Below are 72089 nucleotides of genomic sequence, written 5' to 3'. Positions count from 1 at the left end.
AAGATCCAAAGAATCCTGACAAAGTATTCAGACTCAACAAGGCCCTCTATGGTCTCAAGCAGGCCCCACGGGCTTGGTATGATACTTTGAAGGAACTCTTCATGAAGAAAGGCTTCAAACCCGGTTCACTCGACCCTACTCTTTTCACTAAATTTTATGATGGTGAATTGTTTGTGTGGCAAGCATATGTTGATGATATTATCTTTGCCTGTACTGACCAACGTTATAGTGATGAATTTGCCTATATGATGAGTGAAGAATATCAAATGTCTAGTATGGGAGAGTTGAAATTTTTCTTAGGTTTTCAAATTCGTCAACAACACAATGGGATATTCATATCTCAGGAGAAATACCTCAAGGATGTACTGAAGAAGTTCGGCATGCAAGATTGCAAAGGCGTCAAAATTCTTATGCCCACAAATGGCCATCTGTGCACTGATGAAAATGGTATTGACTTCGATCATAAGGTATACCGCTCCATGATAGGTTCCTTATTATACTTATGTGCATCTAGGCCAGATATAATGCTTAGTGTTTGCATGTGTGCCCGATTTCAAGCTGCACCGAAGGAATCACACCATAAGGCTGTGAAGCATATTCTTCGATATCTAGCTCACACACCAACACTTGGATTATGGTACCCCAAGGGCTCGGCTTTTGATCTTGTTGGATATTCTGACTCTGACTATGCTGGTGATCGTGTGGATCGCAAGTCAACATCTGGTACATGTCATTTTCTCGGACGATCTTTGGTCTGTTAGTCCTCGAAGAAACAAAACTGCGTATCACTATCTACTGCTGAAGCTGAGTACATTGTCGTTGGTTCTTGCTGTGCCCAATTGCTATGGATGAAGCAAACTCTGAAGGACTACGACGTCAACATGAAGAATGTACCTCTCTTCTGTGACAATGAGAGTGCCATCAAGATTGCCACAACCCAGTTCAGTACTCGAAGACAAAGCACATTCAGATTCGTCATCATTTTCTTCGTGATCATGTGTTGAAGGGCGACATTTTTATTGAGCATGTGAAGACTGAAGAACAGCTAGCCGATATCTTCACAAAGCCCTTGGATGAGAAGAGATTTAGCAAGTTGCGGTGTGAGCTAAATATCCTAGAATCTTCGAATGTTCTGTGAAAAGGACACTCATCCTAACACTTATGCAAAATTGATGACTTAGATTTGCAACACATGAAGAAACGTTTTACTTCAATCAATGAAGAATAACACTCTTAGTGTGAATAAATTAATGAAGAATTTGATTCTCAGAACGCTACGATAATTGTACGCGGTGTCTGAAATTATCATTCTTATACGGTGGATCACGCCACCACCAAAAGTTGAAATTTCTCAAATTATTCATATTCTTTAACTTTGCATAGTCTTCACTGCTTCTGTTGTTTTTCTTCATTGGCTATATATATATATATGACTCCTCTTCTGTAATCCTGAGAGTATGTACTCCCATTCTCAATATATCTCATATACGCATTAATTATACCTCTTTATTATTCTCAATATACTTCATTAAATATTCTAAGATACCACAATACGAGTTTTGTTGAAAAAATATCATCTGTGATGTACTTTTTGTAATATAATTTTTTCACATACAAACACATCAGTATATACGTAAACATTTAAAAATATGTAGACTCACATGAATTTTTTCATGGAACTCATTTTGGAGTATCTAATAATTACTAATGAAGTATATTAAAAATAATAAAGTGGTATAAAAGATTCATCTATGTGGTATATGAGAAGCGGGAGTACGTACTTCCAGGAGTACACAACCATTTTCCTATATATATATATATAGGGTCGCGCTATTCGTCACCCTGGGTGAGGAATAGTTATTCTTCACCCCCCCCCCCCCTCTATTTTACCATCAATGCACCGTAATTTTACGTTCCGTAAGTTTTGTCTTATTTACGACACAAAAAGGGACCGTAAGAAAAAATATATAAATGCCGTAAAAAATATTTTATGTTATGTAAAATTACAAACATAAAAGCATAGTCTAAAATACACATAAACTGCAAATTTTCTTGTCTTATGATCTATATTTTTATTTTTATGTCAAATTTTACGTAGTGAATCAATAGGAATGTAACTATTTGAATTCCAAACGTAATTTAATTATGAAATGATTGTAAGATTATTTCAGGTGAAGAATAACTTATTCTACACCCTGGATGATGAATAGTAACACTATATATATATATGAGTTTATGTCATCTACATCATTCACTTATTGCTATTTCTTCAAGTTGGTTTTCTGCTAAGTGAATGTGATCGGACCCTTCCCCTCTATGCTATACTCAACCTAATCTGTTCATAAATTCTTCATGTGCGTTTTATTTGAAACTCGTTCAAAATATTCACTGTGTCCTTGTCAGCTGAAGAAATTGCGAACAGAACTTTAAAACTAATCTTATCCAAATTTTCGGTTTTGCCGCTCAAATCGTTCCGCATCCCACGATAAATTTTTAGTTCACCCACGATCTTACACGATCTCCACTACAGAGTACGTGAGTGACACATGTCGTGCGAAGGAGAAGGGTCAGGGGCACATTCGTCCCAAATCTTCGGGCGAACAATTTTTCACTGCTATTATAAATACCCCCTCATCCCTTCCTCACTTCCTTTACTCCGCTCGATCTCTCTCTCCCACTCGAGCTTCTGAAACCCTAGCACCGCCGCTACTCCATCGTCGCCGGTGAGGAAGAGCTTCACTGCCTCGACCTCGTCGTCGTCGTATTCGCGCCGACCGCGGAAATCTTCACCTCCGCCGCCGCCGTAGACGTCTTCCTCCGCCAAGTTAGGGCGTGGAAGATCTACACCGACGAACTCCACTGTTTCACCTCACTGTTCGTCGTGTTCTTCATTCAGGGTAATTAAAAGTAACTTTTACTGCCCTCTTTGATTCGAAGTTTTTCTACAAAATCTTCAAAGGTGTTTTATTCTTCAAATCTTCACATACTAAACACCTCACATGTCATCTGTTCTTGATTCGTTTCTCTAAGCATCACCTTTCTTCAAGATTTCTCAATTGTGTGGATCTTCGATCTATACAACTCTGGAACCTAAGACAAAGAACGCTTAGTGAAAATCTTCAAGACTCATCTGGTCAAATTCCTCAAACTTGTTCTTTTTGAAAAACCTTCTGAGAACGCATATGACCTCTCCAAATTCCTCGCAACTATACTCTATTCAAAGGTACACATGTCCGCTGCTGAATCACTAGGTTCTCATCAACTTAACTCATTTGCAGTGTTCCTCGAAGAAAAGTTGCATACCTCTTCAGAGAATTCAATTGTTCAAATTCCTCAACTGAAGAAAATGGCTGACGGTAAGAAGCCACAGAAGGGAGGAAAGAGGCCTGAGGTAAATACAGCGTTTGAAATCCCTGATGACATATATACTTGGTACTGCACACCTACTGAGGAAACCAAGAATGAGCGCAAAGTGCGCATTCAGAAGATAGAGAGGAGATGGACAAGAGAATGGAGGGAGTACAGATATGTCACTCCTAAGTATATGAAGAAATTCGCACTCAATCCTTTATGCCAAAGAGCTCCACTGGCACCTGGCCAAATTGCTGATCCCACCAGCCTCAAGCGTGGTGAGGACTATCCTAATGAATGGGCCAAGCGCCAAGCCAAGCTGGCCAAGCAAGCCAGAGAAGCAGTGAGGAAATTTAATGAAGACACTGCGGCTGCTGCTGCCTCTGCTGAGGCCTCTGTCAAGCCGGGGAAATCCATGCCTAAGAAGCCTGCTCGTAAGCCAAGTGCTTCACCAACAGTGCCCTCATGGCCAAGTTCCTCAGCTGCGCCCTCACGGCCAGACTCTTCAAAGTCCTCGCGACCAATCCATCAAGCTGCTCCTTCAAAATCCTCAGCACTTCCTCCAAAGTCCTCAGCTGTTCCGACAAAGTCCTCATCACCTGCGCATCTGGCCTCGTGCCAAAGGACTGCAGGCATCTCCATTGCCTCTGGTATCTCAGCAAGCTCCTCAGCTGCACCAAATTCTTCATCTGGCCCCACTCAGCTGAAGACCAAGGCCACTGCTGGACGAGGTCCACGTCCAAGTCCTCAAAAGAAGCAAGTCGTTTTCCAAGTGCCGTCTGAAGAAGATGAAGCTGATGATGATAAACTTGCAGAAATCATCAGAGACAGACAAGTTAGGGCCGCTAGAGCCAAAGGCACACCTGTGCCACTGCTTTTGGATCCCAAGCTGATCCTCGACTACATTGATCTCTGGCACAAGGACTCAAATACTCCTATGCCTGACTTCAAGCTGACACTTGGTCAAAATCACATGCTGACTCATTTCATCCAAGAGGAGAAATGGAAATATGATCAGGCCAGGCAGATCAAGAAGACCCAGTACAGAAAGGAGAAATATCTGAAGAACAACGTTGTCATTATGACAACTGATGAACTTGTAAAAATCCAATCTGAAATCAAAACCCTCAGCGATGACTTCAAAGCCTACTATGCTGATTGGCAAGGAGTCAAAGTTAGATTTGTAAAGATAACTCAACAGTTCACTTCAAGTGTTGCTGCCCCAACGCAACAGGAAATTCCTCAGGCTGAAGCATCTGCTCAGCCGACTGAAGAACATGCCAGCACCGCTGATGACAATCAGGCTGCTGAAGAAAATGTGAGTTCCAGGGCTGATGACTGCATTCCAGCCACTGAAAAAATTGCCAGGGCATCCACTAGTGGTGCGCCTTAAGAAACTGAAGAAATCAGGGCAACTGCATCAGTTGTGCCTAAAGAAAATCAACCAGATTCCTCAGCTGCTCCTGCACCAACTTCAACTCCAATCCTTCCATCTACATCAGATGTGAAGAAGACCAAGGCTGCAGAGTGTGTTGCAGTGAAGAAAAGGAAAGCATCAGCTGCTTCAGATTCTTCAGCTCCGAAAAAAATGAAGCCTATGACAAGTTCATTTGCACATCCGATTGATGCTGTTCGCATATCAACCAGGCCATCAAAGGACCTTGTTCTTTTTGATGAAGAATATGTGATCCCCAGCGGATCTGATGAAGAAACTCCTTCTGCTGCTTCGTCTGAACCGTTGGATGAAGAAATTGAAGTGGATGTGATCCCTTCAACACCTATCATCTCCTCGCCCATGCCTCAGTTCACAGCTGAAGAGGCTGGCGTTGAAGAAATGGAAGATGAAGATGTGGACATTGGCTGCTCCACACCCGTAATCAGTGATGAATTCTGGGAAAGTCAGCATCCAAACTCTCCAATGTTCACCCCTCTACAGCAAATTCCTCAGTCCCCCACACAAACTGTTCACATGGGCTTTGAAGAAACTCATCCCACTGCATCTGTCCATGAGGAAATTCCAGCCACTAGCGCTGAAGAAACTGCTGCTGCTGAACAACCAACTACGCAGACTGCCACTGAGGAAGAACCAGAAATTCCTCAGCCTGAAGAACCTGTGATTGAGATTCCTATTTGGAGTTCGCTCGTTTAGTTGCTCGATCGCTGCCATCCGCATTGGGCTAATTCAAATCCTATGCTCCATGCTCTTGCGGTCAAAGCCAATGGATCCATTCTCACGCAAGCAAAAGTTCAAGGCTGATAATTTCTTCGGCGAGCACGTATTCTTCGAAGATTACAACCCATATGACTCTGCTCGCATTTGGAAGAGGCATTTCTGGACTGCTAGTCAAGCCAATTTCTATTCCTCAGTGCTGTTCAACAAGGAGAAGATTTTCTACCATGAGCATATTCCTCACGTGGATATGGAATCTCTGCCGTGCTTCGCACCAGTTCTCAGTGTTCTTCACGACGCTGGACTGCTCAATTTTTGCTCTGACATCTGCGATTGGAATGAAGAACTAATTCTTTAATTCTATGCAACGCTGCACATCACCGGAAATGATGAAGATGTGAATTCATGGGTGCTGGACTGGATGTCTGAAAACACTCACTACACTGCACCAGCCTCTGAATTGCTTCGTGCTCTACCACTCAGTCCTCCCCTTGAAGAAGCTCGCTGCATCTACAGTGAACCTGAGCTCACACATCATTACATGCAAGTGCTGATGAAGCCTTTGAAACCAGGTCAGGCACCACGAACAAAATTCCTCATGAAGGAATTGTTGTACGTGCCCAGAACTGTCTATCGTATTCTTACGAGGACAATCAGTCCTATCAAAGGCCATGACTCATCTGATGAGGAAATTGTTGGCATCATGAAGAATCTGGTATTCAACGTCGTTCATGGCATTCCTGTCAACTATCACGATTTCTTCATGAGGACTATGGCAAATGTTACACTGTCTCTGTTTGAGCTGAAGCCTTATGCACCTTGGATCATGAGATTCCTCAAGACAAGGTCTTCACTCAACTACAAAGCTGATTTCCAGAATCATCTCAGCTACTTGCCCCCAATTGAAGTCCTCAAGCAGACATATTACTCAGTTGATGGAAAGGGCAAGGCACCAGCTGTAATTGATGAAGGCATTCGTCCATTGGATGGTCAGTTTCGCAAAGCTGCATCTTATTCCACCAATGATGACTCTGCCACACATGACTCTGCCAATGCTCCCTAGTCCACTCCTCAAGCCACTGCTCCGTGCGTGATGACAGACCGTGAACTTCTGCTTAGTCTTCACCAGAAGGTGGATCGAAATCACAAATGGGTTAAGCGTCAGTTTGGTTCACTTCTTCACAACATGACAGCCACACACAATGCAGTGAAGAAAAACCACTACTACCTCCATCAAGTCTTCGGTCGCACCTGGGCAATCCTGTCACATCTGTATGGTGAAGAAGATCTGAAGAACATGGGTCTTAATGAAGATTTTGACTGGTCAGCACCTCCACCGAAGAAATTCAAGAAAGTCAAGGTTCCTTCTCTAGTGGCCGGCTCGTATTCTTCATCGCGCGGCACTGATGAACATGAAGATTTAGACGACACTGCGGCAGGCCCTACATCAACCAACGACCCCAACAACGCTGGCGCTCCTTCATCAACTTGATTATCTTCAGGGGCGTTAGTCCTCAGTTTCGATCCTTTTGGTCATTTGATGACAAAGGGGGAGAAATTTGAGTTAGTCTTCAAGCGGGCCTATTTTATCGCCCATATACAACGTTTTTTTTGCTAAGTTACAACTCTCGTTCTTCTGAAACTTTATTGGATCGAGTTGTAATCTTAAACCCGATGGTGCTCTGATACTTTTGATGCACTGTGCTCTGACACTCTTGATGCACTATTCTGCATGCTTATTCCTCGTTGATATTATTGCATGCATGCTGAATTTCATCAGGCACCATATTTCATCATGCATTTCAAATTCTTCATATTATATGTTAAATGCGTGTATGAATTACAAGATATAGGGGGAGATCTCCATGATTCAACTCTTCAAGTGTGCATTGCTTCAAAAGCAAATTCATCACTATGCACATCTTCAGGGGGAGTTCTTCTATATCTTGCAATCAAATTCCTCAATATCAGTATTTACACTTCATATGTTTATCCCCATTGAAAACTTAACCTATATTGTCATCAATCACCAAAAAGGGGAGATTGTAAGTGCATCTAGTGCCCCTTAGTGATTTTGGTGTATTGAAGACTTATAGGTTAAGGGACTAATGCGTGTGTGAGTGTACACAGGTCTATAAGTCTATGAGGAGTTTGATATTTACAGGAAAAGTCGACCCCTAAAAATGAATATCTTCGACTGAAGATTTTGGTATTTCTGAAGACTTTCATGAAGACTTTGAAAGTGAAGAAATTGGTGTGTCCATGAAGAATTGATATTCATGCGAGAAATATGAAGCTTGTAGACTTTCGTTTTCATAATTTTGTTTTTCTCTTTCTTGAGTCATAGGAAACACCGTACTGTTAAAGGGGGTCGAGGAAATACTAAGGAAAAATTTCCATGTGATGCTCAACTCAAAATCCTACACCTACCAATCCCTTCGAGTGAAGCCATTGGAAATCTCATACAGTTCAGTCAATTTCTTCAGTGACAGAGACGAATTTCTTCTGGTCTCTAAGGAATTTGTCCTGACTGAGGAGTTAGGAATTCGCCAGTGCGGATTGCCTACACAGTGAGGAACATGATAGCCCTGAGGATTTTTCTACTCAAAATTCCGACCGTTGCTGTGCTATGCGCCAGCTGTTCCAAAATATCTATCCACCTAACGGTCATATCATTGAAGGGCATTTATGTCTTATCATGTCGGGCTGCTCCCTAGGCTATAAATAGCCGCCCCCTACAACCACTAGCTGCGGTGGGCTGCTCCGAGATAAAGCGACACTTGTCATTTGAGAGCAACCCATCCTCCGAAGACTTTGAGCGAAAATCATCAAGTGAGTTAAAACCAAAAACCCAAAACCCAAACACCTACAAACCCCAAGTGATTGAGCATCACTGAAGAGATTGATCCTGAGTGGATCCGACGCTTGTTACCTTTGAAGACTGTGCTTCTTCCAGACGGTTAGGCGTCATGGTCTAGAGCATCCAAGAGGAATTGTGGATCGCCGGGTGACCAAGTTTGTGAAGGTTTGGAAGTCGCCTGAAGACTTACCACGAGTGATTGGACGAGGTCTGTGTGACCTTAGTTCAAGGAGAATACGGTGAGGACTGGGTGTCTTGGACTAAGTGTCCTTGACTGGTTGTCCGGGACTGTGTGTCCTCGAGTTTAAATACTCAGCCGCTCCAACCAGACGTACAACTGAGACATCAGTTGGAACTGGTCTACCAAATCATTGTCTTCACCGAGCTTACTGGTTCTATTTCCTCAACTCTTTCATTTCCTGTACTCTGTGCCTGTCTTCATTTCATCATGATGACTATGCTTGTATTCTGTTGTGTTTACTCTTGAGTACTTATTCCGCTGCTAGTAGTTCTTCGCTAAGGAATTTCCTCACCGACAAATTCCTCAGTGAAGAATTTCATAAAAATCGCCTATTCACCCCCCTCTAGTCGATATAACGCACTTTCACTCACCAGTTTGGGTCAGTAAAACACTTGTTGTTAGGGCTGCCTACAATCAATTGGATCCTTAGGCACACTCTCTTGCCCAAGTCTGGTGATCACAGAATGATCAGAGGCCATGCAATTGACTTGCTACATATATTTGATGTGCCGCAGAAGTTCAAGGTCATGAGCCTTATAGTTGAGACTATCAAGAGGACTGCAGCTGACCAGAAAAGAAGTTGTGGATATGCCCCACAGATCCAGGAGTTGATAAACTCAAAGATGGGCACAGGCACATACTTGTTGGATAAGGAACACTTGCCTATCTATCCTGACTTTGAGGATAATTAAGTTGTGATGAATGAGAATGAACCATCATCACTACAAGCTCAAGAGAAGAAGGAGAAAGCAAAGAAAGAGAAGACTGCCAAGATGCCAACTCAAGAGGAGGCATTTGAGTACTTTTTGAAAAGCAAGCAGGACCAGCTTGGTTATTTGATAGCATCAACTCTGAGGATTGAGAAGGGGTTGGACACCCTAACTCAAAACCAGGAGAGCCTGGAAAGAATCGTGGAACAAAAATTCTATGATTTAGATGTCAAAGTAACTGAGATTCAGTCTGTTGTGGAGCAGCTACAGGATGATATGCAGGAGAGGAAGGGCAAGACAACCACTGATGCATTTGCCAGAGTGCCTAGAGCTCAGAGATCTGCTGCAGTGCCTGTTCCAGACACTAGAGTCACTTCATCTGCACCAGCTACAGCTCCAGCGCAATCAGCTCCAGCACCAACTCCATCAGCTCCATCTACTTCGACTGAAGCCTTCGTCCTTGGCGTTCTCCTGACACCACCACCTGAAGACCAAGCCTGAGAGGCGTTTTAGTGCTATGCATTTTCTATGAAATTTTTGGTAACTTGTTGCCAAAGGGGGAGAAAAATGTATAGATCATAGGCTTCGAGAGAGAGAGTTTGCTTTTGTTCTCTCTTGTCTTCTTGGTTGAACTTTGGTTGCTTTTGATTGCTTGAGATATTATGCTATTATCTGTAAGACATTGATGATCATGTGGTTGATCATAAGCTACACTTATGCTTGTTAGATGATATTATCTTACTTATCCTTATATGATCATTCACTTTGCTTGATGATGAGTGCATGTATTTAATTCTTATCATTTTGAGCGCTCCACCAAGATGTATGTGACATGGAAGAGTAACCCATGATCCTAACTCATTGTGCATTTGCAGTCCAAAGCAAATCTTAAGATATGCACAAATTTAGGGGGAGCTCTTGCTTTTCACATACTTCTCGAAGCGACAATATCTTTCACTCTTATTATCATTTGTCGAAGCTTTGATCTATATATTGTCATCAATTACCAAAAAGGGGGAGATTGAAAGTGCAACTATCCCTGGGTGGTTTTGGTAATTCCTAACAACATATAGCTCATTGAGCTAACATTATTCCAAGATTAATATTTCAGGAAAATCTCAATGAATGGCATGGCATGGATGAGGAAAGTGGATCCCTCAAAATTCTAAGGACAAAAAGTTTGGCTCAAGCTTCAAGATCAAGACTCTACATTTTATATTTTAGTGATCTAAGATCACATTGAGTCTATAGGAAAAGCCAATACTATTAAGGAGGGATGAGGTGTTGCTTAATGGCTTGCTTGCTCAAAGTGCTTAGTGATATGCTCCAAAACCCTCAACTACTCTCCCACATCCACATATGACCTAAACCAAAAGTCAAACTCGGCCCCACCGATTCTTTCTATCCGGCGCCACCGAGTTTCAAATGTCATAGCCACTGCCATAAACCCTAGGCAAATCGGTCTCACCGATAGGGATCTCGGTCTCACCGAGATGGGATTGTAATCTCTCTGTTTCCCTTCGTAACGTTTCGGTCTTACCGAGATGAGCGATCGGTCCCACCGAGATTGCAATATAAACTCTCTGTTTCCCTTTTGTAACATTTCGGTCTCACCGAGATGAGCGAATCGTTCCCACCGAGTTTACCTGACCAACTCTCTGGTTAGCTTATTACCAAAATTGGTCCCACCGAGTTCGTGTAATCGGTCACACCGAGATGATGTTATGCCCTAACCCTAACCATATCGGTCCTACCGAGTTGCATCTCAGTCCCACCAAAAATCCTAACAGTCACTAGGTTTGCTGAATCGGTCCGACCGAGTTTAACCATTCGGTCCCACCGAGTTTGGCAAATTGTGTAACGGTTAGATTCTGTGTGGAGGCTATATATACCCCTCCACCCACTCTTCATTCGTGGAGAGAGCCATCAGAACATACCTACACTTGCAATACACATTTTCTGAGAGAGAACCACCTACACTTGTGTTGAGGTCAAGATATTCCATTCCAACCATATGAATCATGATCTCTAGCCTTCCCCAAGTTTCTTTCCACTCAAATCTTCTTTCCACCAAATCCAAATCCCGTGAGAGAGAGTTGAGTGTTGGGGAGACTATCATTTGAAGCACAAGAGCAAGGAGTTCATCATCAACATACCATTTGTTACTTCTTGAAGAGTGGTGTCTCCTAGATTGGCTAGGTGTCACTTGGGAGCCTCCGAAAAGATTGTGGAGTTGAACCAAGGAGTTTGTAAGGGCAAGGAGATCGCCTACTTCGTGAAGATCTACCGCTAGTGAGGCAAGTCCTTCGTGGGCAACGGCCATGATGGAATAGACAAGGTTGCTTCTTCGTGGACCCTTCGTGGGTGGAGCCCTCTGTGGACTCGCGCAACCGTTACCCTCCGTGGGTTGAAGTCTCCATCAATGTGGATGTACGATAGCACCACCTATCGGAACCACGACAAAAACATCCGTGTCTCCAATTGCGTTTGAATCCTCCAAACCCTTCCCTTTACATTCTTGCAAGTTGCATGCTTTACTTTCCGCTGCTCATATACTCTTTTGCATGCTTGCTTGAATTGTGTGGAGATTGCTTGACTTGTGCTAAGATAGCTAAAATCTGCCAAGAACTAAAATTGGGAAAAGGCTAGATTTTTATTTGGTCAAGTAGTCTAATCACCCCCCCCCCCCTCTCTAGACATACTTTCGATCCTACAAGTGGTATCAGAGCTTTGGTCTCCATTTGCTTTGATTTCCATAGCTTTTGGTGGTCATAGCCTTGGTTTCACAACCTAGGAGAGTATGGCGTCTAGCGAGGGAAATTATCACCGTAGAGGTCCTTATTTTGATGGTACTAATTTTGCTAGTTGGAAGCATAAGATGAAAATGCATATTCTTGGACATAACCCCGCCGTTTGGGCTATTGTGTGTGTTGGCATGCAAGGTGAATTCTTTGATGGGAGAGAACCGAATCGTGAAGCTACCGCGGATGAGTTGAAGATGCTATAATACAATGCTCAAGCTTGTGATATCCTCTTCAACGGATTGTGCCCCGAAGAATTCAACAAAATCAGCCGTCTTGAGAATGCAAAGGAAATTTGGGATACTTTGATTGATATGCACGAAGGTACCGACTCCGTCAAGGAATCCAAATTGTATGTGCTTCAAAGTCAACTTGACAAGTTCAAAATTAAGGATGGTGAAGGTGTCGCTGAAATGTACTCTAGGCTTGTTCTTATCACAAATGAGATTGCCGGCTTACGGAGTGAAGAGATGACCGATAGATTCATCATCAAGAAGATCTTAAGAGCCTTGGATGGAAAATATGATACCGTGTGCACATTGATCCAAATGATGCCCAATTACAAAGATCTCAAGCCAACGGAAGTCATCGGAAGAATTGTTGCTCATGAGATGTCACTCAAGGATAAAGAGGAACTTCACAACAAATCAAGTGGTGCTTACAAAGCCTCATGTGAAGCCCCCACATCATCGAGTGAGAAACAAACCTTCAATGAAGAATTGAGCTTAATGGTGAAGAACTTCAACAAGTTCTACAAGAGTAGAAGCAAAGAGAAGCTCCAAGTCAAGGTCCTACAATGACAAAAGATCTTCTAGTCGAGAGCGAAACTGCTACAATTGTGGAAGGCCCGGACACTATTCCAATGAGTGTACGGCCCCCTACAAGAGAAGAGAAGATTCTCCCAAGAGAAGAAGTAGAAGAGAAGAATCACCGTCTAGAGAAAGAAGGAGTAGAGATGATCGTTATGAACGAAGACCCTTACGGAGAAGCAAGGATTCGGAAGGAAAGGACAAGTCATCAAGGAGCTACACAAAACGAAGACATCAAGCTCATGTTGGTGAATGGGTATCCGGCTCCAACTCCGACAACCACTCCGAGAGAAGCTATCACTCCGACTCCGAATATACTCAAGATGAAGGTGTTACCGGTCTAGCACTTGTGACAACCAACTCCTACGACATATTTGACTCACCAAATGAAGGAGTTGGAACATGCTTCATGGCTAAAGGCCCAAAGGTATCACACCCCGAGTATGTTGATTTCAATAGTGATGAAGATGACTTGTTAGGTGATGATGATTTACTTGTTGACAACTCTAGTGATGAATACTATGATGAAACGTCAATTAATCATGCTAATCAAGATAAAATGAATGACAATGATAAGGAGAAGATTGAGTCTCTAACTAAAGAACTAAACACTCTTAAGTTAGCTCATGAAACTATCTTAGGAGATCATCGAGAACTTTTAAGGAATCATGAGAAATTACGCTTTGAAAAGCTCAACCTTGAGCAAGAGCATGAGTTCTTAAAAGCAATCAATGATGATCTTCGTAAGAGAAGTTCTTCTTACATTTCCAAGCGTTTACTCTTATCCACTTACATGCCTCAAGTCAAGTCTAGTAACAAGAACAAGAAAGATTCTTCCTCTAGTACTAACAATAATCATGCTAAATCCAATATTGTTGCTTCTAGTAGTTCTCTTGATTCCACTAGTGATTCTCTTAGCCAAGTTACACTTGAGCAAGAAAATAGCTTATTGAAGGGAATTATAGAGAAAGGTGTTTACAAGAGCCTTGCCGGAAGTAAGCAATTCGAGGAAATTGTACACAAGCAAGGAAGGCACCAGAAGAATCAAGGTGTTGGTTTTGAACGAAAGTTCAATGCCAATGGAGTTGAGTGGGAAGAAGATCAATACCCCAACACGAAGTTTGTTCCTCAACAAGAAAAGTATGATCCTACTTCTCTCAAAGGGACACAAGCTCAAGATGATCTTCCACCACAAGACCACAAGCAAAAAGGCAAGGACAAGCTTCAAGAGGAAATTGATGCATTTGAAGAAGCTCCTAAGGCCTTGGTCAAGTGGGTTCCCAAGACTACTTCAAGTTCCACTTCATCAAGTACAACTACAACACCGAGGATTCCCATCAAGATGGTGTGGATCCCGAAGAAGAACTAGAGAGTTCTTGAGGGTGACTCCGCCAACATAATTCACTCTTATCATCTTGGCAAGAACAAGTGCAATCAACTTCCACATCTTGCACTAGTTCAAGGAGTCACAAACCCTCTTGTTGGTAAGACAAGGGACAAGGTAATCTAAAAGATTTCATAGACATCATCTTGTGTGTGCATCACTCTATGTCTATGGATATCCTTGTTTGTTCCTTGTGGGACTAACCCGTGTAGGTATTGAAAGTGCAACTCACTCCAATGGATAGCTCCAAATGATCTACATCAACATTGAGCATCCACATCTTCAACATCTACATGAAGTCATCATCGACAAAACCCAAGGTTAGTTCATCCCTCTTAGGGGAGATCTCACATCTAGGGGGAGCTTTACTCTAAGAATTGAGCTAAAGCAACTCTAATGGTGTGAACACAACAATGCTTTATGTAAAAGTGGTAACCCCACTTGTGCTTAAACGATGAGTATGACCTATGATCAAATGTTCTCATTTGACTCCTAAGTCAATATACTCATATATAGATGACCTAGTCATCGCCAATTGTTTGATAGATGCTAGAATTGGTTGTGCATGCTTTGCCACATATTTCAATTGCCATTTTATTGTGTGAGCATGTTGATTGCATATTTCACTCATTCGAGGACATCCACTTGTTGTTTTGATTGATTGGTTTTCTTTTCTTTTGCCAAGTGGATGGACAAGAATGCCTAAGAACCCTCTCTAGCTATCTATGCTTTTCTCGTCTCAGACTCTATTCATGCTACATCACAAAATTTGATCAAGTCAGATTCGAACCACTCTGTGTGAGGAGCACTCGGAGTCCCCGATTCATCATAGACTTAAACTTCCAAAACTTCTTTGTGTGTTTCGGTCTGACCAATTCCTCCATTTCGGTCATACCGAGATCACTAAGTCGATCTAGGTTTTCAATCTCGGTGCAACCGATTTGAACCTTTCGGCCACACCGAGTTTCAGTAACTGCTTGCAGTTATGAATCTTGGTGCCACCGAGTTGTTCCACTCGGTCACACCGACAGGGTCGGGCTATATATACTCACGGGCAAAATTTTGGAAATTTCTCCGAAACCCCTTCGCCCGCGCATAGCTCGCTCTACCTCCTGGGCCTCCGGATCGTCCTCCTCGTCGCCAATTGCCTCCTGCCGCTGGTCTCCGCCGCCGTCAACGGAACTCTTCCCCGCCGTTGCCGCCGTAGCGAGTTCATCGCCGAACTAGGGTATGGACTCGATCACAGTGCTATCCCCGTCCGATTCCTAGCACATTGTGTTCATTATGATTCTTACCACAATTGAAACGCTTCTATCCAGTCAAAACACTCCATAGATTAGAGTTGAATTGAAAATTTAGGGTTGGGTTTTCGCCAAAACCATCTCGGACCATCCGAGTTGTGGAACTCGGTACCATCGATTCGGCTCAGGCCATTGCACATGTAATTTTCGGTCTGACCGAGAATTGCAAATCGGTGTGACCGAGTTCAGGACTTTGTGAAACCCTAGCAGTCTCGGTGCCACCGAACTGTGACTCGGTCTGACCGAGTTCACTAGTTTAGGTTCCAACAGCTGCTTCGGTATCACCGAGTACAAATCGGTTGATCCGAAATGCTTTTTGTGGAAAACTATTTGCAAAAACCTCTGCATTTTGTGATGCTCATCCACTCTATCTCATCTATATCTATTCACAGGGTCTGCTGTCAGTATTTGCAATATGTCTGATCAGAGTGACAGCCAGAACAAGTCAGAGGAGCAGGTTCACCTGAGTGAGGGCACTAGTCCCTCTAGCAGTTCAGATGATGGTAGCAGAAGCTTATGGGTGATGCTATCAGGACAGGGGCTGCTTCATCAAAGCCCAAAGAAGCACCCAAAGCTGCCTCCAAGCCCAAGACTGCACCAAAGAGAAATACCAGAAACATTCCTGCAGCTGAGAAGAACAAGGCCCCAATGCCTGAGACTGTTGCTGAAGAAGGAAATGAAGAGCATGTTCTGAGAAAATTGAAGCTAAAAATTCCAGACCACAATGATGCTCATCCTATGGCTGAGAACATGAAGATCAGGAGAGACTCGGGACTGAGGAAATGGAGAGAGACAGACCCATATGCTACAAGAAGAAGAACTGCTGTTGATTACAGATTCCACACAAAGGAACAACAAGATTTCTATGAGACAGTGCTGCTGGACAAGAAGCCTATAGTGTGTGAAATGAGGTGGGTCGACTGGAAGTATATCAAGGAAAATGAGGAACACTATCCTGGTGTGTTTGACAGTTTCAGTGCTTGTGGAGTTGCAAACTTTGTTGGGCAGAAGCTCACAAAGTGGAATGAGGAGCTCATAATGCAATTCTACTCCACAGCACACTTCTATCCAGATGGCAGGATAGTATGGATGTCTGAAGGTACAAGGTACCACTCAACTATTGAGGAATGGGCAAATCTGATCAATGCTCCTAAAGAAGAAGAAGATGACTTGGATGTCTATGCCAAGAAGAAGATGGATCACAACTCTATGGCAAACATGTACAAGGAGATTCCTGAAGATGATCTTGAGACTCACTGTAAGTGCATCTAGTGCCCCTTAGTGATTTTGGTGTATTGAAGACTTATAGGTTAAGGGACTAATGCGTGTGTGAGTGTACACAGGTCTATAAGTCTATGAGGAGTTTGATATTTACAGGAAAAGTCGACCCCTAAAAATGAATATCTTCGACTGAAGATTTTGGTATTTCTGAAGACTTTCATGAAGACTTTGAAAGTAAAGAAATTGGTGTGTCCATGAAGACTTGATATTCATGCGAGAAATATGAAGCTTGAAGACTTTCGTTTTCATAGTTTTGTTTTTCTCTTTCTTGAGTCATAGGAAACACCGTACTGTTAAAGGGGGTCGAGGAAATACTAAGGAAAAATTTCCATGTGATGCTCAACTCAAAATCCTACACCTACCAATACCTTCGAGTGAAGCCATTGGAAATCTCATACAGTTCAGTCAATTTCTTCAGTGACAGAGATGAAGTTCTTCTGGTCTCTGAGGAATTTGTCCTGACTGAGGAGTTAGGAATTCGCCAGTGCGGATTGCCTACACAGTGAGGAACATGATAGCCCTGAGGATTTTTCTACTCAAAATTCCGACCGTTGCCGTGCTATGCGCCAGCTGTTCCAAAATATCTATCCACCTAACGGTCATATCATTGAAGGGCATTTATGTCTTATCATGTCGGGCTGCTCCCTAGGCTATAAATAGCCGCCCCCTACAACCACTAGCTATGGTGGGCTGCTCCGGGAGAAACCGACACTTGTCATTTGAGAGCAACCCATCCTCCGAAGACTTTGAGCGAAAATCATCAAGTGAGGAAAAACCAAAAACCCAAAACCCAAACACCTACAAACCCCAAGTGATTGAGCATCACTGAAGAGATTGATCCTGAGTGGATCCGACGCTTGTTACCTTTGAAGACTATGCTTCTTCCAGACGGTTAGGCGTCATGGTCTAGAGCATCCAAGAGGAATTATGGATCGCCGGGTGACCAAGTTTGTGAAGGTTTGGAAGTCGCCTGAAGACTTACCACGAGTGATTGGACGAGGTCTGTGTGACCTTAGTTCAAGGAGAATACGGTGAGGACTGGGTGTCTTGGACTAAGTGTCCTTGACTGGGTGTCCGGGACTGTGTGTCCTCGAGTTTAAATACTCAGCCGCTCCAACCAGACGTACAACTGAGACATCAGTTGGAACTGGTCTACCAAATCATTGTCTTCACCAAGCTTACTGATTCTATTTCCTCAACTCTTTCATTTCCTGTACTCTGTGCCTGTCTTCATTTCATCATGATGACTATGCTTGTATTCTGTTGTGTTTACTCTTGAGTACTTATTCCACTGCTAGTAGTTCTTCGCTAAGGAATTTCCTCACCGGCAAATTCCTCAGTGAAGAATTTCATAAAAATCTCCTATTCACCCTCCCCCCTCTAGTCGATATAACACACTTTCAATTGGTATCAGAGCAAGGTACTCCCTTGTTCTGTGTGATTTTGGTTTAACCGCCTGGAGTTTTAGTTATGTCGACCGCAGGTATGATCAAGGTCTCTGCTGGGTGTCCTACCTTCGATGGGACGGACTACCCCTACTGGAAGAATAAGATGCGAATGCATCTTGAAGCAATTGATAACGATCTCTGGTATGTTGTGGAAAATGGTGTTCCCTCAGTCACACCTTCTCTGAATGTTGCCGATGTGAAGAGATTCAAGCAACTCGACTCTCAAGCGAAGAATATCATATGTGGCCATCTGAGCAAAGGACGGTATGGCAGAGTGAGTGCTTTGGAAACAGCAAAGTTTATCTGGGACAGGTTGTCCAAAGTAAATGAAGGAGTCTCAACTCGGCGTGACTCTCGAGTTGATGTTCTTCGCAATCTCTTCAACCGCTTCAAAAGACTCGACAATGAAAATGTTCAACAAACCTTTGATCGCCTCACTGACATCTCAAATGAGCTTCAAGCACTTGGTGCCACTGATATCACCGACCATGAGGTGGTGAAGAAATTGCTGAGATCGCTTGATTCCTCATTTGACACTCTGGCATTGATGATACAAGAACGTGCTGATTACAAGTCACTTGATCCCGCTGATATTCTCGAGAGGCTAAATACTCATGAGTTCCAACTTGCTGAAAAGAGAGATCTCTATGGTTCAAGCTATGGCAGAACACGTGCACTGAAGGCCAAGGTAGTATCTGAGTCCGAAGATGAAGACTCTGGTAGCAGCCTTGGTGATCCTGACGAACTGAACCATGATCTGGCTCTGCTCGTGAAGAAGTTCCAAAAGTTCTCAAGACGTGGTCGCCTTGGAAGATCCTCAAGGAGCAATGATTCCTCATCCAGTGACTACAAGAAGAGGCTCTGTCACAAATGCAAGAAACCTGGACATTTCATTCAAGATTGTCCTCAGTGGGAAAAGGAATCAAAGAAGAAGAAATACAAGGATTACAGTTCTGATGATGCGAAGAAAAAGAAGAAATCCACAAAATCCTCATCATCAAAATCCTCAAAGCCTTCATATCACAAGAAGAGCATCTCCAAGAAGGCCAGGGCATTCATTGGCAAGGAAATGGACTCTGCGGCTGAATCTGAAGAAAATGAGGAAGAGGAGTCATCTGAGGAGTCCGAATCCGGAGTGGAGAGCCTTGCTCTCGCTACTGCATTCGTCAGCAAGTCTATCTTCAACATTGAGGAAAATGACCTCACCAACAAGGCTGATGAAGGGGATGATGACTATGCTCCCACCTATTGCTTCATGGCAAAGGGTGCCAAGGTACTCAAATATACCTCCTCTGAATCAAGTGAGAATGAATTTGATGAGAACCTTAAGCCCAGCTATTCTAAACTTGCTAAGATTGCTATTAAACAACAAAGGGTTTTAGAAAAGGTTCAAAACATGCTAAATAAAAGTGATGATATGTTGGGTGAAGAAATGGATCGCACTGAAACTTTGACTGAAAATCTTCAGAGACTTCAGTCCAAGCTTGACAAACTTCAAAGTCATCATAACACTCTCTTATCGGATCATGAGAAGCTTTCTTATGAATTTCTTCAAAGAAAGCAAGACCTTGAGAAGCTAAGAGTGAGTTATGAAGATCTTCAAAAGGAGCGCGATTCATTACTTGCTCAACAAATCAACGCATCTCAAGAAGAATTTGTTCCTCCATGCTTGAAGTGCATTGAACGTGAATCTGCTAATTCTTTACCTGAATGTTCAAATGCTGCTAATGTTTCAAATTCTTCACATGCCTCTGCTATCACTAATTCCTCATCTGAGGACATTGCTAGTATCACTGACGATGCAGGGCTGAAGGAATTGTACACGACAGGCATGTACAAAAGCCTCAAAGGGCATCAGGCTCTTTGTGATGTGCTTAAAAAGCAGATCCTCAACAGGAACCCTAGGAAGGAGGGCATCGCCTTTGAGAGGAAAATCAATGCTGATGGTACATATTGGAAGCCTGAGCAGTACCCCAAAACTACATGGGTTGCTGCAAAGGGACCTCCAGTTGATCCATCTAACTTATCTGGATTTGCATGTGAATCTCCTCCTTCTGATGATGAGTCAATTGACTCCAACTATAAACTGTTCAAAAATCAGAATGGTGAAGTATTTGCTAGATATGTTGGCACTAACTGCAGGAACGGCTCCCCTATGAAGAAAATCTGGGTTCCCAAAAGATGCCTTGAAAATCTTCAGGTGAATGTCATCATGACGCCACCTGTGAAGAATAGGAGCCCCAGATCAAATTCTTCATATGGACCAAATTCTTCATATGGATTTAAGTCCTCATACGGACCAAATTCCTCATATGGATCAAAGTCCTCATATGAACATCATCGTGCTAACCTGTCTGTTTCGCAGGGAAGATCTAAGAATTATGGATATGTGCATTATTCTTCAAATCATTATGTCCATAAGTCCTCGAAGAATTTCTCTGCTTACTCTTATGCTTACTCAAACCCCTCTTATGTGAAACGAAATGGACTGGCTTCTATGCCATCCTTCTCGTATGGAGCTCGCAGAATGATGAACTCTTTGCCACCCCTTCAGATGTGGGTGGTGAAGAAAAATAACTAATCTCTTCTGCAGGGTCAGGTCTCCAGACGCACATAATCGTCTGAAGAATTTGCTGGAGACCTGAGCATGCCTGAAAGGACGCAGGCTAATCATGAAGAAATGAACTTTCATTTCTCACGTCCTCATATTGCTTTATCAGTTCTTTTACTTGATGAAATTGATCTGATGAATTGATGTCATATTCTTCAGTGATGAAGTATATGAGTTTGTAAGCTGCACTAATTCATTTGCAGGATGATCAACCCAAAGCCACTGATTGGGTCCTCGATAGTGGATGTACAAACCACATGACTGGTGACAAGAATCTATTGATGGATGCTCCATTATCACCGTCGCATCTGAAGCATATCATCTTTGTTGACAAAGGAAAAAGTCAGGTATTGGGTCTAGGTAAGGTTGCGATTACAAAGGATCGACACATGGACAAAGTCATGCTTGTTGAGTCCTTAGGATACAACCTTATGTCGGTCTCAATGCTTTGTGATCTTAATATGGTTGTTGTCTTTGGAAAGTACCGTTGTGTTGTGGTTATGGAAGCTGACAATTCCAAAGTCTTCGAAGGCTTTAGGAGAGGAGACCTGTATATTGTTGATTTCTTTACAGGACCAGCAAAAGCTTCAGAAGGCTGGCTCTGGCATCGATGACTTGGTCATGCAGGCATGAGGAATTTGCACATGCTTGCGAAGAAGAAGCATGTCATTGGCATCGAGAATGTCAAATTTCTCAAGGATCACCTATGCGGAGCCTGTGAAGCTGGGAAGATGACCAAGGCCAAGCATCCAGCAAAGACTATCATGACCACCACTCGCCCATTTGAATTGCTTCACATGGATCTCTTTGGTCCTAATCATTATTCTGCTATCTCAAATGAAGCATCTCAATATGGCTTTGTTATTGTTGATGATTATTCTCGTTACACATGGGTACACCTTGTTACTTACAAACATGAAGTGCAGGAAGTCTTCAAACGATTTTCCTCGAGGGCTTCAACCAACTTTGGTGTGAAGATCAAGCACATCAGAAGTGACAATGGCACTGAGTTCAAGAATTCTGGTCTCGATGACTATCTTGATGAACTTGGTATTACTCATGAGTTATCTGCTCCTTACACTCCTCAGTAGAATGGCGTCGTGGAGCGCAAGAACATGACTCTTGCTGAGATGGCTCGCACTATGCTTGATGAATACAAAACGCCTCGTTGTTTCTGGACTGAGGCAATTGATACTGCGTGCCACATCATCAACAGAGTATATCTTCACAAATTCTTCAAAAAGACTGCCTATGAACTCCTCACTGATAAGAAACCCAATGTAAGTTATTTCAAAGTCTTCGATGCTAAATGTTGGATTAGAGATCCTCATCACAACTCAAAATTTGCACCGAAAGCACATGAAGGTTTTATGCTTGGTTACGGAAATGACTCGCACACCTACAGAGTCTTCAACAACGTTCTTCATAAAGTTGTTGAAACTGTAGATGTGTGGTTCGATGAAACTAATGGCTCGCAAAGAGAGCACCTACCTACTGTGATAGATGAACCAGCACCTGAGGAAACTATCAAGTTCAAGGCTACTGAGGATGTCATTCCTACTGAAGAATCTGCTGAAGAATTCATTCCGGAACATGAAGAACGTCGAACTAATGCACCTGAAGAAAATGGTGCTGAAGAAAACGCTGATCAAATTCTTCAACGACAACCAGCTCATCCTCGCATTGCAAAAGAAGTGCAAGTTGAAAAGATCATCAATGACATCAAAGCGCCAGGTCCTCTCACACGCTCAAAAGCTTCACATTTGTCTAACTTTTGTGGGCAGTATGCTTTTGTCTCTATTACAGAGCCCACTAAGGTAGATGAAGCATTTCTGGAGCCTGAGTGGATTCAGGCCATGCAAGAAGAATTACATCAGTTCGAGCTCAACAATGTCTGGGAACTGGTCAAACGTCCAGATCCTCGCAAGCACAATATCATCGACACAAAGTGGATCTACCGCAACAAGCAAGATGAAAATGGCCTTGTTGTGAGGAATAAGGCACAGCTTGTAGCTCAAGGCTACACACAGGTTGAAGGAATTGATTTCGATGAAACTTTTGCACCTGTTGCTAGACTTGAGGCTATTCACATACTACTTGCTTATGCTAACCATCATGATATCACTCTATATCAAATGGATGTGAAAAGTGCATTCCTCAATGGTAAGCTTGAGGAAGAAGTATATGTTGCTCAACCCCCAGGTTTTGAAGATCCAAAGAATCCTGACAAAGTATTCAGACTCAACAAGGCCCTCTATGGTCTCAAGCAGGCCCCACGGGCTTGGTATGATACTTTGAAGGAACTCTTCATGAAGAAAGGCTTCAAACCCGGTTCACTCGACCCTACTCTTTTCACTAAATTTTATGATGGTGAATTGTTTGTGTGGCAAGCATATGTTGATGATATTATCTTTGCCTGTACTGACCAACGTTATAGTGATGAATTTGCCTATATGATGAGTGAAGAATATCAAATGTCTAGTATGGGAGAGTTGAAATTTTTCTTAGGTTTTCAAATTCGTCAACAACACAATGGGATATTCATATCTCAGGAGAAATACCTCAAGGATGTACTGAAGAAGTTCGGCATGCAAGATTGCAAAGGCGTCAAAATTCTTATGCCCACAAATGGCCATCTGTGCACTGATGAAAATGGTATTGACTTCGATCATAAGGTATACCGCTCCATGATAGGTTCCTTATTATACTTATGTGCATCTAGGCCAGATATAATGCTTAGTGTTTGCATGTGTGCCCGATTTCAAGCTGCACCGAAGGAATCACACCATAAGGCTGTGAAGCATATTCTTCGATATCTAGCTCACACACCAACACTTGGATTATGGTACCCCAAGGGCTCGGCTTTTGATCTTGTTGGATATTCTGACTCTGACTATGCTGGTGATCGTGTGGATCGCAAGTCAACATCTGGTACATGTCATTTTCTCGGACGATCTTTGGTCTGTTAGTCCTCGAAGAAACAAAACTGCGTATCACTATCTACTGCTGAAGCTGAGTACATTGTCGTTGGTTCTTGCTGTGCCCAATTGCTATGGATGAAGCAAACTCTGAAGGACTACGACGTCAACATGAAGAATGTACCTCTCTTCTGTGACAATGAGAGTGCCATCAAGATTGCCACAACCCAGTTCAGTACTCGAAGACAAAGCACATTCAGATTCGTCATCATTTTCTTCGTGATCATGTGTTGAAGGGCGACATTTTTATTGAGCATGTGAAGACTGAAGAACAGCTAGCCGATATCTTCACAAAGCCCTTGGATGAGAAGAGATTTAGCAAGTTGCGGTGTGAGCTAAATATCCTAGAATCTTCGAATGTTCTGTGAAAAGGACACTCATCCTAACACTTATGCAAAATTGATGACTTAGATTTGCAACACATGAAGAAACGTTTTACTTCAATCAATGAAGAATAACACTCTTAGTGTGAATAAATTAATGAAGAATTTGATTCTCAGAACGCTACGATAATTGTACGCGGTGTCTGAAATTATCATTCTTATACGGTGGATCACGCCACCACCAAAAGTTGAAATTTCTCAAATTATTCATATTCTTTAACTTTGCATAGTCTTCACTGCTTCTGTTGTTTTTCTTCATTGGCTATATATATATATATGACTCCTCTTCTGTAATCCTGAGAGTATGTACTCCCATTCTCAATATATCTCATATACGCATTAATTATACCTCTTTATTATTCTCAATATACTTCATTAAATATTCTAAGATACCACAATACGAGTTTTGTTGAAAAAATATCATCTGTGATGTACTTTTTGTAATATAATTTTTTCACATACAAACACATCAGTATATACGTAAACATTTAAAAATATGTAGACTCACATGAATTTTTTCATGGAACTCATTTTGGAGTATCTAATAATTACTAATGAAGTATATTAAAAATAATAAAGTGGTATAAAAGATTCATCTATGTGGTATATGAGAAGCGGGAGTACGTACTTCCAGGAGTACACAACCATTTTCCTATATATATATATATAGGGTCGCGCTATTCGTCACCCTGGGTGAGGAATAGTTATTCTTCACCCCCCCCCCCTCTATTTTACCATCAATGCACCGTAATTTTACGTTCCGTAAGTTTTGTCTTATTTACGACACAAAAAGGGACCGTAAGAAAAAATATATAAATGCCGTAAAAAATATTTTATGTTATGTAAAATTACAAACATAAAAGCATAGTCTAAAATACACATAAACTGCAAATTTTCTTGTCTTATGATCTATATTTTTATTTTTATGTCAAATTTTACGTAGTGAATCAATAGGAATGTAACTATTTGAATTCCAAACGTAATTTAATTATGAAATGATTGTAAGATTATTTCAGGTGAAGAATAACTTATTCTACACCCTGGATGATGAATAGTAACACTATATATATATATGAGTTTATGTCATCTACATCATTCACTTATTGCTATTTCTTCAAGTTGGTTTTCTGCTAAGTGAATGTGATCGGACCCTTCCCCTCTATGCTATACTCAACCTAATCTGTTCATAAATTCTTCATGTGCGTTTTATTTGAAACTCGTTCAAAATATTCACTGTGTCCTTGTCAGCTGAAGAAATTGCGAACAGAACTTTAAAACTAATCTTATCCAAATTTTCGGTTTTGCCGCTCAAATCGTTCCGCATCCCACGATAAATTTTTAGTTCACCCACGATCTTACACGATCTCCACTACAGAGTACGTGAGTGACACATGTCGTGCGAAGGAGAAGGGTCAGGGGCACATTCGTCCCAAATCTTCGGGCGAACAATTTTTCACTGCTATTATAAATACCCCCTCATCCCTTCCTCACTTCCTTTACTCCGCTCGATCTCTCTCTCCCACTCGAGCTTCTGAAACCCTAGCACCGCCGCTACTCCATCGTCGCCGGTGAGGAAGAGCTTCACTGCCTCGACCTCGTCGTCGTCGTATTCGCGCCGACCGCGGAAATCTTCACCTCCGCCGCCGCCGTAGACGTCTTCCTCCGCCAAGTTAGGGCGTGGAAGATCTACACCGACGAACTCCACTGTTTCACCTCACTGTTCGTCGTGTTCTTCATTCAGGGTAATTAAAAGTAACTTTTACTGCCCTCTTTGATTCGAAGTTTTTCTACAAAATCTTCAAAGGTGTTTTATTCTTCAAATCTTCACATACTAAACACCTCACATGTCATCTGTTCTTGATTCGTTTCTCTAAGCATCACCTTTCTTCAAGATTTCTCAATTGTGTGGATCTTCGATCTATACAACTCTGGAACCTAAGACAAAGAACGCTTAGTGAAAATCTTCAAGACTCATCTGGTCAAATTCCTCAAACTTGTTCTTTTTGAAAAACCTTCTGAGAACGCATATGACCTCTCCAAATTCCTCGCAACTATACTCTATTCAAAGGTACACATGTCCGCTGCTGAATCACTAGGTTCTCATCAACTTAACTCATTTGCAGTGTTCCTCGAAGAAAAGTTGCATACCTCTTCAGAGAATTCAATTGTTCAAATTCCTCAACTGAAGAAAATGGCTGACGGTAAGAAGCCACAGAAGGGAGGAAAGAGGCCTGAGGTAAATACAGCGTTTGAAATCCCTGATGACATATATACTTGGTACTGCACACCTACTGAGGAAACCAAGAATGAGCGCAAAGTGCGCATTCAGAAGATAGAGAGGAGATGGACAAGAGAATGGAGGGAGTACAGATATGTCACTCCTAAGTATATGAAGAAATTCGCACTCAATCCTTTATGCCAAAGAGCTCCACTGGCACCTGGCCAAATTGCTGATCCCACCAGCCTCAAGCGCGGTGAGGACTATCCTAATGAATGGGCCAAGCGCCAAGCCAAGCTGGCCAAGCAAGCCAGAGAAGCAGTGAGGAAATTTAATGAAGACACTGCGGCTGCTGCTGCCTCTGCTGAGGCCTCTGTCAAGCCGGGGAAATCCATGCCTAAGAAGCCTGCTCGTAAGCCAAGTGCTTCACCAACAGTGCCCTCATGGCCAAGTTCCTCAGCTGCGCCCTCACGGCCAGACTCTTCAAAGTCCTCACGACCAATCCATCAAGCTGCTCCTTCAAAATCCTCAGCACTTCCTCCAAAGTCCTCAGCTGTTCCGACAAAGTCCTCATCACCTGCGCATCTGGCCTCGTGCCAAAGGACTGCAGGCATCTCCATTGCCTCTGGTATCTCAGCAAGCTCCTCAGCTGCACCAAATTCTTCATCTGGCCCCACTCAGCTGAAGACCAAGGCCACTGCTGGACGAGGTCCACGTCCAAGTCCTCAAAAGAAGCAAGTCGTTTTCCAAGTGCCGTCTGAAGAAGATGAAGCTGATGATGATAAACTTGCAGAAATCATCAGAGACAGACAAGTTAGGGCCGCTAGAGCCAAAGGCACACCTGTGCCACTGCTTTTGGATCCCAAGCTGATCCTCGACTACATTGATCTCTGGCACAAGGACTCAAATACTCCTATGCCTGACTTCAAGCTGACACTTGGTCAAAATCACATGCTGACTCATTTCATCCAAGAGGAGAAATGGAAATATGATCAGGCCAGGCAGATCAAGAAGACCCAGTACAGAAAGGAGAAATATCTGAAGAACAACGTTGTCATTATGACAACTGATGAACTTGTAAAAATCCAATCTGAAATCAAAACCCTCAGCGATGACTTCAAAGCCTACTATGCTGATTGGCAAGGAGTCAAAGTTAGATTTGTAAAGATAACTCAACAGTTCACTTCAAGTGTTGCTGCCCCAACGCAACAGGAAATTCCTCAGGCTGAAGCATCTGCTCAGCCGACTGAAGAACATGCCAGCACCGCTGATGACAATCAGGCTGCTGAAGAAAATGTGAGTTCCAGGGCTGATGACTGCATTCCAGCCACTGAAAAAATTGCCAGGGCATCCACTAGTGGTGCGCCTTAAGAAACTGAAGAAATCAGGGCAACTGCATCAGTTGTGCCTAAAGAAAATCAACCAGATTCCTCAGCTGCTCCTGCACCAACTTCAACTCCAATCCTTCCATCTACATCAGATGTGAAGAAGACCAAGGCTGCAGAGTGTGTTGCAGTGAAGAAAAGGAAAGCATCAGCTGCTTCAGATTCTTCAGCTCCGAAAAAAATGAAGCCTATGACAAGTTCATTTGCACATCCGATTGATGCTGTTCGCATATCAACCAGGCCATCAAAGGACCTTGTTCTTTTTGATGAAGAATATGTGATCCCCAGCGGATCTGATGAAGAAACTCCTTCTGCTGCTTCGTCTGAACCGTTGGATGAAGAAATTGAAGTGGATGTGATCCCTTCAACACCTATCATCTCCTCGCCCATGCCTCAGTTCACAGCTGAAGAGGCTGGCGTTGAAGAAATGGAAGATGAAGATGTGGACATTGGCTGCTCCACACCCGTAATCAGTGATGAATTCTGGGAAAGTCAGCATCCAAACTCTCCAATGTTCACCCCTCTACAGCAAATTCCTCAGTCCCCCACACAAACTGTTCACATGGGCTTTGAAGAAACTCATCCCACTGCATCTGTCCATGAGGAAATTCCAGCCACTAGCGCTGAAGAAACTGCTGCTGCTGAACAACCAACTACGCAGACTGCCACTGAGGAAGAACCAGAAATTCCTCAGCCTGAAGAACCTGTGATTGAGATTCCTATTTGGAGTTCGCTCGTTTAGTTGCTCGATCGCTGCCATCCGCATTGGGCTAATTCAAATCCTATGCTCCATGCTCTTGCGGTCAAAGCCAATGGATCCATTCTCACGCAAGCAAAAGTTCAAGGCTGATAATTTCTTCGGCGAGCACGTATTCTTCGAAGATTACAACCCATATGACTCTGCTCGCATTTGGAAGAGGCATTTCTGGACTGCTAGTCAAGCCAATTTCTATTCCTCAGTGCTGTTCAACAAGGAGAAGATTTTCTACCATGAGCATATTCCTCACGTGGATATGGAATCTCTGCCGTGCTTCGCACCAGTTCTCAGTGTTCTTCACGACGCTGGACTGCTCAATTTTTGCTCTGACATCTGCGATTGGAATGAAGAACTAATTCTTTAATTCTATGCAACGCTGCACATCACCGGAAATGATGAAGATGTGAATTCATGGGTGCTGGACTGGATGTCTGAAAACACTCACTACACTGCACCAGCCTCTGAATTGCTTCGTGCTCTACCACTCAGTCCTCCCCTTGAAGAAGCTCGCTGCATCTACAGTGAACCTGAGCTCACACATCATTACATGCAAGTGCTGATGAAGCCTTTGAAACCAGGTCAGGCACCACGAACAAAATTCCTCATGAAGGAATTGTTGTACGTGCCCAGAACTGTCTATCGTATTCTTACGAGGACAATCAGTCCTATCAAAGGCCATGACTCATCTGATGAGGAAATTGTTGGCATCATGAAGAATCTGGTATTCAACGTCGTTCATGGCATTCCTGTCAACTATCACGATTTCTTCATGAGGACTATGGCAAATGTTACACTGTCTCTGTTTGAGCTGAAGCCTTATGCACCTTGGATCATGAGATTCCTCAAGACAAGGTCTTCACTCAACTACAAAGCTGATTTCCAGAATCATCTCAGCTACTTGCCCCCAATTGAAGTCCTCAAGCAGACATATTACTCAGTTGATGGAAAGGGCAAGGCACCAGCTGTAATTGATGAAGGCATTCGTCCATTGGATGGTCAGTTTCGCAAAGCTGCATCTTATTCCACCAATGATGACTCTGCCACACATGACTCTGCCAATGCTCCCTAGTCCACTCCTCAAGCCACTGCTCCGTGCGTGATGACAGACCGTGAACTTCTGCTTAGTCTTCACCAGAAGGTGGATCGAAATCACAAATGGGTTAAGCGTCAGTTTGGTTCACTTCTTCACAACATGACAGCCACACACAATGCAGTGAAGAAAAACCACTACTACCTCCATCAAGTCTTCGGTCGCACCTGGGCAATCCTGTCACATCTGTATGGTGAAGAAGATCTGAAGAACATGGGTCTTAATGAAGATTTTGACTGGTCAGCACCTCCACCGAAGAAATTCAAGAAAGTCAAGGTTCCTTCTCTAGTGGCCGGCTCGTATTCTTCATCGCGCGGCACTGATGAACATGAAGATTTAGACGACACTGCGGCAGGCCCTACATCAACCAACGACCCCAACAACGCTGGCGCTCCTTCATCAACTTGATTATCTTCAGGGGCGTTAGTCCTCAGTTTCGATCCTTTTGGTCATTTGATGACAAAGGGGGAGAAATTTGAGTTAGTCTTCAAGCGGGCCTATTTTATCGCCCATATACAACGTTTTTTTTGCTAAGTTACAACTCTCGTTCTTCTGAAACTTTATTGGATCGAGTTGTAATCTTAAACCCGATGGTGCTCTGATACTTTTGATGCACTGTGCTCTGACACTCTTGATGCACTATTCTGCATGCTTATTCCTCGTTGATATTATTGCATGCATGCTGAATTTCATCAGGCACCATATTTCATCATGCATTTCAAATTCTTCATATTATATGTTAAATGCGTGTATGAATTACAAGATATAGGGGGAGATCTCCATGATTCAACTCTTCAAGTGTGCATTGCTTCAAAAGCAAATTCATCACTATGCACATCTTCAGGGGGAGTTCTTCTATATCTTGCAATCAAATTCCTCAATATCAGTATTTACACTTCATATGTTTATCCCCATTGAAAACTTAACCTATATTGTCATCAATCACCAAAAAGGGGAGATTGTAAGTGCATCTAGTGCCCCTTAGTGATTTTGGTGTATTGAAGACTTATAGGTTAAGGGACTAATGCGTGTGTGAGTGTACACAGGTCTATAAGTCTATGAGGAGTTTGATATTTACAGGAAAAGTCGACCCCTAAAAATGAATATCTTCGACTGAAGATTTTGGTATTTCTGAAGACTTTCATGAAGACTTTGAAAGTGAAGAAATTGGTGTGTCCATGAAGAATTGATATTCATGCGAGAAATATGAAGCTTGTAGACTTTCGTTTTCATAATTTTGTTTTTCTCTTTCTTGAGTCATAGGAAACACCGTACTGTTAAAGGGGGTCGAGGAAATACTAAGGAAAAATTTCCATGTGATGCTCAACTCAAAATCCTACACCTACCAATCCCTTCGAGTGAAGCCATTGGAAATCTCATACAGTTCAGTCAATTTCTTCAGTGACAGAGACGAATTTCTTCTGGTCTCTAAGGAATTTGTCCTGACTGAGGAGTTAGGAATTCGCCAGTGCGGATTGCCTACACAGTGAGGAACATGATAGCCCTGAGGATTTTTCTACTCAAAATTCCGACCGTTGCTGTGCTATGCGCCAGCTGTTCCAAAATATCTATCCACCTAACGGTCATATCATTGAAGGGCATTTATGTCTTATCATGTCGGGCTGCTCCCTAGGCTATAAATAGCCGCCCCCTACAACCACTAGCTGCGGTGGGCTGCTCCGAGATAAAGCGACACTTGTCATTTGAGAGCAACCCATCCTCCGAAGACTTTGAGCGAAAATCATCAAGTGAGTTAAAACCAAAAACCCAAAACCCAAACACCTACAAACCCCAAGTGATTGAGCATCACTGAAGAGATTGATCCTGAGTGGATCCGACGCTTGTTACCTTTGAAGACTGTGCTTCTTCCAGACGGTTAGGCGTCATGGTCTAGAGCATCCAAGAGGAATTGTGGATCGCCGGGTGACCAAGTTTGTGAAGGTTTGGAAGTCGCCTGAAGACTTACCACGAGTGATTGGACGAGGTCTGTGTGACCTTAGTTCAAGGAGAATACGGTGAGGACTGGGTGTCTTGGACTAAGTGTCCTTGACTGGTTGTCCGGGACTGTGTGTCCTCGAGTTTAAATACTCAGCCGCTCCAACCAGACGTACAACTGAGACATCAGTTGGAACTGGTCTACCAAATCATTGTCTTCACCGAGCTTACTGGTTCTATTTCCTCAACTCTTTCATTTCCTGTACTCTGTGCCTGTCTTCATTTCATCATGATGACTATGCTTGTATTCTGTTGTGTTTACTCTTGAGTACTTATTCCGCTGCTAGTAGTTCTTCGCTAAGGAATTTCCTCACCGACAAATTCCTCAGTGAAGAATTTCATAAAAATCGCCTATTCACCCCCCTCTAGTCGATATAACGCACTTTCACTCACCAGTTTGGGTCAGTAAAACACTTGTTGTTAGGGCTGCCTACAATCAATTGGATCCTTAGGCACACTCTCTTGCCCAAGTCTGGTGATCACAGAATGATCAGAGGCCATGCAATTGACTTGCTACATATATTTGATGTGCCGCAGAAGTTCAAGGTCATGAGCCTTATAGTTGAGACTATCAAGAGGACTGCAGCTGACCAGAAAAGAAGTTGTGGATATGCCCCACAGATCCAGGAGTTGATAAACTCAAAGATGGGCACAGGCACATACTTGTTGGATAAGGAACACTTGCCTATCTATCCTGACTTTGAGGATAATTAAGTTGTGATGAATGAGAATGAACCATCATCACTACAAGCTCAAGAGAAGAAGGAGAAAGCAAAGAAAGAGAAGACTGCCAAGATGCCAACTCAAGAGGAGGCATTTGAGTACTTTTTGAAAAGCAAGCAGGACCAGCTTGGTTATTTGATAGCATCAACTCTGAGGATTGAGAAGGGGTTGGACACCCTAACTCAAAACCAGGAGAGCCTGGAAAGAATCGTGGAACAAAAATTCTATGATTTAGATGTCAAAGTAACTGAGATTCAGTCTGTTGTGGAGCAGCTACAGGATGATATGCAGGAGAGGAAGGGCAAGACAACCACTGATGCATTTGCCAGAGTGCCTAGAGCTCAGAGATCTGCTGCAGTGCCTGTTCCAGACACTAGAGTCACTTCATCTGCACCAGCTACAGCTCCAGCGCAATCAGCTCCAGCACCAACTCCATCAGCTCCATCTACTTCGACTGAAGCCTTCGTCCTTGGCGTTCTCCTGACACCACCACCTGAAGACCAAGCCTGAGAGGCGTTTTAGTGCTATGCATTTTCTATGAAATTTTTGGTAACTTGTTGCCAAAGGGGGAGAAAAATGTATAGATCATAGGCTTCGAGAGAGAGAGTTTGCTTTTGTTCTCTCTTGTCTTCTTGGTTGAACTTTGGTTGCTTTTGATTGCTTGAGATATTATGCTATTATCTGTAAGACATTGATGATCATGTGGTTGATCATAAGCTACACTTATGCTTGTTAGATGATATTATCTTACTTATCCTTATATGATCATTCACTTTGCTTGATGATGAGTGCATGTATTTAATTCTTATCATTTTGAGCGCTCCACCAAGATGTATGTGACATGGAAGAGTAACCCATGATCCTAACTCATTGTGCATTTGCAGTCCAAAGCAAATCTTAAGATATGCACAAATTTAGGGGGAGCTCTTGCTTTTCACATACTTCTCGAAGCGACAATATCTTTCACTCTTATTATCATTTGTCGAAGCTTTGATCTATATATTGTCATCAATTACCAAAAAGGGGGAGATTGAAAGTGCAACTATCCCTGGGTGGTTTTGGTAATTCCTAACAACATATAGCTCATTGAGCTAACATTATTCCAAGATTAATATTTCAGGAAAATCTCAATGAATGGCATGGCATGGATGAGGAAAGTGGATCCCTCAAAATTCTAAGGACAAAAAGTTTGGCTCAAGCTTCAAGATCAAGACTCTACATTTTATATTTTAGTGATCTAAGATCACATTGAGTCTATAGGAAAAGCCAATACTATTAAGGAGGGATGAGGTGTTGCTTAATGGCTTGCTTGCTCAAAGTGCTTAGTGATATGCTCCAAAACCCTCAACTACTCTCCCACATCCACATATGACCTAAACCAAAAGTCAAACTCGGCCCCACCGATTCTTTCTATCCGGCGCCACCGAGTTTCAAATGTCATAGCCACTGCCACAAACCCTAGGCAAATCGGTCTCACCGATAGGGATCTCGGTCTCACCGAGATGGGATTGTAATCTCTCTGTTTCCCTTCGTAACGTTTCGGTCTTACCGAGATGAGCGATCGGTCCCACCGAGATTGCAATATAAACTCTCTGTTTCCCTTTTGTAACATTTCGGTCTCACCGAGATGAGCGAATCGTTCCCACCGAGTTTACCTGACCAACTCTCTGGTTAGCTTATTACCAAAATTGGTCCCACCGAGTTCGTGTAATCGGTCACACCGAGATGATGTTATGCCCTAACCCTAACCATATCGGTCCTACCGAGTTGCATCTCAGTCCCACCAAAAATCCTAACGGTTACTAGGTTTGCTGAATAGGTCCGACCGAGTTTAACCATTCGGTCCCACCGAGTTTGGCAAATTGTGTAACGGTTAGATTCTGTGTGGGGGCTATATATACCCCTCCACCCACTCTTCATTCGTGGAGAGAGCCATCAGAACATACCTACACTTGCAATACACATTTTCTGAGAGAGAACCACCTACACTTGTGTTGAGGTCAAGATATTCCATTCCAACCATATGAATCTTGATCCCTAGCCTTCCCCAAGTTGCTTTCCACTCAAATCTTCTTTCCACCAAATCCAAATCCTGTGAGAGAGAGTTGAGTGTTGGGGAGACTATCATTTGAAGCACAAGAGCAAGGAGTTCATCATCAACACACCATTTGTTACTTCTTGGAGAGTGGTGTCTCCTAGATTGGCTAGGTGTCACTTGGGAGCCTCCGACAAGATTGTGAAGTTGAACCAAGGAGTTTGTAAGGGCAAGGAGATCGCCTACTTCGTGAAGATCTACCGCTAGTGAGGCAAGTCCTTCGTGGGCGACGGCCATGATGGAATAGACAAGGTTGCTTCTTCGTGGACCCTTCATGGGTGGAGCCCTCCGTGGACTCGCGCAACCGTTACCCTCCGTGGGTTGAAGTCTCCATCAACGTGGATGTACGATAGCACCACCTATCGGAACCACGACAAAAACATCCGTGTCTCCAATTGCGTTTGAATCCTCCAAACCCTTCCCTTTACATTCTTGCAAGTTGCATGCTTTACTTTCTGCTGCTCATATACTCTTTTGCATGCTTGCTTGAATTGTGTGAAGATTGCTTGACTTGTGCTAAGATAGCTAAAATCTGCCAATAACTAAAATTGGGAAAAGGCTAGATTTTTATTTGGTCAAGTAGTCTAATCACCCCCCCCTATAGACATACTTTTGATCCTACACCTTGTCAATTGATAGCTTTGGATTCGATTCCAACTTCATGACTAGCAAGTATCGGTGATAGATGGAGGTACCTGGTGGCTCATAGTACTGTATGGGTCACAATAGGATGTTGACAAAGCCTGATTCCACATGGATCTTCACAAATAGGAGGGTCGCTTGTTCGGACCCTTGATTGCTTATTAGTGATTTCAACATGATCCTAGGGCATCAGAGAAGAATAAGTTAACCTTGACCGTCGTACCATGGATAGGTTGCGGGCGTTTGTGGATGAGCATGAGCTCAAGGATATATACATGCACCAGAGGCAATTCACGTGGAGCAATGATAGAGAGGAGCCCATGCTGAACAAGAATGATAGAGCGCTTGCTTCGATTGACTGGGAGCTTCTGTACCCCGATAACACGCGCTTTCCACCTCGGTCTCTGATCATGCGCCCCTTCTGTTGTCTTTTAGCAATGCTTTCAACCCTAAGAAGATGTTCAAGTTTGAGTTGTTTTGGTGCAAATTGGAGGGCTTTGAGGAGGCTTCATGGACTTGTGACCCCACGATACATGACCCTTTCAAATGACTGGATGGACTGCTCAGAAACACGGTTGCGTATCACCATGCTTGGGGGCAGTGGAAAATTGGCAATGTCAAACTGCACATTGCTATCACCAACACAATTATCTTGCACCTGATGTTGCTCAGAGAGGAGGCTATTGTCTGATGGTGAACGATGGCTTAGGCACACGCTAAAGCTCACGATTCTGGGACTCTCCTCTTTGGAGAGAACCATTGCTTGGCAATGATCTAGACTGCTATGGCTCAAGAAGGGAGACACGGAGACCGGCTTATTCCAACTGGTTGTCAATGGGCGTCACGCGAAGAATTTCATCCCGACTGTGCACTGCAATGGGCATATCTACACCGAGCAAATAAGGAAGTTGCATTCTTTGCGGCTTATGATCAGCTCTTGGGTAAGGGACAATGTCGAGATCACACTCTGGACTTGGAGTATTTGCAGATGGAGCGGCAGGACATGCAAGAGTTGGATTTGATGTTTATGGCAGAAGAAATTTGACATGTGATCAAAGACATGCCTCCGAACACGGCTCCCTGGCCAGATGGGTTCATTGCATGTTTCTTCCAAAAGGCGTGGACTATTATCAAGTACAATGTCATGGTTGTCTTCCACAAGCTCTATACTGTTGATGGAAGGGGATTTGGCAAACTCAATCGTGCCTTGATCACCTTGATCCCCAAGAAGCTGGATGCCAAGGAGATTGGTGATTTTCGCCTGATTAGCCTCATTCATAGTGTGCCAAAAATCTTCGCAAAGACGTTGGCTAATCAATTGAGACCGCAGCTAGTGGATTTTGTTTGCACTAACCAATATGCATTTATTCAGGGATGCAATCTGCACAATAACTTCATGCAGGTCAGGCAGGTGGCCAAATGATTTCACAATCGAAAAATTATTGGTAACCTCCTGAAGCTTGACATCTCATGTGCCTTCGACCCGCTTATTGTTTGAGGTCTTGTAGCGAAAAGGATTAGGCACAATTCGGCAGTTGGATATCTATTCTACTCTCCACCATGAGTACCGAGGTGTGTGTGAATGGTTTTCCTGGGACAAGGATCCATTACGCTAGTGGGCTTCGGCAGGGGGACCCCATCTCCCCATGCTCTTTGTTCTGGCAATGGACGCGCTCTCGCCTCTCATTGCTCGTGTGGAGGACATGGGTGTGCTTTCTACTTTGCCTCGCATTACCAAGTTGCAGCGTGTGTCAATTTATGCGGACGACGTGGTGCTTTTCTTCAAGTCGCAACACAGGGAGATGAATTGTGTCAAGTGTACCATGGATCTGTTTTGGAGGCTTCAGGGCTTAGAATCAACTGCAACAAGTCCTCGATTATCATGATCAGAGGGTGCGCCGACGATGATGAGAGGGCTACCAGCATCTTAGGCTGCCCAATTGGGACTTTTCTGTGCAAGTATCTTCGGCTACTTTTGGCTTTAAGACAGCTGACCAAGAACGAGTGACAATCATTGTTGGACTCCATCATGAAATGTGCTCCACCTTGGCAACGTGGGCTAATCACCGGGGCTGGGAGGTTGGTGTTGGTTGACTCTTTCCTAACTGCTAGGCCAACACATCACCCCCTCATCTCGGACGCCCCTAAATGAGTCCTACAACATCTTGACAAGTGGCTTCAATCCTTCTTCTGGGTTAGCACTGATGAAGTTCAAGGAGTAAAATGTTTGGTCGCTTGGACACAAGTTTGTAAGCCCAAGATAATGGGTGGGTTGGGAATGAGAAACCTGAGCGGCATGGCCTTGCCGTGCGTGCCCGATGGGAGTGGATGCGCCGCACGGATCCATCCAAGCCATGGCATGGTCTCAAACTTATCCCGAACCTCAAAGCCAATGCCATCTTCTACAGCTAGGGTGCAAGTGGGCAATGGCCGAAAAAACCTCTTTTGGAAAGATCGGTAGATTGGAGGTCATTGCAAGATCATCCGGCTGGTTTGGATCAAAGTTGTGACTAGGAAGATCAAGAGCATACTAGTGACCGATGGGCTCCCCAACGACACCTGGGCCACGGCGATATTGGTGGCGTTTTAAGCATGTGTGCTCTGATCCACTACATCAAACTGTGGGATAAGGTGTGGGAGATCAAAGTAGATACCAACCACGAGGATGTGTTTTTTTTTCTTTTTTTTTGCGGGGTCACGAGGATGTGTTCTCTTAGACCTGGAGCAAATCTCCTGTTTACTCAGCTATGGCATGTTATGTCACGGCTCCACGAATTTTGCTGCACCTTCGTTGTGGAAAGCTCACAAGATCTTCATGTGGCTTGCTCTGCAATTTTGCATCTAGAAGTCCGATCAGCGAGCGAGGCATGGGCTCCAGGATAACATGGCGTCTTGCTACCTATGCCTGCAAGACCAAGACACTGCGAACCACCTGCTCATCCAGTGTGTCTATGCCAGGTACGTATGTTGGGCATGCTTCTCTTTTAAACTGGTAGATTCATGCCAGGGGCCTATGCCCTGTCGCCTTAACGAGATTTTGACTCCCTGTTCATGATCATCTGTTGGGAGCTATGGAAGAAAAGAAACACTAGTGCTTTCTCCAATTTCCCTCACAGGCTCATGAGGCTGTATTGGTCAGAAGGATTGTGGCCAAGTACAATCTCTGCATGGAGGTGCATAGGAGAACTAGTAATTTTGTGAGAGGGTAGCCCTTGTATCTTTGGTGTGGTGTTGGCCCTAGCAATCAGCTTGTGATTGTTCTGGCGTCTAATGTGAACATTTCCTCCTCTTCTATAAAGATATTGTGACAGAGTAGCACTTGTATCTTTGGTGGTGTTGGCCCTAGCAATCAGCTTGCAATTGTTCTGGCGTCTATTGTAAACATTTTCTCTTCTATAAAGATATGGTACGCATAAGCGATGCGTACTCTTGGAAAAAAAATGAAGGTAACAGTTTTGTCAATTCTAGACAACTCTTAGTATGGAGTAGTATCCTCAAGCTGAAGCAAAAAAAGGTTTTCGGCTCTTATCAAATAGATATTACAACATTGCATCCACCAGTGTGATTTGTGTCTGGTCTATTCTATTTAATCTACATTACATGAACAAAACCTTCTTCTACAGTAAGCCTCAAGAGGGAGCTCTTGATCTGAATTGCTAGATAGTTTATGAACTAATTCTCTAAGTTTTGAACCAACAAGTCATGTCATCATGTGCTTCTTCTGTAAGCTAGATGCTTTGTGTTACATACAAAGGAAAAGGGCTACTCCAACAGCAGATGTGTACCGCCGCAATATGGTAGCCCACATAATAGTGTCCCTACCAAAGAATTACCTATTTGTTGCCCAGTCAAAGAGCTCCAATATTATAGCGGTTGGAGTTCTTGCTCAGGCCCCACTGAGCCCACAGGTCTATATGCAGCTTGACCTCTAAATTTCTTTCTCCAGAGATACAGTCCTAAAAAGGCCGATAAAGACAGGAAAACAACTAGCAAGACTCCAACCAGTATGGAGACAACATGTTCCTGCAACCATGACCTGTAACAAATTATGATGCAATGTCAAATGTCTGCAAGACAGTAGAATGTAAATCATATAGCACCATCAAAACACAATTCAAGGAAATCGCTTCATATAGAATGTAAATGAAGACGAAAGATACTATTCGGGAGCACATAAAATGAAAATGTAGATGTAGTACAAAATATCGCCATTAGGCTTGTTTGAAAGAGGGGTTTCTTGGTCAAAAATTGGTATTTAGTTCAAATTAACTTAAATATCGGAACTTCACAGACAAATACCATTCTTGCAAACAGCCCCACAGGATATTCCTTAAATAAGCAGTGCCAATGGACAATGGTATTTGGCAATCCTCGGCAACTTTATATCTCTTTTCATATTCACCATTGCAGAACAATATTATGCACTAGAGCTTATCTTCCAAGACAAGAAGAATGACAATGGTACAGATTAATGTTATGATAGCTGCAATGTAGTACCAAATATTGAAGCCATTACAGACATTATCAAACGTTATTTTGTGACTTGTTAACTTCCATTATGTGTCCCGGTAAGGCGGTAACTTCCTTTTTGTATTTCTTGTGACCTTTTAAGCCACGATACATGTTAAAGAGATGTTGCATGGTCATTTCAGGTAAACATATTATATTTATTCTAAATGAACTAAACTTCTTCTGAATTAAGGGATGGCCGAATTAGAATATGTGAATATATATCGGGCAAGGTACGAATAGCACAAATGCATTTTCTCACCTTCTCGATACAGGTTGCTGCACATTCCACTCGAGTAACTGATAACTGCCAAGATGTTCAGGCAACTGAACATGATGTTGAGTCAGCCGATAAATGATACCCTATCATATATCAAAGCAAATGATTAATCATTTTGCAAAGAAGAAGAAAACTGAAATAGTCCACAAAAGAGTGGATGATACCATTGCTGTTGCATTAGACATAGAATTAGAAGATCCAGCTGGGAAAATGTCCCATCTGATTAGAGTAGAGTTTCCCTGCCCAGTAACATTCATAAGTCGTACCTATAAAAATAAAAGAGTAACTTCAGCCAAATCGCCATGAAGAACTATAAAATAGAGCAAAATCAAGTAAATTCCAAGAACAGTTGTTCTTACTCCTTCAAAAAGGAAGCATTCTGCAAACATAACTAGCATGATCATAGCATTGTCATACTATATTTTATCCTTACCTGACTGGAATCTATCTCCAGCTCTTTAGCCAACAGCTCAGCCAACTCATGTAGGTGAGGTTTCAGGTTTGGATACGTAACATTTATCGACATATAAACAGCGATGAGACCAACATCATATTCTGCAAGCAAAGAAATCACAGATATGATAAATCATGTGTACATACAATATCAAATAAACTGTGGATAGATAAAACCTTTAAAGAGGCAGGTTGAGAAACTGCCTCATTTATCACAAAATATAAAGCCCTATAAAATTTGGGACTTGAAAGCATCAAATAGCTTCCCAACCATGCAAGCAAAAAGATGATACTCCCAAATTACCACCTATGAGTCGACAAACAACTAATATACGTTCATCATTCAGCGAATAAGACGTGCAAAATAAACAGAGTAATAAGGCACAAACCTGGCAAACCACTTGGAGCAGGAGCTGGCGATAAATCTGCTTGTGAACCTGGATCACTTGAAGGAGCTGGTGAAGGAGCCCCACCACTCTGGAGTCTCTCCCACAACTCTGAACAGTTAGTTTTCCAAAATCCAATCTTTTCATTGTGGCGGTCATAGGTTACAAGGGTATTACGAACAACGATTCCTGACAGAGAACATTGTGTTAGCTATTCATAAGGGCAGGTTTCCAAATGAACGAAAACGAAGTATGTTATCATGTTCCTAACGATACAAATAAACAAAAATGTCTAAAAAATGGATGCACTTTCACTTATGAGTGAATCAAGATGCATATCACTCACTGTAGAAGAAAATGGTGACTAACATGAGAACATATAGCAGCTAAGTTCTATTATAACAGCTATTATTCCTGTCATTAGAGATATTTGTCCCATATTTTGTGTCAGTTTCAACCTCCGACGACCATTGCAGGAAGCTTCACCCATAGGGCGTAGGCTCAACTTCTGCATGTTCACTACATAAATCCATGGCTCCAAGTTCGCTGAAATCTGGAAGTGACACTGTCCTAGCTAGTTTCTGGTTTCCTTGTAAGCATAACAAGTTAAGAAGAATCGCATGTTCCCTTTCTTTGAGGAAACAGGGCTGGTTTGCCTTATTATTCACAAAAGGAGTTTTTATGATCACCAGATATGTTGCTACAAATTTCAGCTTGCATGAGTAGACTACTGAATGGACTGAAGTAGTGATGCCAAGAAAAGCTAGCATAAAAAAGCAGGTCAGATTGTAACGATTCAGATCAAGTCTTACCGAAATTGGATTTCCTTTCCGTGCCATATGTCGCTTAGACTTTACTATTTCCCCTTACCGCCCTTTCCTCTATTTGTTCGATAGGGTCTTCGTTTTATTCTAATTCTAAACCCATTGTCATCCACAGTTTCCCAAGTTATACACTTCCCCAAGTTAATCATTTAATTCTCGAATCGAATTTTCATCGCACACAAGTGTATAAGTAGTTAGAATACATGTGTTAATCATTTAATTCTCGAATCGAATTTTCATCGCACACAAGTGCATAAGTAGTTAGAATACATGTGTCATTTAGTTAATCATTTCATTATTCAGCATATACTGCTAATCATTTTTATGTCAAAGAAGAAAAGATCAGAATGGAAGTACTCTGTCTGTGTGTACAATAGGTGATGTCTGATTTAGTTACAACACTAACTTTGAACAGCACTGATCAGGAATATGATGGGAATCAAACAGCAATTTGATCTATTGTACCAAAATTGGATGGAGAAGTGATGTATGCATAGCAGTGCTTAGATAGTGTTACATATGGATGGCATCAAAATAATCATCTAATACAATTCCCCAAGTTTCAAATCAAATCCTCATCACACATAAGTGCATAAGCTGGTTATAGTACCTGTCTACCTGCCTTCTATTATTCAGCATACACTACTAATCATTTTCATGTCCAGGATGACAAAATCAGAAAGTGTTACAGATGGATGGCATAAAATGTTTTCCAGTTATGATCCTAATGCACGAATCTAGTAAGCACGTGTACTTTATAAGTCAATACGGAAATAGGAAATACATTGTTTAACTATCCAGTACCAAACTAGCAATATGGGTGGATAACCTGCACAGTAATTTGTCCAAGGGGACCAACAGCAAAGTGCACGATGTTCTTGAAACTACTACTAGAGTTTAGTGCCTTACCACCTAATAGAGTTGTTGGATCTTTCCCATTTTGGAACACACCCAGGCAATAAGCCCCTTCGACTTTGGAGTGCTTTATTTCAAAATTGGAGACACAGCATCAGCGGACAGCGCCAACAGGCAAAGTAAACAAATGCTGCCTTAATTGGATTAAAATATTATAACTTCATGATTTACCCGGAATAAATAATTTTCAGGTGAAAGTGAGAGCTTCTGTCCATTTCCAAATACCATGTCAACCTTTGGAAATACCTCTGATAACTGGGAGACGTTCCTGGAAGTAAAGTGATGCATATTACAGCTCCATATGAATGTTGCTGAGAACATCAGAAGAATTGCTAACGAAAATAAATAATTGTTATGATCATCCGGAAGTCACCTTCCAGCACCCGCAAAGCAGATGTCCTTGTAATTTGGGTCAGGTCCACGGATTTTCTTGAGAGGATGGACCTTGCTTGTCACCTATTGATTAAGAATATAATCATTACATCATGTTTTACCAAGAGTGGAACAAACAGTTGGTTGTTTCCGAAACTGTTAACGTAGGACCAAAAATAGAAAACTGCTTGCATGAGGTAAGAAACAAGATGAAAACACAAGGTGCACAAGTGCACATGTGTTCATTGTACTCCCTCCGGTCCTTTTTAGTCCACGTATTAGATTTGTGTTAAGTCAAACTATACAAAGTTTGACCAAATATATATTAAAATATATCAACATATACAATACCAAATATATATTCCATGAAACTACATTTCATAATAAATCTAAAAACATTGATTTGGCATTGTGAGTGTTGATACCTTTTCCTATAAGTTTCCATTATATGCAGACTAAAAAGGACCGGAGGGAGTAATTGTTAGAATTAATCTTGTCGTTATCTTAAACATATGCAAGTCCAGCTATATCATAGTATGCAAGGAAGTTAGATTACTAGTTATCTTAGTATGCAAGGAAGCTAGCTACTTCTGAGCTGTATTAGTCAAGGTCAGTTCATGTAGCCTATAAATAGGTATGCCATCTTTGTAAGGTAAGCTAGTAGTGCATCAATAAGAGAAATGGCTTTGGCTGTGTGAGAAAGCAAGTCACCAAAACAGCCTGTGTACTTTTGTATGTTGTGAGAAACAACACAGAGAGAGAGAGGGGGGAGCTGAGTGATTCAGCTCCAGCAGAGAGAGAGGAGGGGGGGGGGGGGGGGGAGTTGAGTGATTAAATCCCAACAGTAATTCGGACAATTTTGCAAACCAACAATCAAGAGAATAGAAGGAGAAACAGTGACCAACATATTGGTGGCGGTAGATATCCAGAAGTAGATAACACTTCCATTACCCCAAGGCACTAAAACATTTAGGGCTCGTTTGGTAGCACGGGACCCCCCTCAAAACCATGGCACAGAGCCCACGGGGCGAATCGGCCTGTGGAAAATCGCCGCGGCATTTGGTCGCTCACTCGCTGGGGATTTTCTGCCCCGATCTCCATCCTTTCCCTGGTGAGAGATCCACGCCTAGAGAGGTTGGGGAGAAAAGCCACGACTGGCGCTCTCTCACTCGAGGCAACGGCACAAGGCGCACCTAGCAATCTCCTCCGACGACTACCGTGAGTGCTACGCCTCCAAGACCATCTGCCCTCCGGCGACAGAGACGGGTCGGCAGCCGTGCTTTTCCTTCCCCCAAGATCTCAACAGCCAGAGGAATCTCTGTCATGTCCCTGCGTTCGTCTTTTCTTTTCCTTCAACCAAGGTCTTTTCTGGACGTGATCTCCTCCCCTCTCTCCTGTCATCCAAACTGACGTGGTGATCTCCCCGTGGTAGGACGAGAGGATCCACGATGGCCATGGAAATCCCCCTGAGTGGGATTAGATCCCTGGGATACATTTCCCTTGCAACCAAATTAGGCTTTAGTGTCATCATGATGGTTAACCTTCTTTGTGCAAAGCCGTAAAAGTAAAAAAGATGGCAAGTCCTCAACTACTATCATTGGCATCTAAACATAGAAAGATCGCTTTTTAAAATGGTAAACTGCAAAAACAAGATAGCAAGAAAGTAGATTCCACATAATGGAAACATACATATAGAAGAACAAAGATCCCATGAAATGGTAAAATTTATTAAGTAACTGAAGGACAAATCATCTCATAACTTACAGCATCTTTAAAAGCTACAAAAGCTTGTTCTGGGAGGTATGCATATGTGGTCCCACTATCCAAGACAGTCCCATGTTTACCGTCAAAGATCCTTGGGTCTACCCGCAATGGCTTTCCAGCAACATGTATTTCCTTCAACTCAATGTTGTAATATGGGCTGTTTCCATTTGAGATAAGTTAATAAGAAGGTGCATCACTATTACAATAGAGGAACCCGCAACCCACCCACACAGAAAAACGAACAAAACTCCCATGTAAGAGTGCAAAACGACTTATGTTACCTGCGGACAGCGTTTGAATGTGTGTATACCATGTCACGAGGGGCAGGCATTGCACCCAGTACCATAGCACCACCACCAATATCCATTCCACCATAGCACATAGAGAATGAATCACTTATGACACCCTTATCAACAAGCTGATCCATTATGCTAAGTTGACCACGGCCCAACCCCATTATGCCATCAGCATGCTGGCTGAACAAATCTCCAGTTTCGGAATTTTCACAGCCAAAAACAGCACGCTGTGGCTTAAGTTCACTTTCTGTGCCAAACGACACAATGTCCTCACCAAGTACCCCGCTGCTGGAGCTCATTTCAGCATACTGCCTCTCATAAGTGCACTGGCTCTTATCACTATCACAATTGCAATCAACATTACATTTTACTGGTGAATATGTACTGGAGAGATCAGGTTGAAACCTTGGATCCTACATCAAGCAAAACATCGGTACGTTAACTGCCTGGTAATCAAGAAGAATTTACAAGCATAAATAGTGGTGATCGCCAAGACCAGTAGAATGAAACATTTTCCTATATGGCATGATGCATATGGCAGCATGCACATCTTCATGTATTTTGAATTATAAAAATAGGCCAAAAACAAAATCATTTCCACACCAGTACTACACACAAGTCTTCAGCAATGTTTGGCGATTCAATAAGCAAAACACAATATAGAATACTAAATGTGATGGTACAACAATGATGGCAATTGCATAAATCATGGTCCATCATTACATTGCTTCAGTTGCATCAAGATGGTTTCAGCAAATCTAATTTATTTATGAATTTGGTTACTTGAAACTATACAGACCAGTAACCAACAGTAGTCATAAAGTCTAACTCTTTTTGTCTCCAGCGTTTCTATTTTTTAACATGTTGCTTTGGCTACAAGATATTGGCTGTACAAGACTTCAAATGCCACATATCGGTTTGTTTATGTTTCTATTTACATCCCACTTACTCCCCTTTACGTTGGCTGACATCTATACATCTCACGTATGCCCCTTTACATTGGCTAACAAAGACATAACCAATGGAATTTTCAGACTGCGAGTGACACAAGACAAGAGCAATAGATGCATCTTCTTGGATTTGGCTATAGAATGTAGTAAAAACTAAAAAGACATGACAAGGATGGGAAGCATTTTTCTTCGTGCATACATGCATCTTCTTCTGCATTCAGATAATCAGCACAGATTATAAAAACAGCAATACTAGATCTAGAACTGAGAATGGGATTAGTAGTGACTAAACAGGTAACAAGCCAAAAAAAATGGCGTTACAAACACATTGGCATGACCAAGCCAAACACCTGCCAAATGCATTGTCGGTAAGGGACATGGGACCAAGAACATGGAGAGAAAATTAAAAGGAGTTAGCTAACACTTATTTAGGACTAATTATACCAAAGCCACAAGGTTTGGCAGTCCAATAGAGTAGCTTCTTGCTGAAACAATGCCCACCAAACAAAAGCCAAATTTTGTTGGTTGTTACCAAGATTAGCATGGTATTCATTGAGGAATGCCAAACACAGTGTTAATTTGAGTCATCGATCATTTACGCAAAGCATATAATTTAGTCTGCCTCAGTTTTAATAGTACCTGCAGGTTGAGGAGGTGCTCTTAGTACACTTACACTCTACCCACATGACACAAATAAACTTGAATTTCCTGATGTATCAACAAATTATGTGCTGAGTTCTGAGAACTAAAATCCCTACATAATGAATTAATGATGCATGCAAAGTAGCATTACAAACTTTTGTCAGCTGCGAAACCACATGTTAAATTAGCTAGCTTCAATGATTCACCTACAGTTTCACGTGTGGCGGTGTGGGTATCAAAATATCCATGCGCAATTAATCTAATCATCACACAAAGTTTCGAAGTGGTAGCTGAAGATAGAAGCAGAGGAATCAAGGCCCACCTGGTGGTTGCCGCACTGCTCGCAGGAGGCGCAGGGCACGTAGGTGACGGTGCTCCCGGAGTCGACGATCAGCGCGAACTCCTGCGGGGGCGTCCCGATGTACAGCCGCGTCGTGTAATACCTAACCAATACGAAAACAATCCGCGAGCCTCAGATCCAACGGAGCACCCAGCAAATTCGGTGGGAAAGAAATGAGAGGGGAATCCGAAGTGTACCGACCCGTTGGTGAGGAGATCGTCGTGGAGGCGCATGCGGGCGCTTGGGTGACCTCCTTCGGCGAGCCCTCGCCTGGACCTGGACGACGCGACCCGGCTCGCGTTGGGGTAGGAGAGCGTGAGCGGGAGCACCAGCGGCGGCCGCGAAGGGGCGGTCCGGTCGGGGGATCCGGCCGCGGCGGCAGCGACGGCGAGGAGAAGGAGGGCCAGGGCGAGGGCTGGCAGCGAGGCGAGCGGACGACGCCAGCCGCGGCTCGCCATGGTCGCGCCGCGCGGGGAATGGGGGAGGGTCGAGGTCGTTGTGCCGAGGGGGGGCGACGAGGCCCAGGCGACGACTTGTTAGAGGAAGGGGAAAGGGCAATGTCGGAAATTCGCCATTTACGGGGCCGTCCGGGTCGGATAATATTCGTTACCGCCTACCAATGGAGAATGCATCGCAGGCCCCACAGGCCAGTGGAGGAAACTGGCCCAAGGTCCTGCCTCACGGCTGGGGTACGTACACCTGGGCCCCCTCGGACGGGGGCTCTGGCATGCGACTGGATAAGGTTGGTATATATTTTTCCAGTGAAGATTTTCTCTTTTTTAAGGATTTTTTCCAGTGAAGATTGGGGTGTGGAAGGGACGTGAAGTTTTGGATAAAGATTTGATGAACAACGGAATAAGGAGTGGCAAGAGCCTAAACTTGGGGATGCACAAGGCACCCATGGCAATATTCAAGGACAAACAAGCATCTAAGCTTGGGATGCCCCGGAAGGCATCCCCTCTTTCGTCTTCAATCCATCGGTTAATTCACTTGAGGCTATTTTTTTATTCACCAAGTGATATATGTTTTGCTTGGAGAGTCTAGTATGATATGAGTATTTGCTTTTTAGTTTGCCACAATCATGCTTGCTGTACACACCTCTTGAGAGGGACACGCATTAATCGTGAATTTATTAGAATACTCTATGTGCTTCACTTATATCTTTTGAGCTAGGCAGTTTGTTCTAGTGCTTCAGTTACCTTTTTAGAGCACGACGGTGGCTTTATTTTATAAAAATTGTTGAATTATCATGCTTCACTTATATTAGTTTGAGAGTCTTAAACAACATGGTAATTTGCTTAGGTTATGAATTTAGTCCTAATATGATGGGCATCCAACAGGGATATAATAAAAAACTTTCATATAAAGAGCATTGAATATATGAGAAGTTTGATTCCTTGCATTTGTTTTGAGATATAAAGATGGTGATATTAGAGTCATGCTAGTGAATAATTATGGATTTGTAGAAATACTTGTGTTGAAGTTTGTGATTCTTGTAGCATGCATGTATGGTGAACCGTTATGTGATGAAGTCGGAGCATGATTTATTTTCTTGATTGTCTTCCTTATGAGTGGCGGTCGGGGGACAAGCGATGGTCATTGATACGTCCATTTCGCATCATGCTTTTATATCGATATTTATTGCATTATGGGCTGTTATTACACATTATGTCACAATACTTATGTCTATTCTCTCTTATTTTACAAGGTTTACATGAAGAGGGGGAATGCCGGCAGCTAAAATTCTGGGCTGGAAAAGGAGCAAATATTAGACCTATTCTGCACAACTCCAAAAGTCCTGAAACTTCACGGGAGCACGTTTTACAATATATAAAAAAATATGGGGTGAAGGAAGTACCAGAGGGGGGCCACCCACCATCCACGAGGGTGGGGGCGCGCCCTACCCCCTGGGCGCGCCCCTGCCTTGTCGGCCCCCTGGCAGGCCTCCGGTGCCCATCTTCTGCTATATGAGGTCTTTTGCCCTGAAAAAAAAACATAAACTAGCTCATGGGACGAAACTCCGCCGCCACGAGGCGGAACCTTGGCGGAACTAATCTAGGGCTCCGGCGGAGCTGTTCTGCCAAGGAAACTTCCCTCCTGGAGGGGGAAATCATTACCACCGTCATCATCTTTGATCCTCTCATCGGGAGAGGGTCAATTTCCATCAACATCTTCACCAGCACCATCTCATCTCAAACCCTAGTTCATCTCTTGTATCCAATCTTTGTCCCAAAGTCTCAGATTGGTACCTGTGGGTTGCTAGTAGTGTTGATTACTCCTTGTAGTTGATGCTAGTTGGTTTATTCGGTGGAAGATCATACGTTAAAATCCTTTATGCATATTAATACCCCTCTGATTATGAACATGAATATGATTTGTGAGTATTTGCGTTTGTTCCTAAGGACATGGGAGAAGTCTTGCTATAAGTAGTCATGTGAATTTGGTATTCGTTCGATATTTTGATGATATGTATGTTGTCTTTCCTCTAGTGGTGTTATGTGAACGTTGACTACATGACACTTCACCATTGCTTCGACCTAGAGGAAGGCATTGGGAAGTAATAAGTAGATGATGGGTTGCTAGAGTGATAGAAGCTTAAACCCTAGTTTATGAGTTGCTTCGTAAGGGGCTGATTTGGATCCATATGTTTCATGCTATGGTTAGGTTTACCTTAATACTTCTTCTATAGTTGCGGATGCTTGCAAGAGGGGTTAATCATAAGCGGGATGCTTGTCCAAGGAAGGGCAGCACCCAAGCACCGGTCCACCCACATATCAAATTATCAAAGTACCGAACGAGAATCATATGAACGTGATGAAAACTAGCTTGACGATAATTCCCATGTGTCCTCGGGAGTATTTTCCTTTATATAAGAGTTTGTCCAGGCTTGTCCTTTGCTACAAAAAGGATTGGGCCATCTTGCTGCACCTTATTTACTTTCATTACTTGTTACCCGTTACAAATTACCTTATGCTACCTCTTGAGCACTTGCGTTGGTTTTCCCTTGCAGAGGAAGGGTGGTGCAGCAAAGTAGCGTAAGTATTTTCCTCAGTTTTTGAGAACCAAGGTATCAATTCAGTAGGAGGCCACACGCGAGTCCCTCGCACCTACACAAAACAAATAAATCCTCGCAACCAATGCGATAAGGGGTTGTCAATCCCTACACGGTCACTTACGAGAGTGAGATCTGATAGATATGATAAGATAATATTTTTGGTATTTTTATGATAAAGATGCAGAGTAAAATAAAAGCAATGAAAATAACTAAGTATTGGAAGATTAATATGATGAAGATAGACCCGGAGGCCATAGGTTTCACTAGTGGCCTCTCTAAAGAGCATAGGTATTTTACGGTGGCTGAACAAATTACTGTTGAGCAATTGACAGAATTGAGCATAATTATGAGAATATCTAGGTATGATCATGTATATAGGCATCACGTCCAAGACAAGTAGACCGACTCCTGCCTGTATCTACTACTATTACTCCACACATCGACCGCTATCCAGCATGCATCTAGAGTATTAAGTTCAAGAGAACAGAGTAACGCTTTAAGCAAGATGACATGATGTAGAGGGATAAATTCATGCAATATGATAAAAACACCATCTTGTTATCCTCGATGACAACGATACAATACGTGCCTTGCTGCCCCTACTGTCACTGGGAAAGGACACCGCAAGATTGAACCCAAAGCTAAGCACGTCTCCCATTGCAAGAAAGATCAATCTAGTAGGCCAAACCAAACTGATAATTCGAAGAGACTTGCAAAGATAACCAATCATATATAAAAGAATTCAGAGAAGATTCAAATATTGTTCATAGATAAACTTGATCATAAACCCACAATTCATCGGTCTCAACAAACACACCGCAAAAGAAGATTACATCGAATAGATCTCCACAAGAGAGGGGGGAACTTTGTATTGAGATCCAAAAAGAGAGAAGAAGCCTGATACGTCTCCAACATATCTATAATTTTTGATTGCTCCATGCTATATTATCTACTGTTTTGGACTATATTGGGCTTTATTTTCCACTTTTATATTATCTTTGGGACTAACCTATTAACCGGAGGCCCAGCCCAGAATTGCTGTTTTTTGCCTATTTCAGTGTTTCGGATAAACAGAATATCAAACGGAGTCCAAACGGAATAAAATCTTCGGAAACGTGATTTTCTCACCGAACATGATTCAGGAGACTTGGACCCTACTGCAAGGGAGCAAAGAGGTGGTCACGAGGGTGGGGGGCGCGCCCCCCTAGGGCGCGCCCTCCTGCCTCGTGGGCCCCTCGGTGCTCCACCGACGTACTCTTTCCTCCTATATATACACACGTACCCCCAAACGATCAGAACAGGAGCCAAAACCCTAATTCCACCGCCGCAACTTTCTGTATCCACGAGATCCCATCTTGGGGCCTGTTCCGGAGCTCCGCCGGAAGAGGGCCGTCATCACGGAAGGGTTCTACATCATCCTAGCCCCTCCGATGAAGTGTGAGTAGTTTACCTCAGACCTTCGGGTCCATAGTTAGTAGCTAGATGGCTTCTTCTCTCTCTTTGAATCTCAATACAAAGTTCTCCCCCTCTCTCGTGGAGATCTATTCGATGTAATCTTCTTTTTGCGGTGTGTTTGTTGAGACCGATGAATTGTGGGTTTATGATCAAGTCTATCTATGAATAATATTTTAATCTTCTCTGAATTCTTTTATGCATGATTGGTTATCTTTGCAAGTCTCTTCGAATTATCCGTTTGGTTTGGCCAACTAGATTGGTAGTTCTTGCCATGGGAGAAGTGCTTAGCTTTGGGTTCGATCTTGCGGTGTCCTTACCCAGTGACAGAAGGGGCAGCAAGGCACGCATTGTATCGTTGCCATCGAGGATAACAAGATGGGGTTTATTTCATATTGCATGAATTTATCTCTCTACATCATGTCATCTTGCTTAAGGCGTTACTCTGTTTTTAACTTAATACTCTAGATGCATGCTGGATAGCGGTCGATGAGTGGAGTAATAGTAGTAGATGCAGAATCGTTTTGATCTACTTGTCACGGACGTGATGCCTATATACATGATCATGCCTAGATATTCTCATAATTATGCACAATTCTATCAATTTCTCAACAGTAATTTGTTCACCCACCGTAGAATACTTATGCTCTTGAGAGAAGCCACTAGTGAAACCTATGGCCCCCGGGTCTATTCTCATCATATCAATCTCCATCACTTTTATATTGCTTTGCTATTTACTTTGCTTTTACTTTTTACTTTGCATCTTTATATCAAAAATACCAAAAATATTCTATCTATCAGATCTCACTCTCGTAAGTGACCGTGAAGGGCTTGACAACCCCTAATCGCATTGGTTGCGAGTAGCTATCGCTTTGTGCAGGTATGAGGGACTTGAGCGTGGGCTCCTACTGGACTGATACCTTGGTTCTCAAAAACTGAGGGAAATACTTACGCTACTCTGCTGCATCCCTTCCTCTTCTGGGAAAACCAACGCGAGCTGAAGACGTAGCAAAGCCATCTAGCTAATAACTATGGACCCGTAGGTCTGAGGTAAACTACTCACACTTCATCGGAGAGGCTATGGTGTTGATGTAGAAGCCCTCCGTGATCGATGCCCCCTCCGGCGGAGCTCCGGAACAGGCCCCAAGATGGGATCTCGTGGATACAGAAAGTTACGATGGTGTAATTAGGGTTTTGGCTCCGTATCTAATCGTTTGGGGGTACGTAGGTATATATAGGAGGAAGAAGTACGTCGGTGGAGCAACAGGGGGCCCATGAAAGTATATCACAAGAGAATTTTATTATTAATCTTGTATACATAGCATATTAGGATTATTTAAGAAAATTACCATGCTATCTAAGACTCTCAAAATAATCTAAGTGAAGCATGAGAGATCAATAGTTTCTATAAAACAAATCCACCACCGTGCTCTAAAATATATAAGTGAAGTACTAGAGCAAAACTATATAACTCAAAAGATATAAGTGAAGCACATAGAGTATTCTAATAATTTCCGAATCATGTGTGTCTCTCTCAAAAGGTGTGTACAGCAAATATGATTGTGGTAAACTAACAAATAAAGACTCAAATCATACAAGACGCTCCAAGCAAAACACATATCATGTGGTGAATAAAAATATAGCTCCAAGTAAAGTTACCGATAGAAGTAGACGAAAGAGGGGATGTCTTTTGGGGCATCCCCAAGCTTTGGATTTTAGGTGTCCTTAGATTATCTTGGGGGTGCCATGGGCATCCCCAAGCTTAGGCTCTTGCCACTCCTTGTTTCATAATCCATCAAATCTTTACCCAAAACTTGAAAACTTCACAACACAAAACTTAAAGTAGAAAATCTCGTGAGCTCCGTTAGCGAAAGAAAACAAAAGACCACTTCAAGGTACTGTAATGAACTCATTCTTTATTTATATTGGTGTTAAAACTACTGTATTCCAACTTCTCTATGGTTTGTAAACTATTTTACTAGCCATAGATTCATCAAAATAATCAAACAACACACGAAAAACAGAATCTGTCAAAAACAGAACAGTCTGTAGTAATCAGTAGCTAGCGCAAGATCTGAAACCCCTAAAATTCTAAAATAAATTGCTGGACGTGAGGAATTTATCTATTAATTTTATTCAAAAAGAATTAACTAAATATCACTTTCCAAATAAAAATGGCAGCAGTTCTCGTGATCGCTACAGTTTCTGTTTTTTACAGCAGGATTAACAAGACTTTCCCCAAGTCTTCCCAATGGTTCTACTTGGCACAAACACTAATTAAACACAAAAAACACAACCAAAACAGAGGCTAGATAAATTATTTATTACTAAATAGGAGCAAAAATCAAGGAATAAAAATAAAATTGGGTTGCCTGCCAACAAGCGCTATCGTTTAACGTCCCCAGCTAGGCATAAAAAGCAAGGATAGTTCTAGGTATTGCCATCTTTGGTAGGCAATTCTTCAATGAGGCATCTACCGTCCTTAGGAATTTCTTTCTTTTTATTGATTATCAAACTTTTAGTCACAATATCGAAAAAATCATTGGCAACAAATGGTTCCTTAATGATAGCAAAAAGATTAAGGTGAACACTTATAGATTTGAGATCCGCAGTTTCTTTGCTAGAGGATTCACCTTTATTTTTAGGAACATACATAAGCTTGGCAATTTTAGTTGGAGGACTTGGAGTATTCTTTACGGAAGAAAAAGCGGTTCCCATGTTGGTAATGATACCCTCAAGTTTATCGATTATAATGGAATCATGATTTATTCTTTCATTAACTATAGGCTCCTTCTCTTTAATATTTTTCAAAGTTACTCCTACTTTAGATCCATATTGGGTAATTTGGTTGTGGATCTTTTTATCGAAATTTTCAATTAACTCAACGGTAGCAACTTTATTTTCAACAATTTCAAGTTTTTGCATTACATGCTCCAAAGTTAACATAGTTCCATTAACAAAAGAGGTGGTGAGCCAAACAAATCTATCATAGCATTGTAAGAATCAAAAGTATGGCTACCCAAGAAGTTCCCTCCGGTAATGGTATCAAGGATATATCTGTGCCAAGGAGTAACGCCTACATAAAAATTGCGAAGAAGAATGAAAGTAGATTGCTTCCTGGTAGATCTATTTTGAGCATTGCAAATTCTATACCAAGCGTCTTTTAGATTTTCTCCCTCCCTTTGCTTAAAATTTAGGACTTCATTCTCGGGAGACAATGGAGAATATAGAGGACTCGCCATAACGACAAGCAAACGGGGAACGGGCAAAAAGAGGTGAATAGAGAAAGAGAGGGAGGATAGAGAGAGAGGGCGAATAAAACGGCAAGGGTGAAGTGGGGGAGGAAAACGAGAGGCAAATGGCAAATAATGTAATGCGAGAGATAAGGGTTTGTGATGGGTACTTGGTATGTTTGACTTTTGTGTAGACCTCCCCGGCAACGGCGCCAGAAATCCTTCTTGCTACCTCTTGAGCACTTGCGTTGGTTTTCCCTTGAAGAGGAAAGGGTGGTGCAGCAAAGTAGCGTAAGTATTTCCCTCAGTTTTTGAGAACCAAGGTATCAATCCAGTAGGAGGCTACGCGCGAGTCCCTTGCACCTATACAAAACAAATAAACCCTCGCAACCAACACGATAAGGGGTTGTCAATCCCTACACAGTCACTTACGAGAGTGAGATATGATAGATATGATAAGATAATATTTTTGGTATTTTTATGATAAAGATGCAAAGTAAAATAAAAGCAATGAAAATAACTAAGTATTGGAAGATTAATATGATGAAGATAGACCCGGGGGCCATAGGTTTCACTAGTGGCTTCTCTCAAGAGCATTGGTATTTTACGGTGGGTGAACAAATTACTGTTGAGCAATTGACATAATTGAGCATAGTTATGAGAATATCTAGGTATGATCATGTATATAGGTATCACGTCCAAGACAAGTAGACCGACTCCTGCCTGCATCTACTACTATTACTCCACACATCGACCGCTATCCAGCATGCATCTAGAGTATTAAGTTCAATATAACAGAGTAACACTTTAAGCAAGATGACATGATGTAGAGGGATAAATTCGTGCAATATGATAAAAATCCCATCTTGTTATCCTCGATGGCAACAATACAATACGTGCCTTGCTGCCCCTACTGTCACTGGGAAAGGACACCGCAAGATTGAACCCAAAGCTAAGCACTTCTCCCATTGCAAGAAAGATCAATTTAGTAGGCCAAACCAAACTGATAATTCGAAGAGACTTGCAAAGATAACCAATCATACATAAAAGAATCCAGAGAAGATTCAAATATTGTTCATAGATAAACTTGATCATAAACCCAGAATTCATCGGTCTCAACAAACACACCGCAAAAGAAGATTACATCGAATAGATCTCCACAAGAGAGGGGGAGAACTTTGTATTGAGATCTAAAAAGAGAGAAGAAGCCATCTAGCTAATAACTATGGACCCATAGGTCTGAGGTAAACTACTCACACTTCATCGGAGAGGCTATGGTGTTGATGTAGAAGCCCTCCGTGATCGATGCCCCCTCCGGCGGAGCTCCGGAACAGGCCCCAAGATGGGATCTCGTGGATACAGAAAGTTACGGCGGTGGAATTAGGGTTTTGGCTCCGTATCTGATTGTTTGGGGGTACGTAGGTATATATAGGAGGAAGAAGTACGTCGGTGGAGCAACAGGGGGCCCACGAGGGTGGAGGGCGTGCCTGGGGGGGTAGGCGCACCCCCTACCTCGTGGCCTCCCTGTTGGTTGCTTGACGTAGGGTCCAAGTCTCCTGGGTCTTGTTCGTTCCAAAAATCACATTCCCGAAGGTTTCATTCCGTTTGGACTCCGTTTGATGTTCCTTTTCTTCAAAACCCTAAAATAGGCAAAAAAAACAGCAATTCTGGGCTGGGCTTCCAGTTAGTAGGTTACTTCCAAAAATAATATAAAAGTGTATAATAAAGCCCACTAATGTCCAAAATAGTAGATAATATAGCATGGAGCAATCAAAAATTATAGATACGTTGGAGACGTATCACCTTATCACAAAACTATCTTTTACCGATAATTTCAGTGCTTGCAGAGAATACCTTACTGAAAACTGCTTATCATTTCCTTCTGCTCCTCGTTGGGTTCGACACTCTTACTTATCGAAAGGACTACGATAGATCCCCTATACTTGTGGGTCATCAAGACTCTTTTTTGGCGCCATTGCCGGGGAGTGAAGCGCATTTGGTAGGTGGAATTTGGTAATGACAAATTTATATAGTGTGCTAAAATTTACTGTCACTTGTTACTATGGAACATAATCCTTTAAGGGGCTTGTTCGGGGTATCTTCACCCCGACCAGTAGAGCAAAGAGTTGCTCCTCAACCTACTGAACCTACTGAAAATGTTTACTTTGAAATTCCCTCGGGTATGATAGAGAAACTGCTAGCTAATCCTTTCACAGGTGATGGAACATTACATCCCGATTTGCACCTAATCTATGTGGATGAAGTTTGCGGATTATTTAAGCTTGCAGGTATGCCTGAGGATGTTATCAAGAAGAAGGTATTCCCTTTATCTTTAAAGGGAAAGGCATTGACATGGTTTAGGCTATGTGATGATATGGTATCATGGAACTACAACCGATTGAAATTGGAATTTCATCAGAAGTTTTATCCTATGCATCTTGTTCATCGTGATCATAATTATATATATATAATTTTTGGCCTCGCGAAGGAGAAAGCAATGCTCAAGCTTGGGGGAGGCTTAAGATAATGTTATATTCATGCCCCAATCATGAGCTCTCAAAAGAAATTATTATTCAAAAATTTTATGCTCGGCTTTCTCTCAATAATCGCTCCATGCTCGATACTTCTTGTACTAGATCTTTTATGATGAATACTATTGAATTCAAATGGGATTTATTGGAAAGAATTAAACACAACTCTGAGGATTGGGATCTCGACGAAGGTAAGGAGTCAGGTATAACACCTAAGTTTGATTGTGTTAAATCTTTTATGGATACCGATGTTTTCCGTGAACTTAACACTAAATATGGACTTGACTCTGAGATAGTAGCTGCCTTTTGTGAATCCTTTGCTACTCATGTTGATCTCCCTAAGGAGAAGTGGTTTAAATATAATCATCCCATTGAAGTAATAGTAGTTGCACCTATTAAAGTTGAAGAAAAGACTATCACTTATAATGTTTATCCTGTTGTTCCCACTGCTTATATTGAGAAACCACATTTCCCTGTTAGAATAAAGGATCATGCTAAAGCTTCAACTGTGGTTCGTAAGAGTAACACTAGAACACCTACACCCCTGAGCAAATTAAAGTTGAATCTAATATTGCTATGATTAAAGATCTCTTGGCTGATAATATTGATGGACATGTTATTTACTTCTGTGATGAAGCTGCTAGAATTGCTAGACCTGATACTAAAAATAAGCATAGACATGTTGTAGGCATGCCTGTTATTTTTGTTAAAATAGGAGATCATTGCTATCATGGCTTATGTGATATGGGTGCTAGTGCAAGTGCAATACCTCATTCCTTATACAAAGAAATTATGCATGATATTGCACCTGCTGAGATAGAAGAGATTTATGTTACAATTAAACTTGCCAATAGATACACTATTTCACCAGTTGGGATTGTTAGAGATGTTGAAGTCTTGTGTGGGAAAGTTAAATACCCTGCTGATTTTCTTGTTCTTGGTTCCCCACAAGATGACTTTTGTCCCATTATATTTGGTAGACCCTTCTTGAATACTGTTAATGCTAGGATAGACTGCAAAAAGGATGTGGTTGCTATTGGTTTGGGGGATATGTCTCATGAGTTTAATTTTGCTAAATTTCATAGACAACCCCATGATAAAGAATTGCCTAGTAAAGATGAAATTATTGGTCTTGCCTATATTACCGTGCCTCCTAATGGTCCTTTAGAACAATATTTGCTAGACCATGAAAATGATATGTTTATGAATGAAAGAAGGGAAATAGATGAAGTATTCTTTAAACAGGGACCTATTTTGAAACACAACTTGCGTGTTGAAATCCTAGGGGATCCTCCTCCACCCAAGGGTGATCCCGTATTTGAGCTTAAACCTTTACCTGATACTCTTAAATATGCTTATCTTGACGAGAAAAAGATATGTCCTGTTATTATTAGTGCTAACCTTTCAGAGCATGAATAAAAGAAATTATTGAAAACTCTGAAGAAGCACCGTGCTGCTATTGGATATACTCTTGATGATCTTAAGGGCATTAGTCCCACTCTATGCCAGCACAAAATAAAATTGGAGAAAGACGCAAAACCGGTTGTTGATCACCAATGACGGTTAAATCCTAAGATGAAAGAAGTGGTAAGAAAAGAAATACTAAAGCTTCTCGAGGCAAGTATAATTTATCCCGTTGTTGATAGTCAGTGGGTAAGTCCTGTCCATTGTGTCCCTAAGAAGGGAGGTATTACTGTTGTTCCTAATGATAAAGATGAATTGATCCCACAAAGAATTGTTACAGGTTATAGAATGGTAATTGATTTCCGCAAATTAAATAAAGCTACTAAAAAGGATCATTACCCTTTACCTTTTATTGATCAAATGCTAGAAAGACTATCCAAACATACATATTTTTGCTTTCTTGATGGTTATTCTGGTTTCTCTCAAATACCTGTGTCAAAATAGGATCAAGAAAAGACCACTTTTACTTGTCCTTTCGGTACCTTTGCTTATAGACGTATGCCTTTTGGTTTATGCAATGCACCTGCTACCTTTCAAAGATGCATGACTGCTATATTCTCTGACTTTTGTGAAAAGATTGTTGAGGTATTCATGGATGATTTTTCTGTATATGGAACTTCTTTTGATGATTGCTTAAGCAACCTTGATCGAGTTTTGCAGAGATGTGAAGAAACTAATCTTATCTTGAATTGGGAGAAGTGCCACTTTATGGTTAATGAAGGTATTGTCTTGGGGCATAAAATTTCTGAAAGAGGTATTGAAGTTGATAAAGCTAAGGTTGATGCTATTGAAAAGATGTCGTGTCCTAAGGACGTTAAAGGTATAAGAAGTTTTCTTGGTCATGCCGATTTTTATAGGAGGTTCATTAAGGACTTCTCTAAAATTTCTAGGCCTCTGACTAAACTCGTACAAAAAGATGTTCCTTTTGTCTTTGATGATGATTGTGTAGAAGCATTTGAAATACTTACGAAAGCTTTGATTTCTGCACCTATTGTTCAGCCTCCTGATTGGAATTTACCATTTGAAATTATGTGTGGTGCTAGTGATTATGCTGTAGGGGCTGTTCTAGGACAAAGAGTTGATAAGAAATTAAATGTTATCCAATATGCTAGTAAAACTCTAGACAGTGCCCAAAGAAATTATGCTACTACTGAAAAGGAATTTTTAGCAGTTGTATTTGCTTGTGATAAGTTCAGACCTTATATAGTTGATTCTAAAGTAACTGTTCACACTGATCATGCTGCTATTAAATATCTTATGGAAAAGAAAGATGCTAAACCTAGACTTATTAGATGGGTTCTCTTGCTACAAGAATTTGATTTGCATATTATTGATAAAAAGGGAGCTGAGAACCCCGATGGAGACAACTTGTCTAGGTTAGAGAATGTTCTTGATGACCTACTACCCTATTGATGATAGCTTTCCTGATGAACAATTAGCTATCATAAATGCTTCTCGTACTGCTCCATGGTATGCTGATTATGCTAATTACATTGTTGCTAAATTCATACCACCTAGTTTCACATACCAACAAAAGAAAAAAAATCTATGATTTAAGACATTACTTCTAGGATGACCCACACCTTTTGTGACGCCCCTGATTTGACCGTACACTAATCATACACGCAAATGTGTATGATCAAGATCAAGGACTCACAGGAAGATATCAGAACACATCTCTAGACACAAAATAAAATAATACAAGCTTTATATTACAAGCCAGGGGCTTCGGGGGCTCAAATACATAAGCTCGAATGCACAAGAGTAAGCGGAAACAATAATATTTGAGTACAAACATAAGTTAAACAAGTTTGCCTTAAGAAGGCTAGCACAAAAGTAGCAACGATCAAAAAGGCAAGGCATCCTTCCTGGGACCTCCTAACTACTCCTCGCAGTCAAACTCCGCGTAGAACCATCCTCAGGATCCTCTGGCTCCTGGACTCCATCGTATGATCGCAGTAACCGAGAAAAGGGGAAAAAGAAGTAGGAAAGCAACCGTGAGTACTCATCCAAAGTACTCGCAAGCAAGGATCTACACTACATATGCATTGGTATCAATGAAATGGGTAGTATTTGTGAACTGAACTGCAGAATGCCAGAATAAGAGGGGGATAGCTAGTCCTATCTAAGGCTACGCTTCTGGCAGCCTCCATCTTGAAGCATATAGAAGAGAGTAGATGGTAAGTTCACCAAGTATCATCGCATAGCATAATTCTACCCGGCGATCCTCTCCTCGTCGCCCTATGAGAGAGCGATCACCGGGTTGTATCTGGGACTTGGAAGGGTGTGTTTTATTAAGTATCCGGTTCTTGTTGTCATAAGGTCGAGGTACAACTCCGAGTTGTCCTTTTACCGAGGGACGTGGCTATTCGAATAGATAAACTTCCCCGCAGGGGTGCACCACATTTCCCAACACGCTCGATCCCCTTTGGCCGGGCACACTTTCCTGGGTCATACCCGGCCTCGGAAGATCAACACGTCGCAGCCCTACCTAGGCACAACAGAGAGGTCAGCACGCTGGTCTAAATCCTATGCGTGCAGGGGTCTGGGCCCATCGCCCATTGCACACCTGCATGTTGCGAACGCGGCCGGTAAGCAGACCTAGCCTCCCTAATACAAGAGCAGGCGTTCTAGTCCAATCCGGCGCGCGCCGCTCAGTCGCTGACGTCAAGAAGGCTTCGGCTGATACCACGACGTCGAGTGCCCATAACTGTTCCCGCGTAGTTGGTTCATGTGTATAGGCCAGTGGCCAGACTCAGATCAAATACCAAGATCTCGTTAAGCGTGTTATTTTGAAGTAACCACGGACACCGACCAGGGCCAGGCCCACCTCTCTCCTAGGTGGTCTCAACCTACCCTATCGCTCCGCCACAAAGTAACAGTCGGGGGGCCGTCGGGAACCCAGGCCCACCACTACCTGGATAGAACCGCCTTGCCCTTTAGCCCCCAACATCGGAATCACTTGCGGGTACTCTACGAGCCGACCCGACTTTAGTCACCACCATGTATCATGTATAATAGTGTAGTAAGTATATACCCGTGATCACCTCCCAAGTGATCACGACCCGATAGTATAGCATGGCAGACGGACAAGAATGTAGGGCTACTAATGGAATACTAGCATCCTATACTAAGCATTTAGGATTGCAGATAAAGGTAACAACAGTAGTATCAAAGACCGACTATGCATCAGACTAGGATTATCGAAAAGCAGTAACATGCTACACTACTCTAATGCAAGCAGTAGAGAGAAGAATAGGCGATATCTGGTGATCAAGGGGGGGCTTGCCTGGTTGCTCTGGCAAGGAGGGGTCGTCAACAACGTAGTCGATCGGGGCACCAGCCGCGGCGTCAGTCTCGTAGTCTACCAGAGAGAAGAGGGGGAAGAAACAATGAATGCAATGCAAACAGATGCATATCAATGCATGAAAAGACAAGTAACGGTGCCAGGTGTGCCCCAACGCAGTAGGAGGTGATACCAGCGAAGGGGGAAAACATCCAGGAAAGTATCCCCGGAGTTCCGCGTTTTCGGATAGATGAACCGGAGGGGGAAAGTTGGGTGGTCGCTATGCTAGGGACGTGTGGCGGATGAACGGGTTGCGTATCTGGATTCTTCTCGTCGTTCTGAGCAACTTTCATGTATAAAACTTTTTCATCCGAGTTACGGTTTATTTTCTATTAATTTTCAAAGATTTAAACAATTTCAGAATTTATTATTAATTCGAAAATAATGATTAAATGCTAGGTGCACCCAGCTCTGTGTACACAACAACGTACACAGAGGATGACATGTGGGTCCAGGGGGTCCTAGTTGACCAGTCAAGGTTTGACTGGTCAATAGGGGGTGGGTCCCCTGTCATTGACTAGGTTTAGTTAATTAAATCTGTTTCAGCTAATCCAGTGATTATGCTAATTAATCCTAGTTAATTAGTTACCTAATTATTTTTTATTATTTTTATTTTGAAACCTCATTTTTCATTATTATTTTTATCTCTACAGGGGACCGGGCCCCACGTGCAAGTGGCCTAGAGGCCACTCGGGGCGGGTGCGGCTAACGGGCGGGCGAACCTGCTTGAACGGGCATGGGTGAAGGGCGCGCCAGGGCGCTAGCGCTGGACGCGGGGTGCGCGGCCGGCGGCCACAGCCGGCCGGAGCAGGCACGGTGGGGCGAGGGGGCAGGGTGGCGCCGCGAGCGAGGTCAGCGGTGGTGAGGCCGCGCGCGGGCAGGCGGCGGGGATCCGCGGGCGCACAGGCCGACGGTGGAGGCAGAAGCAGCTGCGGCAGTGGCCGGCGCGGCTGGCGGGCAGCGGAGGCGAGCGCTGTCGACGGGGCGCGGCGGCGAGCGTAGCGGCGGCAACCGGAGGCGGACGCGAGGCGCGGGCGTGGGTGAAGGGAGCGCTCGGGCCGCGGGCAGAGGTGACAGAGGGAAGGCTCTGTCCGGTGTGAGGAGGGAGGTAACAACGACGGACAGCGAGGGGGGAGGGAGAGGCGGACGCGACCACCGAGCGAGGACGAGGCCCGGTGAGCGGTGGCCGGCGCGGGCAGGCGATGCGAGTGGCGCGTGACGGCCGTGGGACGTGGCCAGCGAGCGAGCTGCGGTCAGCAGGCAGCGCGGGAGGGACGACCACACGTGGGCGGGTGGTTCGCGGAATGCACGCAGGTTGCGTGGTCCGGCGGGGGGAGCGCGGCTGAGCGGCTAGGGGGTGGCTGGAGCTTGCGGGCGCGCGCGGGGGAGCTCGGGTGAGCGGGCGGAGTGTGGCGGTGACCGAGCTCGGGGTCGTGGCTGTAGGGCACGACGCAGAGGTTCGAGGACACGAACGTCATCGCCGCGAGGCCCTGAGCACGCCCACGTGCTTGGCCGACCAGGAGGAGGTGACGACAGCAAGTGCAACGGCGGTGACGAACTACGGTGGTGATGGTAGCGATAGCAGGAGACGAAGGGCGAGTTCAGGGGAGGGGGAAACAAGTGGAAGCTCACCGCGAAGGCACACGGTGGCCCAATGAAAGCTTAGTAGCAGCACAATCGTCGATGGCGTGATGGTGGTCGAAGGTAGAAGACAACATTGATCCCTGTGTTGGGGTGATCTCCCGCTCGAGCTGCTCCTCGAAGTCGATGTAGACGGAGCACAAGCAGCTACTGCAGAGGCCTTAGCCGATGAGGTGGACGATGGACACGAGGACGACGATGGACATGGCGGGCGGAGCTCGGGCATGTACGAGAGAGGAAGAAAATGGCGCGGGGGAAAGGGGGTGGACGACTAGGGTTCGTCCAAGGCGTCGGGATGGTCTTATAGACGGCAGGGAGGTAGCGGATGGACGGTGCGTGCACCCTGCCGGTAATGGAGCCGGTGGATGGCCGCCACGCCCTTTGTGTGTATAGGGAAGGGGATGAGTGGGGGAGGTGGGCTGGGCCTTTCCCAGCCCACATTGGCCTAGTGTACTGTAGATTAGGTCATTTACTTTTCCTCTACTGTTTTTCTTATTTCTGCTACTATTTTGTATTATTTTGGGATACTAAAAGAGTTTTGTTTCATATAATACTTGCCACGTAAAACATGGACAATAGTGTAGTGTTGCACAAAAAGTTCCAGAGCATTTGGTAGAGTTTAAATATTATTAGAAATTGAAAAGGTCATTTAAATTATTGCGGTTCCACTGTTTTGGTTGCTAGGGTAAATTTTGGGAAATCACTAATGTTGGTTTTATTTATATAATAGCTTTGGGATTTTTTTTGCAATATTTTGGACACTATTACTTTGCTGTTTGGACAATTAATATTTTGAATTTATATACAAAAAATGAAATTGGGGTTGAAATATTTCTTAATCGTTTTTCTTAGGGCATAATGATGATGACTTGGCATCATTAGTGTGGAGTTACTGTAGCATGATTCTCGGGGTGTTACACCTTTATAAAGAAGGAGTAGATGGTATTATTAGACGTTGTGTACCTGAGCATGAACAAGAACAGATCCTACGCAAGTGTCATTTTGAGGCTTATGGAGGACACCATGCTAGAGACAGAACTGCACATAAGGTATTGCAATCCGGTTTTTATTGGCCTACTCTCTTCAAGGATGCACGTAAGTTTGTCTTGTCTTGTGATGAATGTCAAAGAATTGGTAATATTAGTAGAAGTCAAGAAATTCCTATGAATTATTCACTTGTTATTAAACCATTTGATGTTTGGGGCTTTGATTATATGGGACCGTTTCCTTCCTCTAATGGGTATACACATATTTTAGTTGCTGTTGATTACGTTACTAAGTGGGTAGAAGCTATTCCAACTAGTAGTGCTGATCATAACACCTCTATTAAGATGCTTAAAGAAGTTATTTTTCCGAGGTTTGGAGTCCCTAGATACTTAATGACTGATGGTCGTTCACATTTTATTCATGATGCTTTTCATAAAATGCTTGCTAAGTATGATGTTAATCATAGAATTGCATCTCCATATCATCCATAATCTAGTGGTCAAGTAGAACTGAGTAATCGAGAGATTAAATTAATTTTGCAAAAGACTGTTAATAGATCTAGAAAGAATTGGTCCAAGAAACTTGATGATGCATTATGGGCTTATAGAACTGCATACAAAAATCCTATGGGTATGTCTCCATATAAAATGGTTTATGGAAAAGCATGTCACTTACCTCTTGAACTAGAACATAAGGCATATTGGGCCATTACAGAGCTCAATTATGATTTCAAACTTGCCGGTGAGAAGAGGCTTTTTGACATTAGCTCACTTAATGAATGGAGAACCCAGGCCTATGAGAATGCCAAAATGTTTAAAGAAAAAGTTAAAAGATGGCATGACAAAAGGATACAAAAATGTGAGTTTAATGTAGGTGATCATGTATTATTATACAACTCTAGTTTAAGATTTTTTGCAGGCAAACTCCTTTCTAAATGGGAAGGTCCTTACGTCATTGAGGAGGTCTATCGTTCCGGTGCCATAAAAATCAACAACTTTGAAGGCACAAATCCGAGGGTGGTGAACGGTCAAGGAATCAAACATTATATCTTAGGTAATCCCATAAATGTTGAAACTAATGTTATTGAAACCGTAACCCCGGAGGAATACATAAGGGACACTTTCCAGAACATTTCAGACTTCGAAAAGGAAGAGGTATGAGGTATGGTAAGTAAACCGACTCCAAAATAGTTCTAATAGCAATTTTTCTCCGTTTTGGATTATTTAAGAAAATAGGAAAATAAGAAGTAGTCCGGGAAGGACACGAGGCGTCCACGAGGGTGGAGGGCGCGCCCCCTGCCTCGTGGGCACCTCGTGTGCTCTCCGGACTCCGTTTTCTTGCACGATACTTCTTTTGGTCGGTAAAAATTCATTATATAATCTCCCGAAGGTTTTGACCACTATACCACGCAAGATCCTCTATTTTTGTTTCGAGCTGTTCTGTGGCAGATTAGATCAAGATGTCTTCTCATGACTCCGACAGAGAGAGCTATGTCTCACATCTCATTGCTGACCCAAAGACCTATGGGGACCTATCTCCTTGTGGTCGAACTACAGATGATGAGGAGGATGCTCACTTGAGGTTGATCAATGATTCAAGTTCGGAGGAGGAGGATGTCCCTCTACCTCAACCTGGGGATATGCACGTGAAGTTCAAGAAGTCTAGTCCCCAAGAGGGCCAAACTGTCTAACAACTGATCTATTCCTTCTCGTTTTCGGCAGAAAAGCAAAGGAGATTTATGTGACAAGATCTTGAAGCTAGAATCGGAGGTCGATGATTTAAAGGAGGAGATCGCTCTTCTCAATTACAATATGAAAAAGCTGGTGGCACAATTGTCATCATCACCAACATCTTCTTCACCAACAAACAGGAATTGAGCATCGGGTATGGGCACTCCCCTTGGCAACTGCCAAGCTTGGGGGAGGTGCCCCGGTATCGTATCACCATCACACTTTTATCTTTACCCTTTTTCTTAGTTTGGTCCTTTTGGTAATATCTTGATCTAGTAGAATAAAGTTTTAGTATGATCTAGTTTTGAGTTTTTGCTTTATGATCCTTCTATGTAATCGAGTCCGTGAGCTATATAATAAAGATTAGTGTTGAGTCAAGGGCTTGATTATCTTGCTATGATCTTGAGGGAATAAAAATAAAAAAGAAAGAATAAAAAGAAATAAAGAGATCATATGAATCTTAGGGAGAGTAATGACTTTACATATAAAGAGTATGATGAATAAATAAGAAGTAATAAAGAAAGAGAGGTTTCACATATAAATATACTATCTTGGACATCTTTTATGATTGTGAGCACTCATTAAAATATGACATGCTAAAGAGTTGATGTTGGACAAGGAAGACAACATAATGGGTTATGTTTTCTTACATCCGAAATAAATTATATTGTCATGGATCATCCAACATGTTGAGCTTGCCTTTCCCTCTTATGCTAGCCAAATTCTTTGCACCAAGTAGAGATACTACTTGTGCTTCCAAATACCCTTAAACCCAGTTTTGCCATGAGAGTCCACCATATCTACTTATGGATTGAGTAAGATCCTTCAAGTAAGTTGTCATTGTTGCAAGCAATAAAAATTGCTCTCTAAATATGTATGATTTATTAGTGTGGAGAAAATAATCTTTATGCAATCTTGTGATGTTGAAGAAATAAAAGCGACGAACTACATAATAAAGGTCCATATCACAAGTGGCAATATAAAGTGACGTTCTTTTGCATTAAGATTTCGTGCATCCAACCATAAAATCACATGACAACCTCTGCTTCCCTCTGCGAAGGGCCTATCTTTTATTCTTGTCATATACTTCATACAAAAGTCATGGTGATCTTCACCTTTCCTTTTTACATTTTATCCTTTCGCAAGCACAATGTGTTGGAAAGATCCTGATATTTATAGCTAATTGGATGTGAGTTTTCATGAACTATTATTGTTGACATTACCCTTGAGGTAAAAGGTTGGGAGGCAATACTATAAGCCCCTATCTTTCTTTATGTCCGACTAAAATTTCATACCCATAAATATTGCGTGAGTGTTAGCAATTGTGAAAGACTAAATGATAGTTGAGTATGTGGACTTCCTGAAAAGCTCTTATATTGACTCTTTCCGATGTTATGATAAATTGCAATTGCTTCATTGACTGAGATTATAGTTTGTTAGTTTTCAATGAAGTTTATGATTCATACTTGAAACTATGAATGAATTGTTACTAGGGCTCCGGCGGAGCTGTTCTGCCGGGGAAACTTCCCTCCGGGAGGGGGAAATCATCACCACCGTCATCATCATTGATCCTCTCATCGGGAGGGGGTCAATCTCCATCAACATCTTCACCAACACCATCTCATCTCAAATCCTAGTTCATCTCTTGTATCCAATCTTTATCCGAAAGCCTTAGATTGGTACCCGTGGGTTGCTAGTAGTGTTGATTACTCCTTGTAGTTGATGCTAGTTGGTTTATTCGGTGGAAGATCATATGTTCAGATCCTTTATGCATATTAATACCCCTCTGATTATGAACATGAATATGATTTGTGAGTAGTTACGTTTGTTCCTGAGGACATGGGAGAAGTCTTGCTATAAGTAGTCATGTGAATTTGGTATTCGTTCGATATTTTGATGAGATGTATGTTGTCTTTCCTCTAGTGGTGTTATGTGAACGTCGACTACATGACACTTCACCATTGCTTGGCCCTAGAGGAAGGCATTGGGAAGTAATAAGTAGATGATGGGTTTCTAGAGTGACAGAAGCTTAAACCCTAGTTTATGAGTTGTTTCGTAAGGGGCTGATTTGGATCCATATGTTTCACGCTATGGTTAGGTTTACCTTAATACTTCTTCTGTAGTTGCGGATGCTTGCAAGAGGGGTTAATCATAAGTGGGATGCTTGTCCAAGGAAGGGCAACACCCAAGCACCGGTCCAACCACATATCAAATTATCAAAGTACCGAACGAGAATCATATGAATGTGATGAAAACTAGCTTGACGATAACTCACATGTGTCCTCGGGAGCGTTTTCCTTTATATAAGAGTTTGTCCATGCTTGTCCTTTGATACAAAAAGGATTGGGCCATCTTGCTGCACCTTATTTACTTTCATTACTTGGTATCCGTTACAAATTACCTTATCATAAAACTATCTGTTACCGATAATTTCAGTGCTTGCAGAGAATACCTTACTGAAAACTGCTTATCATTCCCTTCTGCTCCTCGTTAGGTTCGACACTCTTACTTATCGAAAGGACTATGATAGATCCCCTATACTTGTGGGTCATCAGTCTTTTCCTACCAATCTAACCCCCTAGGAGCATGCATGTAGTACTTTGTTTTGATGGCTAATAATTTTTTGCAATAAGAATGTGAGTTCTTTATGACTAATGTTGAGTTCATGGATTATGCGCACTCTCACACCCTTCCACCATTGCTAGCCTCCCTAGTACCACACAACTTTTGCCGGTGCATTAAACCCACCACATACCCTTCCTCAAAACAGCCACCATAGCTACCTATTATGGTATTTCCATAGCCATTCCGAGATATATTTCCATGCAACTTCCACTGTTCCATTTATTATGACACATACCATCATTTTCATATTGCTTTGCATGGTCGTAAGATAGCTAGCATGATGTTTTCATGGCTTGTCCATTTTTTGATATCATTGCTACGCTAGATCATTGCACATCCCGGTACACCACCGAAGGCATTCAAATAGAGTCATATCTTGTTCTAGTATCAAGTTGTAATTCTTGAATTGTAAGTAAATAAAAGTCTGATGATCATCATTATGAGAGAATTATCCCATGTGAGGAAAGGATGATGGAAGCTATGATTCCCTCACAAGTTGGGATGAGTCTCCGTACTTTATAAAATAATAAAAGAGGCCAAAGAAGCCCAAATAAAAAAAGTCCAAAGAAGCCCAAACAAAAAAATGAGGGAAATGAGAGAAGGGACAATGTTACTATCCTTTTTCCACACTTGTGCTTCAAAGTAGCACCATGATCTTCATGATAGAGAGTCTCCTATTTTGTCACTTTCATATACTAGTGGGAAATTTTCATTATAGAACATGGCTTGTATATTCCAGGCTTCCTCAAATTTCCCTAGGTCTTCGTGAGCAAGCAAGTTGGATGCACACCCACTTAGTTTCTTTTTGAGCTTTCATACAATTATAGCTCTAGTGCATCCATTGTGTAGCAATCCCTACTCACTTGCATCGATATCGATTGATGGGCATCTCCATAGCCCATTAATTTACCTAGTTGATGTGAGACTTTCTCCTTCTTTTTGTCTTCTCCACAACCACCATATTCTATTCCACCAATAGTGCTATATCCATGGCTCACGCTCATGTATTGCGTAAAAGTTGAAAAAGTTTGAGAACATCAAAAGTATGAAACAATTGCTTGGCTTGTCATCGGGGTTGTAGCAACCAGACCTCAAACAGTCTGATCTCTGTGTATAAGTGTCATCCCTGGATCGGTAATGCTGACACACACAGTACTTGAAGGATTTATAACAGAGTGGCAATCACACACTTATTACATCGAATGTCTCAAAAGAGAACTTATTACAATAAATATGGCTTAAGGCCATCTTATATGATAACAACGGAAGGCTTGGAAGATAAAGTGAGTCCATCAACTCCAACGACATCACTGAGTGAAAGACCACGACCTAAGGCTCACTCGTCGTCTGAAAAGTCTGCAACATGATACGTTGCAACCCGAAAACGGGTCAGCACATAGAATATGCTGGCAAGGTAACACAAGAGAATAATGAACAGAATAAAGCTATCACTATATGCATATATGGCTGGTGGAGGCTGTATGGTTGATATGTTTTCCGTAAGGCCAATTTTTCCCTACTGCAAAGGAATATATTTTACTTAACTACAAAATTTGTTGAAAACATTGAGAATGGTAAACCCCATCTCAATCCCAATTAAAAGTAATCATTAACCCAAACAAAATTATATAGTTAAGAGTGATGAGATCCACATGATAATCCAAGAACTAGATACTCAAGATGTCCATAACCGGGGACACGACTAACCATGATTAGTTTGTACACTCTGCAGAGGTTTGTGCACTTTTCCCCACAAGACTCGATCTCCTCCGTTGGATTTCTCACACTACATAATGTTTGAGAAACGGATGACCGAGACACAGTCTTTCAGAAGCATTAGCACCTTACGATGGGTAGACCGGTACACCTACATCCCCTACATCTGCTAGTCTACCATTGTAAGAGTTCACACAACTTAATCAACTATGCTAGAGCCCATAATAGCATGTGGCTGCACACAGAAGTTTCCAGCATGAATAATCTTATGATCCCTTTGAGCCTGGGTGGCAGTCCATAGGAAAATCACATGGTACCCCGGGATTTCCAAAAATACAGGCAATCACTGGGTTCCCCAGGTGCCTCAATCCACCCAGATTTGTATTAAAGTTGCCACCTTAAATTGAACCATTAATTAACAATACTCACATATGTCATGAAAACTCTCAAACCCAATCCACGTCTACGAGCATAGCATAGCAGTATAAGCATAACGTAGAAGTAACTCCTAGGGTTTGATAATAAACAGGGTGCTAGGTTCCTACCTCATCAACTACTTCCCAACCCACAGTTTAATTTAGATCCTAACCATGCAATGTTTGAGGGTTGATCTAATGCAATAAAACTGGGTAGTAAGAGGTATGATCAATGTGTTACTTGCCTTGCTGATGATCCGCGAAACCTAAAGACTCGTAGTAGCACGCTTCACACTCCGGGTGTTCTATCGCAAACAAACAAGCATACAATAAGCAATCAAGCAAGGGCACGGGTAAAATTCGAATAAGAGATCTAACAAGAAAGTTCAACTTAAGAACTCCGGTTTGCAAAAAGAATCAAATCAAACGAAGCAACAAAACTCAAACGGCGAAAGAAACATGCTTCATTTACTAATCTGGACTAAAGTCAAATTTTACAGTAGCAAAAACTTGTTTAAGTTGATTAAACGGAAAGAGGGTTTCGAGACGAAACTCTAGGCGTTTGAATCGTCTGATTCCATTAAACGAGCGAAAAGTTATACTAAAATGAAAATCAGATCAGAAATCGCGATCGAAAATAATCGCGGAAAATCCGAGAAAAAGAAAAACTGACGAACAGGCTAACGAACAAACGTTCGCTGTCTGCGGCTAAACTGTGAAAACCATTCGCTAAAACGAACGTAAAAAACGGGCGTTTGCTAACTAACTAAACCGAAAAAACTGAACCAGATCTAAATAAAAAAAACGGATCTAGGGTTTTCAAAAAAAACCAAAATGGTTTTCTCACAAAAACCGAGGCAACTACCTCGAGGTCCGGCGAGAGTCCGCCACTCCGGTGCGGCGGCACGGGGCGCGGCACGACGGCGGGT

General features: G+C 42.5%; 1 protein-coding gene across 1 annotated transcript; it reads right to left on the bottom strand.

Annotated features, from left to right (window-relative positions):
- Window positions 1-38733: 38733 nt before the first annotated feature.
- LOC125536453 (aspartic proteinase 36) lies at window positions 38734-47505 on the bottom strand. Its single transcript, XM_048699682.2, has 12 exons — window positions 47166-47505; window positions 46947-47067; window positions 45018-45445; window positions 44737-44893; window positions 42974-43056; window positions 42772-42868; window positions 42595-42667; window positions 40865-41050; window positions 40456-40577; window positions 40187-40288; window positions 40005-40105; window positions 38734-39269 (listed from the first exon to the last, which is right to left on the bottom strand). Exons 1-12 carry the CDS (start codon window positions 47420-47422, stop codon window positions 39098-39100), a joined length of 1899 nt encoding a protein of 632 aa, XP_048555639.1. The 5' UTR covers window positions 47423-47505; the 3' UTR covers window positions 38734-39097.
- Window positions 47506-72089: the final 24584 nt, after the last annotated feature.

Source organism: Triticum urartu, chromosome 2A, assembly GCF_056163025.1.
Source record: "Triticum urartu cultivar PI428250 chromosome 2A, HENAU_Tu73, whole genome shotgun sequence".
Taxonomy (NCBI): domain Eukaryota; kingdom Viridiplantae; phylum Streptophyta; class Magnoliopsida; order Poales; family Poaceae; genus Triticum; species Triticum urartu.
Note: the sequence above shows the minus strand (reverse complement) of the source record. Positions and strands in the feature narration are given on the sequence as shown.

What these genes read in the sequence shown, in the direction of transcription:
- LOC125536453 (XM_048699682.2), bottom strand. Translation starts at nt 47,422, where the DNA reads ATGGCGAGCCGCGGCTGGCGTCGTCCGCTCGCCTCGCTGCCAGCCCTC. An exon ending in AGCAGTGCGGCAACCACCAG is followed by an intron (nt 45,446 to 46,946) that starts GTGGGCCTTGAT and finishes TGCTTGATGTAG; the next exon opens with GATCCAAGGTTTCAACCTGA. An exon ending in TTGTAGCTTTTAAAGATGCT is followed by an intron (nt 43,057 to 44,736) that starts GTAAGTTATGAG and finishes CTTAATCAATAG; the next exon opens with GTGACAAGCAAGGTCCATCC.